The sequence below is a fragment of the Ixodes scapularis genome, unplaced genomic scaffold (genome assembly GCF_016920785.2).
Source record: "Ixodes scapularis isolate PalLabHiFi unplaced genomic scaffold, ASM1692078v2 ptg000490l_1___fragment_3__unscaffolded, whole genome shotgun sequence".
Classification (NCBI taxonomy): Eukaryota; Metazoa; Arthropoda; class Arachnida; order Ixodida; family Ixodidae; genus Ixodes; species Ixodes scapularis.
Genome location: NW_024609988.1, coordinates 51,157 through 123,245, shown reverse-complemented (window position 1 = coordinate 123,245; position 72,089 = coordinate 51,157). Strand labels below are relative to the sequence as shown.

At 46.1% G+C, this 72,089-nt stretch overlaps 1 protein-coding gene across 1 annotated transcript; it reads right to left on the bottom strand.

Moving 5' to 3' along the window:
- Positions 1-31,731: 31,731 nt before the first annotated feature.
- LOC115327814 (protein ALP1-like) lies at positions 31,732-41,806 on the bottom strand (the record flags this gene model as incomplete). The annotated part of the gene is made up of 5 exons (XM_040223309.3): positions 31,732-32,983; positions 34,432-34,603; positions 37,839-38,050; positions 40,155-40,594; positions 41,678-41,806. Coding segments are annotated over 4 exons (951 nt in total), but the record flags the coding sequence as incomplete, so codon positions are not given.
- Positions 41,807-72,089: the final 30,283 nt, after the last annotated feature.

Genomic DNA, 72,089 nt, shown 5'->3' with positions numbered 1-72,089 from the left:
CGCCATCCCACTCTGCGCTTTTGTGCGATGGCCGCTCCAAGTAATTTTTTGTTAAGACTCGTGAGGCGCTCGTTGACATATATGGGGCAGGCAGTACCCCCATAATCAAGCGACGAAGTGGTTAATTTATGCTTTTTGGCCTTTTCCAGGACCATGTTCCTCTTTGTGCGGTGGACAAAACGCACGATAATGTTTTTTGTGTCCTGCCTAAACGTTGGCACGCGATGGCAGACGTCGATGTCAGAGTCATTTACTGGTACATCAATAATACTGCAGATTCGTTTAACAACGTCAGTAGGGTCCCCCTCTAATGGTACTCCTTTGATTTCTATGTTATTAGATCTTTGATATTGCTCCAGTTCCTCGACCCTTGCGTTGAGTCTGCAGTTTTCTGCATCGAGTTCTTGGTTGCGCGCTGTTAGTTGCTGTATTTCTTTCCTCAGTTCTTTCATTTCATTTTTGATGTCCTTGACACCATCACATGTATCGTTACAGAATTTCACACTCTCCTTCAGTCCTCGCATATCTGCCCGGATTTCACGGCGGAACTCGTCTAGCGCCTTTACCAGGTCTTTTTGGTCGTCCTTTCCCATTTTAGGTTTCAGAAACCACGATCACTAAACACAAAAGGCACAAATAACAGTGGCAGCAGCTGCGGCAAAAATATCTGGCAAGGATTCACATGGAAAGATCTTGCAAACCTGTAAGATGGCGTAGCAGGGGTTAGGCACGTTGCTTCGATGCCGCGCTGCTGCCAAGTGACCGGATGGTGAAAGGTGTCGCTTCCAGCAAGGCTTGGTCCCCTGGTGTCAGACAGTGGTCCGCCAATCGCAGTTCCGTTGGCCCTTGTTGATAGCGGTGTGACACGGCACGGCTCGTTTCGCTGACTCAGTAGAGTAGGGTTTGATGATACGTATCCTGTAAGATGGCGTAGCAGGGGTTAGGCACGTTGCTTCAATGCCGCGCTGCTGCCCAAAAGCTTAATAGCTTAATATCAAACAATCAGTAGTAGAAGTTACATGCGATCGACGTGTGAGTGACGAGAGGAGAGTCAGCCACCAACGAAGCCACGACCCGCTATAGTCAGTTACAGTTTAAAGGGGTAGTGAAACGAAATTTTAGCGCCGATCTTGTTGCATAAATATGGGCTAGGGACAGGCACCACCTCGGAAATATAAATATTGCGCCGTAAAACACAGGAGAACTAATTTTAAACATAATTAAACGATTTCAAATTCTCATCTGGTGGATGGGGGGAAGTTCTCGTGACATCACTTGTGCCAAAATAGCAGCGCCGTTCTGCGGCAATACGGCGTGCCGGCAGAATTCGCCTAGGCCTGAACGCGTTTGCAAAGCCTTGGCGGAGAAAGCCAAAGCGTAGTTGGCCACAGTGAGCTCGTTCTCGTTGCGGCTCTTTGCACGACACGGCCCGAGCATGCTTCTGGCACGGCCGGTATTAGTTGCTGCGAGTCGCGAGCTGCAAGCCGACGTTAAAAAGGATATGTTTGAACTACGAGGGTGTCAGCAAGAGCCACGCAAATGCCAAATACCTGTTCACACTCGGAGCGGACACGCGGGTTTGATCGAAGTGCTGGATTCGATCTGTTAGACAGCGTTTCGGTAAGCGCTTCTTGACCGATCTTTTACGATTGCAACTCGATACTGACATGACACTCGGCAAAGAAAGGTTAGACCGACATCGCGTAGCTCCCACGAACTGCTATAGCTCGACACTGACGTAGCGTCGAGTCAGAATAAAAATGGCATACTAATAACAGAATGTACATACCGAGTTGCCAAGGTAATCCGTATGGCGTTTATTTGAGCTCTATATCACACAAAACAAGGAGATAGAATCAATGAGAGTCCCCTTTCGACGACAGCGTTCGTCACCGCTGTCTCGGAAAACAAGGAGATCGAGATGACAAGGGGAAAATATTGACCTCTGAAATTTAGTTCAGGGATCAAACTACTCATCCGGTAAGGGTCCACAAGGGTCGCGCGGGCATATTCCATTCAGCAGGCCAGCCGGTCATGGACAGACGGTCTTGGCCAAGGACCGCCGGAGCAACGGTGCGCCGAGTCGATGTTGCTGCTAGGCCTACTATATTCTGCCGAGCTCGCTCGGTCGGCAGAATCGTGGCTGTTGTAGCTCTTCTCGTGTGTTTGTGGATCCTGCGTTCTTGATCGTCGTGGTCTGTTTTAAGTACTCCTTCCTTTTTTCTTGCTGGTTGAAGTCGGGACGCACGAGAAGAGCACGAAGAAAAATAAATGTCCGTTGGTGGCCGGTACCAAGTAACTGAGCGACGCTGTCGGCCTTGTTGATTTGATCGTAAAAAGTGCGTAAGACAGCTTCGGAGCTGTCGTAGGATTCTGTCGTAACCTGCGCAAAGGTTACGACAATTTCGTTTCGAGAGCACGGGTTTTCTCTCAAATTTGTCGTACGCACTTTTTTTCGTCGTGAATTCGCTTTGAGAATCCGGCCTCAGAGCTGGTTTTGTCAGTACTGCCGTGGTTGCCGACTTGCCGTGGTCCCGTGGTGCAGCGTGCGTGCAGCCCTTGCACATCTCAAACGGCCACGTTGTCACAGGTCGTAAATCGTCGACGCGCCACCAAGTGGCAACGCTCGTAACCACAACATTCACGCCGCAGCCTTTCCCGACCGGCACAAGTGACGTCACGAATGCGCCCAATATCCCAAGACGCATCGCGCTCTCCGATAGCCGATTTTTGAGCGCGCGCCCAATCGGGCCCATCAGGGTGAAAAATATAGCCATCCGTTCAAAATACAAAGGCGCGATTATGATTTATGAATATCATTGATCATATTGAACCTATTTCTGACCATAATAGGTGTATTTCAAGTTTCGCTTCAGTATCCCTTTAAGAAGGTAGCGGCAAATGCCCCTCAAAGGGAATCCGATATCCCTCCGCCACCTTTGCATCCAATAGCGTCCCACCGTTTCCGTGACGTCGCGGACAACGCGCGAGGAGGGTCTTGCCTTTCTGTACATATTTGCTTTATCTTTCGACTTTGACGTAGCATTGTGGAAGCCACTTGAGGGAGATTAGAGTTCTCCCCCACCGACGGAAACAAATACGACTTTCGGGGATTAGCTTCCCCCCCGATGGATACAAAGGCTGCTTTCAGGGGCTCGGTTCCCTCTCCGATGAATACAAAGGTCGCTTTCTTAAACAGTGGGATCGGAGACAAGTTGGAATTCATTGAAGCGGAACAAGGAGTGTTTCCAGTGAACTCTTCTTTCGACTGCGGAGAGATTTGAAACGGGCGCATCACGCTTGTGGGAGGAGCTTCTCCTACCTTCTTGACTTGTAACCGACTATAGACCGACACGCGGAGCGGCTCTGTTTACCAACACGGCCGGAAGGCCGCGCATGCGCGGTAGCTATGTGGGCAAAAGCGACCCGGTTCTCCGTGTTTTCGCCATTGCGTTGTGTGGCGTGCGCTCGTTGTTGTCGTTGTAGGGACGCTTCTAGCTTTATTTCTGAGTCGTATTTCCCGGCAACGTATGTCGTATGCTATGCCCGACTATTTGAGCTCGCTACCCGAGCCTGAACGGCGGCGGTATCGGAACAAACTGTGCGTGGACGGCGTTGCCTACGAGGATCCGTACGCCGTAAACAAGGCCTGCTTGACTTCCGACGTGAAGTTGCTGCCACCGAAGTCGACGGCTTACGTCGGCGTTTATTTGGTTTTTTCGCCAAGCCAGTTCACGGCCGACACGAAGCAGGCGTACATGTCTCTCGAGGCCTACGATTACTTCGAATCGGCTTCCGCACTGCCGGCGGGATCAGCAGACTGTGGGTCTGCGGAAGTGTATTTATTAATTAAATGAATACACACAGCGTCTTTAAGTCAAGGTATGCTATTTTTCCTACTCACATGACCACAAGGCATGACAAGCAGTAACGCTTTGTCCGTTCTGCAGTCTTGGCGGTAACACGTTACAAGTAACGGCGTTACCAGGACCGCGTCACTTTTTCCAGTAACGTAGTAATCTACTCGTTACTTTTTCGACACAGTAACGGGTAACGTACTTACATTACTCGTTACAACAATTACACTTCAATTTTTTTCTGTGTTTTTAGGCGTCAAGCCATGTGAGTATTTAGGTGAAACCGTAAAAAGAGATAAAGTAATTATGTTCAGTTTCTGCATCAACATAATGTTTCTTGATATATGAGCTTATGCACACATGTATCGTCAAAACCGTAAAACGTGTTGAATCACGATTTAAAAAGTAACGCAGAAGTAACGTGCGTTACTTTTTATCGGTAGCGGTAACGCGCTCCTTTTATTTTTAGGCAACGTAGCTCAGTAACGCGTACCTTTGATTTGCAAGTAACGAGTAATGTATTTCGTTACTTTTTTTCGGTAACGCCTACAACACTGCCGTTCTGTCGCCGATCCCCTTCTGCTGGGTAGCACGGGCGTAGCGAGCCTCCGACGAGCGCTTGGCCGGTGCTTTGTGCGCGAACACCGTGGGAACAAATTCCGAGTGGTCTCGATCAGACGACGGTTTCCCTGCACATAAGCAAGCCTCGGGACGGAGATTGAAATGGAAGCCGCACTTGCCGCCAAGAAAGTGCTTGCCGCACAAACGGTCTCGTGTGAGGCGAGTATATTTTTCAATCCTCGGATATTATCCACCTTCTACGCCTTTCAGAGTCTGTCGAGAACTTGTAGGAGCTCACTCCGCTATTTCTCTTGTACATTTCGGTGAGATTAACGGCAACACAGCTTCGCGCAATGCTGAAATGCTATGACGCCCATGCGAAACGTGCGCCCTTTTGCCCACACCCCCCGGCTCCGGCGCGATCGCAGCGCCGCCGCAGCGCCGTGACGTCAATCTCGCGTGTCGGTCTATAGCACTGAACACATTCCCTCGCACCGCGGTCCATCCCACGGCTCACAACTTCGGAAATGATAAGAGCGAACAACGAGGGGCGGAGAACTGGCCCTTTATCCCGAAAACAAGGTCAGCTATTCATGCGGGAAGGGTCCACTTTGAAGAAAAGGTCGGGGGCATCCTGCTCTGAGTCAGCAAGGCGCGCCTATACTCCGTGTCACTAGTTCTGTGCAGTGCAGGCAAAGGCAACGCCAGGTGAAGAGAGAAAGAGCCAGCACTAGGAAGGCGGGACAGGAGAGCAGGAAAATAAAGGGCCAGGGGAGGAAGGAAGAGCACTAGGAACGTTAGAAAGGAGAGGAGGGTTCTCTCCCCCTGCGCAGCCAGCCCAGTGCTTGCCCTTTCTTCCCTCGCCTGGCGTTGCCTTTGCCTGTCCTGCACCCAACTAGTGACAGGGAGTATAGCTGGGCTTTGCTTGTGGGCTAAGTCAAGGGAATCACAGGCGAGTTTGGCAGGTCCATGCCTCTTTTTTCGCTGCCTGAACTCGTTATGCTTGCGAACATCCCGAAACAAAAAATCTTCGGAGTGCCAAAATAGCAAAATGTTGACTTTGGATCGTGGATTAAAGTGGATTTTGGATTGTAAGACAGGGTTGCCAAACGCAACTCTCAAAAGATCACGCGTGATCGCCGAGAAACCGCCAACCGCCTCTCGGTGTGTCTGAACGGGGTCGCTCGCAAACCGGATCCGCAACCGCTTTGCGAACGCGGATCCGCTTCCAGTGTAAATTGTCATTAGGCTGGAGCCGTTCAGCGTCGCTGCTAAAGAAACCATGAACCCCCAGCCGACGCCGACGCCGCACGATGAGAGTAACGCACCCCCGGCTAAACGCTTTTTTTTACGCAGAAAAATATTAAAAATATTGCTTTAAAGGGGTCATGAAACGCTTTTCCAACTTTTTCCTGTTTCGCTTTCCTCCTCAACTCATAAATCGCGCATTCCACCAAACAGTTAAAGAAGACGAAAAGGGGGTGTCCCCTCTTGCTCGCACTCTCGTTTGTGTAATCCCGGACACATCTATTCTCCCCCTAGAAGATTAGCCCGTCGCCCAAAATTCAGATAAAAGTTGCTTTCCCCACCCCGTTCATTCCGAAGCTGACAGTGCTGTTGAAGCTACGTGCTTGTTGGGCCAGCCGCACTTGCCACGTGAGCGTGGCAAATGTGGCTGCAGAGAATGAAGTCAGGTAATGAAAGGGAGGCGGCTGATTGGTCCGGCAAGCGCGTAGCTTCCACCACAACGTCCGCTTAGGGGTGAAGGGAATAAGTGAGGTCCGGTTGCGTGTGACGTCAGTTTGGACCCGATGACACGCTTTTGGGACCGCGGATGTATCACAGTGAAAAGGCAGAGAGGTTGCGAAGGGGAGGAGGTACGAAATAGTCCGCTCTGTTTTCAAATTTTCGCACTGAAAGTCAGGCTTTTGACTTTCTACCTTTTTTCTTTTGGTCCACTGAACGATGTGATATTAGTAAAATCCCAATCTAAAATGATTTATCCAAACCCAAAAATCGTTTCATGGGCCCTTTAAGTAAAAAAGAAAATTCACAAATCATATATAGTCAAAAATATTTAAAAAAAAATTCAAAAAGTTATTATTATTATTATTACTTAGAAACTTGTCTTCACTCCACCGCCGGAAAGTTGGCTTTTTTCATTTAGAACGAATAATAATAAGCAACTTTTAGAACCCATAGGAAGCTCGCGAAAGAGCGCGAGCACCACGTGACTCTAGTGGACACATTCCTGCGGGTTCCTGCGGGCACCAAATACAATACCATTTCGCGCCGTAAATGACATCCTTTTCCTTCCAGGCAGTTTAAATTATTTTTCCTTTGCATATGTCTTTTAGGAAACTGGGTCACGTTAGCTTACCAGAAGTTTATCGAAAAAAGGATTAGGCTATTGATATTGTCAAAAGCTGAGCTCAAAAGAATAATTCACTCCAGAGAGGAAGTGAAATTCAGCAATTACCGACTTCAAACAGGAGCATGTTGTGCGATATTAAAAACTCTCGTTGCTATCGATGCACCAGATTTATTAGAGTATATAATTTGATGTAGCGGGCATTACGCCTCCGGCGTGATGACGCGTGGATTTCAGATATGGTATCAGGTTCACCGGCGACGACAGTTTCAAGCCATTGATCTGGAAACCACTGCGCGGAATAGTTGAGCAGACTACTCGTACACTGCTAGGCGCTGTTAGTTAGACCCAACGTTACTGGAGCAAGCTCAGTTTCGCAGCTTTCTATCCTCGTTTGCAGAGGCGAGTGGCCCAGGTGGCGGTCACGAGAACTAGCAGCGCTGCAGTCGGATCTTGCTTCTCTCTCTCGCGCGTTGTCTGCTACCACTGTGTTCCAGAGCTTCATTTTCTTTTTCTTTTTTCTTTATTTTTTTTTTTTACTTCCATGTGTATAATAGACAAGAAAAAACGATGATGAAGATGGAGTGTAATACACCACAGAGATCAGAGTCAGCGCAATGCGAGTGTTCTTTCTTTGAGTTTTTGAAATTTATTTTTGTGTGCGTCTGTTCTTTTTTTGCGCTGTGAAGTGTTAGTATGAATCAACAACTCGCCCAAGCTCAAGTATTGCTATTCAAACTTGGCGAGCTAGACAATCCGGAAGCAAGACTCGACTGCAGCGCTGCTATTTCTCGTGACTGCCACTCAGCCCACGTCGCAGGCGGAGCTGTGAAACTGAGCTTGCTCCAGTAACGTTGGTTAGACCAAGCGGTTTTCATTCGTTGTTTTTTTCTGTTTTTTCCTTAGATTTGAAAGGCTGCCTTCAATACTACAAGCGTTGTGGGAAGCACTCGCATGAGTCATTAACCTAAATGGCCGAATATGGTTACGACCCACACGTTTTTCGACTAAAATGTGAGCATATGCCGGTGTCCTGTCCGCGCTAATAGTGTCGCTCAGTTTACTACATGCCCTTGCTGTGTATATTTTTTTTACTCATATTATCACGTGGCTAATTTATATACACTTGCAGGGGAACGGGTAGAGGTATAAACTTAGTTCTGAATACCATAGAGTATGAAATAACTTTTTCTTACGGAAAGCCCATAACTGAAAAGAGCAATTTCAAAATACACAAGCACATCCCAGGTAAAAGAAAGGATATATATATATATATATATTTTTTAAATTTACAAATAAATATATGAGAATATATAATATCACGTAAGGGCCTATGTACGCTTGATATAATGCCATATATGTTCTCACATGTTTAGTGTACAAATCCTAAATAAAATGTTCCCTTTTAATCAGCAACTTACTGCACGTTATAAGACAAAAAACCAGCCTTTAAATGCTGTATTTCCTGCCACCATCATAAAACATGTTTTCAGTTGATTTACATGACTATGTTCATGTAATTGTGGAAGGTTTTAATTGAAATTAATGTAAAGAAAAACGAAGATAGAATATCTTTTACGCTCAGGTGAAGTAATTCTCAAGCCAATGTGTGCTTTTTTTTGTTATGTCTCTGGTAGCAGTGATTCATTAAACATTGATATCAATCGTCGACTTCTGGAAACTTGGTTGGACAACCAAAAGTAGATTCTACACAAAAGTGTTCAATTGCATCTTAATGACATCACATGACTTTGCGATTTCAATGTATTATTCGGCAAATTATCGTGCACGGCTGATCTTAAGGTATTTTATTTTTCACACAGCCTTGGGTCACTTCTGCAAAAAAAGAAAAAAGTAAGCATAAAGCGAGAATATAACTTCGGTAAATTATATCCAATATAAACTAGATAAGCGCAGTGAAAGCGTAAGCAATCTGGTAACAGCTTCTCAGTGTTGTACGGAACGGTGTTCCAAGGAACGCGTTCCTTTTAGGAGGAACGAAGGAATGCCGCCGTTCCATTTTGCATCGGTGGAACTGGAACAGGATCTAGTTACATTTTTACGGGAAAGGAAGAAGGAGCAGCGTTCATTTTCCTTCGCTCATTGCGGTAATATTGATTTTATTTCTGAAAAAGGAATTCTTAATAAGTATAAAACAATATATTTACGAAGAGCACACTCTCGTTAACTTTTTTGCTTGTGGGGTCCTCACTTGGTAACAGTCGGGTGCAGGAGGGCTAGTGCATTGATTATCTTTTCAGTGCCTGAGGCTTCTGTACGAAAATCAAAACATTTAGTCGAAAGAAAATACAAAAGAAGGACGTCTCAAACTCAGCCACTTTCTTTGCTTCCACGAATCTTCATAACCTCAGAAATCTAAAGTCGACTACAGCCATAACTGAACCTCTACAAAAAGACCTACAGTTACACCAAAAGAGCAGGTTACCAGACATGGAACGCACTCTTGTATTCCGAACATTGGCCTGATGCACAACGATTAACCTTCATTTCCTCTCCTCTTCTCCCACCTTCAAACTGAACAACGAATCTAACCTTCACAAAATGGGACTGGTGGTTTTCAAGGCTGACCTTCCAAAGGCCCTACCTCCTTCTTCACTTGCTCGTATTGCGAGCAGCAAAATCGAGAAGAAACTGTTGTAAAGTTCGTACACGGGCTTTCGTTAGATTGAAACGTATGAGGTTTCGTAATACGCTCGTGGAATATGGGGTAACATTTGGCTCGTCTGCTTGACGCACCTGAAGCATGAATATGGCAAAACGCTGAGATATTATAAAGTGAGTATATTAACAAATGAAACCTTGCTTCCGCTTGTTTTTTCTCCTGGTGTCCTTCCATTAGGGCGTTCAAATTCGTGTATTGTCAGTTGATGAAAAACTAATGATAAAAAAAAATTGTTTGATTTATGAAAGAATAATAATTAGCAAAATGCAAATGTAACGATCCGTTGTATTTTTTTTTAACTATAACGGACACGAGTTCTTGTCTCAAAGATGGAGCTTGTAACAGGAACGTGTTCCAAAAATCAAAAGGAACAAGGAATGAGCTTCAGTTTATTTTTTTATTTTTATTTTTTTGAGGAACGTGTACAACACTGTAGTTACCATGATCTAAAAATTACCTTACTGGCCTAAGGAAACCGAAAACCGCAAACTTGAAAGGAACCCACAAAAGAAGATGACAACCTGTCAAATTTTAATAGCACTAAGCTTGAAACGTATTTTGTCAATCTTAGCTCTCGTTTTCACTGACAGGTTGAAAAACACGATATGGTTCTTTATTTGCTCCGCCGCCCAGCTCGAGCTTTCTGCCTTCGACGATGCTTATGCGTCTCCTGAGACACGACGGTGCTCTCGAAGCCAAAGCACGGCGGAAGGCAGCGAGGGCGCCCTATATGGCGGAAAGAGAAGCCCTGACGTTTTCTTCCTCTTAGTGACCACAGTAAAATTGCAGTTAGGAAATTTCTAACCTAATATCTTTTCCTTGTACACCCGCCGGCAACGTGCAGGTGAACACCTTACCTGGTTTCTTGGCCGGTTTACGGCTCCCTAAAGCTATATTAACTCTCAACGTCTCGTGGTACGTGGCTTGGGGTTTAAACTTTGCGTTCTAGCCCTCTTCTGCCACAGAGCTTGCTTGAAAACTTGCAGGAGCGTCAAAAACAAGAGGGCTGTTCACCTCCACATCGCTCACGGGTGACCCTATAGGCGAGGGCGTTAAGCCCATGGTACATTGCATTACCATCGTCGGTGATAGGTTAAGAAACTGGGGACGAGGCAAGTCCCAAGCAATACGATCGTGACATCAACCGTTAAGAGTGGCAAATGCTAAATTACGAAGCGAGAACCGTAAATGTAAGGGGGCATGCCCGGAGCAACTAATGCCGTCATTGTCCACGAGATGTGCGTTACCCACGGTAGGAATAGCGTGCTTTCATTCTGAAGTTTAAAATTTCCTCGCATCTTTCCATTTTCCAGTGGTTTCATTTTACGCCAGAAGGAACTAAACTGAAATCTTCCAGCTAGATTTAAAGGGATACTACAACGAAATTTCGGCGCTTATTTCTTGGTCTATTCGTGTTCAAGGGAGCAGTATCACATCGAAGACACCAATCTCTCGTTGAAAAAGACACGAAAAGGAATTTTAAAACGAATTAAACGATTAGCAAAGAGCACCTGTGAGATGTCACTAACTCTTCGTTTGTAATGCCCGTCTAGGAACCTTGACAGGTAGTGACGATAATTGTCTCGCCTCCGGCCACCTCGAGAGTAGAGGAAAGGGAGTAACTCCCCTCTCCCCGTGACCCTGTTTTGTGTGTCCCAGAAGTCACTACTGTCTATCTACAAGATTATAGAAGGTTAACCTGTCACTCAAAATTCGTGCAAAAGCAGCTTTGGGGTTAGTTGCGGTCGCTGGCGTGCTTCGGCTGGTTCGGTGGTTGGAACTAGCTGGAACGTCTAGGACATCCTCTCGACGTCATACTCGTCGCAGTTTGGCTCGTCCCGAGAAAATCTACGTCACGATTGTGCCGTGCCCTCCGCTAGCCGCTCGCCGAACGCTTGCCAGAGGGGCCGTTTATAACAAAGAATACAGCCATATGGCTTAAAGTACAAACGTGCGATTGTCATTTCCGGATATGGATCATATTCAGCCTATTTCTGAACACGACGGGAATATTTCGAATCTCGTTGAAGTGTCCCTTCAAGGTTATGGTTTATAAGAAAACCAATTTCAAAATAAGTAGCGGTTAGAAAATAATTTTTACAGATCAGGCATCCCATTCTTTAATACCTCAATGACAAACAACTTCGATGTCACATTTGTTGTTTTTCGTTATGTTCGATCTCGAAAAAATAGCAATCTCAATTCAGCTCTCAAGTGAAAACTAAATAGAGACACTATTCAGACATTATAATCATCTTCTGATCACCGTTCGAAAGTTGGGGACCCTATAGGCAGCAATACAGGGCGTGGCGATGTTCAAAGGATCTTATTATCGGTTAGGGATCCGTGACACTAACACTCCGCCCAGAAGATGCGCTCAAAATGAAGAAAATTTTAAGATGCATTTTCCTTTTTTCTTCGTAAAACCCACTTCAAACAGACGTATGTTTCATTAACATGAAAATTAACAAAAATACAGGCTATGTCATTGTGTCATTTAATTTAGACCAAAGAATAAAGCGAGAGACGAAAGGCACTCACCCACCGCTGGAAAGTACTCGTGTATATCCGGTAAGCCGCGAGTACACCACTGTGAAAATATCAAAATACACAATATTGGCAACACCTCCAACCGGTTTCAGTTTTAAAGGGACCGTGAAATTACCTTTTTACTTTTGCCAAGTAACTTTTACATTAAACCTTCAATGTTCCCTGAACGCCGAACAGGCATCCGTTTTCGTCTCGATTAGTTACCTTCAACACAAAAAAGTTATTGAAATATTGAGTTTTCTTCCTCTCCACCTCAACGCAAAACACGCCGCGGCGTAATTTTGACCGTCGTCATGTACTGTGGCACCGGACAGGAGAATGGGAGCGTTAGCGGCGAGCTGCTGGTGTGCCGGTAGGTTTTACCACAGGGTTTTACTGCGCTGATAGCGCCGATGCCACCGCCATAATTCCTGAATCGGCGCTTCTCATCACCGCGATAGATATCGACACATCGCAGCTGAGCGAAATTCAGTTAGACATGTTGCGCTACAGCGACAGCATGGGACTGGTCCCAAACGCCGGTACGAAGCGCAGCAGGTCGTCAGCGCGACAGCCGACTCTCCGCCGCCGTCAGCTGTTTTCGCGCTGTCTTTTGAAAGGATGGGACGCACTGTCACTCAATGGCGTAGCGGAAAATGCACAAAGTTTTCTATGGGCTCAATCTTTATTAACTTGTATATTGTCGGGATAGGCACGCATGGCATTTTCAACTCAAGTGTTCAAGCGTTTAGGTGTTCTCTGGCTGATATTTAACTGTTACCTATTTCCTGTTCCCCCATAATAGATATTAGCTGTTGCATGTGCTGTTGATTTCTTATGTGTGTTTCTTTTGACTCTGTGCATCATTACATAGGCTACTCGCCGTTCATGAGCACGAAAAATGAATGAATGAATGAATGAATGAATGAATGAATGGCGGAGTGGATGAGAAAAGAAAAGAAAAAGATGCAGTACGCCGCCTTGGACGAACACGGCTTTAAAACACGACTTTACTGATAGTGGAAATCTTGCCACACGGCTTTTGTACGATTGCAAGAGACAATGTAATCTTACCATAGATATAGCAGCGTAGAAAAATGACTTCGTGATCACATAGACGTTCCGATCGTTCAGGAATCAATCACTTTTCCCTGGTGATGAAAACGCGTTAAAATTCGAATGTTTGATACACGCCTTTAAATCCCGGGTCTCCCAAATAGCGTCCAGGCTCTTTAAATCGGCCGCAAAAGTCGATGTTTTAACCTGTCGCGCTAAGATTCCGTGCAGCGTTGAACACAGATTGTGCATTTCTTTCCTTTTTGTTTTGTAAAATTTGCAAAGAGCCCTATTATTTGAAGACCGGCGACTTCGCTGCGTTTTAATAGGAGTTAAACCTTTCTCTTCTTTTTACTTTTTCCCCCGGTACGTTCGCTCTAAGCAAATCTAATAGAAAAAATGCATCATCTCTGGGCAATGCTGCACAAAATCATTACGCCAAATGTAAAAAAAAACTGGCTGCTATTTGGGAAACCCGGTACAGTACGCACCTGTTACATCTTGAACTTGAGCACACGCATGGAGCACTCTAAGAAATGCCTGCGCCTCTTCTTTCCCGCAAGGCACTCGCAGAGCCAATCTCTGCGATTTACGAAATCAGCTCAGCGAATGATGCGGCGGAACATTCGTTTAGACCTCAAGATGAAGTCTGCGCTGTGTCATTACGCAATGCAAGCATGACGCTTCGCATTGCGTAATGCCACAGATCGTTTGGATCTAAACGAATCTTTCCGCCTCATCATTCACTGAGCTAATTTCGTAGATCGCAGGGATTGGCTCTTTGAGTGTTTTGAGGGTAAGTAGACGCGCAGGCATTTTTTAGAGTGAAGGCGCAAAATAAGATATCCGGCAATGTTCGAGCAAAGAGTTATTATAATGTACGCTAGAGGTTCAACTGGCGCTAATGTCTATGCGACTTCCGTGACGCAGATTGAAGCAGACAGCAACCAGTCTGCTTTTTCCGTCCTCCTGTGCATTCCTTAGGAAAACGCGCGTGCATTTTGTCTCTTCGCCGGAAAATAACACGAAACATTTTGGTCATTCGGGTCGTACCGAATAGTATGCACCTTCGTTAAAATCGTAAAAGTGTAATTATTTTAGCGCATTTTTCTTCATTAGTGAACGATGTTTAACTTCGCTCCATTTCAATCCTAAACGTGTGTTCCGCAGCAAGTATGTAAAAACAAGCGACGATTCAAAGCAAAATTTCAATAGTGAGGAATATAGAGTGTGTTCAAGGTTCTCCAGCATTCCGGTGACGCTTATATATTGCTAATGTGCCAGTCCTGTCACTATATGAAAATGACCCCGTCGTGCATAAGCAGATAAAAACATTCAAGACGTAAATAATAAAGCACGCGGGCTATGAAAGGTGTCTCTTTGCATTGTTTTCTCTGCCGGGCAGCTTTTATCGGGCACTTGTTCTCAAAGATTTCGAGCGTGCGAGTGATGTTTTGAACGTAGAATTTTGCACAGAGCAGAAAGAATAAGCCGGTACTTATTTAAAATCCGCATATATAACGTGGCCTTCAATTAATTTTGATCGTACATGCACGGGTAGTTACTGATCCAGTGTTACTGCGTAGTTTTTGCCGTCTCCCTTAATTTCCAGATTTCCTTCGTTCGTTTGGCACGTATATCTCTCATGCTGAAAAGCGCCGACGTCGTGTTCGCGCTAACAGTGTCCGATAGTGCAAATAAATACACGTACGAAGCCGTTTTAGCACCGTTTTTAATCCGACCGATTTGAAAGAAAAACGCCATAACTGACCAATTCTTTCGTCGGCCTGACTGAGTAATGTTGCAAGCTACTTAGTACGTACGAGTTATTCGGGATATTTGCTCTTATGATCAAGCGCAGGGAGAAAATGCGCTCACTTTTTCCCATACAAATGCATTACCGGAAGTCAATTCTCGACTGATTGCTGTCTGCTTCAATTTGCGTCAGCACACTGGCGCCACTTGACCTGTAGCGTACATTATAATAACTCTATGTGTTCGAGGAGACACATGCTAAGGAAGCACCGCTATGGTCGAAGTAAACAAAAACGACGGCACGAGCGTTTCTGCTGTCTTGAGGGTGCCGCCACAACATCGCCGCACGAGTAGATGGATCTTCGCTTCTAGGACGTGCTGGGTTATCACCGCGACACGCGACGAGAATTCAGTCATAGATAATGACTCTACACGGAACGATGAGCTTCCACCACACCGGCCAAGTTTCTCGGCAGAGAGCAGGAGAATTGCAAAAAAAGCGCAGGCGCAGTCTTACCTTTCTCTTGCTTCGTTTACCACACGATAGATGGCCCATACACACTAAACATTTTCACGCCCTTATTGGTGTAAATGGCATGGGTCACAACTCACCCCCTTATTGGTGTACAAAAACGCCCTAGAAAAGTGGTGTTATTTCTCACACCCTCAAAAACCGGTGTAATCCCTTACACCCTACACAGAAAGGAGTGATTCTGCTCTACACCTATTTATTAGGGTGTGATGGCAGCAGTACACCCTACCAAAAACGTGTACTGCAGCTAGAAGAGCATGGTGGGTAAACCCCGAGACTAGTGACAAAAAAATTGGGAAAACACAATACTGCCTCAAAATGTCTTGAGACGTGTTGTGTTGTCCCGATTTTTTGTCCTAGTCTTGGGTTTTTTTCACCATGATCCTTCACCAGCTCGCCTGCGCAGTAACTCTCACTTCATTCAGCTACAAGAAGTTATACTAAATGTGTAACACAGCACTTGATCAAAAAGTATTTACGGAGAAATGATTGCTAACAAATTGAAACATGTGGAACACTTTATTTTTTGAATCCAGAAAAAACGTGCATGGACCTCATCTTCTTCTTTCGCGAATTCGCGAGAAACCCATGTCAAACCTCAAATGCTGGCATTTGTGACCTAGTGTTAAGTTTTTGTGACAAAGCTACAAAATTCTTGGAGGTTTAAAATAAATTCACTCAAACTTTAAATAATGCTTTCCTTCGCCTAAACCTACTTTAAAGCTTTCTAGCTCTGCTGACGTAGGCAAAACTCGACAGGCTGGCAGAGACGGAACGACCGGGAGTTGATTGAGGCGTAAGCAGCAGTTCATGCTTGTAAACAGTAAAATGGTCTATTGAGACGGAAGCAGGACTACTACCAGAAGCATGCTTGCAGAGTAATTACAAATAAAACACCGATCTCATGTAATCCGTGATAGTTGCATAATCCGGTTCGGGCACCACAGAAAAATTCGCAAACACAACGTCCAGGATGAAGGCGGTTGCTCACATTCAACGGAACTCTCGCCGTCGCCGATGAGCAGCTCTGTCGTGATAGATGCACAATCCGACTAGGGCAGCACAAAACTGCGCAAACACAATGTCGAGGATGAAGGCGGTCGATCACAATCAGCGGAAGTCTCACGAGCGCCGACGAGCAGTTAGTTCTTTGTCGAAACGCGTCCAACAAACACAGCACAATAATTCTATGGACTCCGACGAAATTCACAAGTATTACCAAAAAATTAGTATGAACGTATTCCGGCCGTTTAAGACGAAAAACCACGGCTGCGACTGCAACGCACGAAAAACAGAAGAACACTGACGCCTGACGGAAGCTTTTTAGAAACCGGACCTACGTGGCCTCTACACTCACCGTAATTTGGAATACGGCAAAGACTTCGGCCCCAGTGAGCCCATCAGCGCGTCGGAGCGAGTCACGTGACATATTATAGTCCAAGCGTCCCTGTCCTACGGAGAACGGTCACGTGTTACACACCACCCCTCTGATTTGCTAGAAGCGGCCTTCGCACTCGCTCACAGCCACACGAAGACACAAAAGAAGGTGTGGAGGCTTATCAGAAGACGAGGTCAAAGAGGGGTGGACAAAGCAGCTAATCTCCCTCTGCGGCTTTGTATAAGCCACCTGGGCTGCCCAAGGAGGGTCGCAAAATGGGACACGTCAGGACTTGCTTCACGCAGTGGCGTGCGTGCTCTGATGCCGACCGCGAAATCACGAAATAAATAACACAAAACAAATTCGAACGCATGAAACAAGAGATGCAATTTCACCCGTACGAAAAAAGAAAAAAAAAAGGAAAAAAAGCGTCGGGAGGCTAGATATTTTGGTGTCAACTAAGGATCGCGTACTATAGCCGGGGTGTCATAAATTCGGCACTTTCGATTGTCTTGCGGAATTGACCTTTTTCAGAGTTCGTTGAAGCGACCGTGGCGCACCCTCGTGGAGATAATTCAAAATGTTTGCGGGCTCAGTCCGTCCTCCCGTCACCCCGTTCGCTTCCTAGACGCGATCGTTTTGGTGCGTTCGTTGTGGAAAGTTTTTCTCGCTGTTTTCCGGCTGTCGTTCTCTACAAATGGCTGATGACGATCCCGGAGGATCGAGTAAAGCAACCGTCTCCGACACTTCGGACTTTATCCGTCTGTACGCTTTTCAAGACGGATGGATTGCCGATGCTGCATCGGTACCGGTCGTCAACACAGCGTACGTCGATCGGTACTTGGCGAAGGACTGCAGACAACTCCGGAAAAGATGGGCATTCAAAGAAGCCTACGTCAAGAAGGTCATGGTGAACATGACCTTCTTGACGTACAACTTTAACCCCGGCCACACCGTTCACCTTGTAAGGAGCACGTGTGCACCGTCTATGAAGCCGGGACATTACAGGCAACTGATATCGCTTTCCAAGAGCGCCGATATCGATCAAGCGTCTTGCGACTGCGTTGCAGTGTGAGTTTATTTCTTAGGTAAAACCCGTGGCGATGTAATAATGTGTCTTAAGGATTACACGATGTGTCAATATTTGTAAGGCGTGAGCCCCATAGTCGCTATCCTTTCGGAAGATTTGTATCAAGATCCGTGTGTGCCAGTCCTTTGATCATATTTTATGCGTGACGCGATAAGTTATCTAAAAAAACAAAACAAAAAACAAGATTTGTCGTCTTCGTCTTTTTTGTGGTACTTCAGCATGCAACTAAAAAGTGCCAAGCTATGTCATCGATCTACTTATCGAACTAGGTGACGTGTTGATATAAAATTCTGTAGTAGGACATTTTTTTATTCAATATTTTAATGAGTTTCAAGCGTAAATATATACTTTGCAGGTTGAGCGGAACATGCCAGCACATAGCTGGCCTGCTCTTTACACTATGCGACAGTGTAAAGATCTGTTTTCCGTGACAACGGCTTGGCGACCCGCCTCTTCGCTGCCCTGCTGTACCGTGCAAGCAAACTCGGTGCGGAGGCAGGTGTCGGCTTCTATGTAAACAAGGAGGGAGCGAAGTCTGGGTGATTCTGGTCTCGTGAAGATACCCCTGCGTCGTAAAAATCAGGAACAAAAACCTTGCTATGAATGACTAGCCTGCATGGAGTATGACGGGTATATCCTGAGTTCAAACAAATATGAATGAACTAACCTCCAATGAAGTGGACGCTGCAAACACGCGAGCTCGCAGATGGCTGCCAAGGCGTCCCGTCGGAGTTTTGGCGTCGCAGCGCTTGAATTCATTTTTTTCTCTTCTTGAGGTGCGCGGTAGTTTTCTGGAATCTAAAGAAGCTCACGTTCGGCGTGCTTTTCTTGCTTTTTGTACATCCAACAGCCGAGCAGCGGTGAGGCATCGCGACAGTGCCGGACAGACGCGCCTAGCAATGCGAGCGAAGCCAGGCAGCGTACGAGGAGAGCCCGCAAAGATGGCGCCTTTCCCTTTCCTACTCTCTCCTCAAGTTCGGGCATGCGCACAAAATTCTCCGAAAAAGGTCAATTGTTTCGTTAGAACTACACACAAAAATAAAATCTCAGTGAAGGTGCTATAAGTAGTGCGAGGGCCAGTCAGGTGAGTTTGTAATACACGAAATGAGGGCGCCACGGCCCATAAATTGTTCAGTGGTTCAGCGCAGGAGGTCTTTCTCTGGTTAAAAGTAAGCAGATTCCGTTTTGCTTCATCTTGTTTTTCTTTTCTTTTTTAACGTCGGATTTTAGGCGGTTAAGAAATAGACATACCTCGCCGGCATAGGCCATTCATGCGGGAATCTTGACGCTCAACCAAAAACGGCATCGCCTACGGTATGTCAGGATGGCGTCGCCGCGACCCATCCTTTTTTTCACAGATATTGGCTGGACCAAAATGGTAACGGCGTAATTTTTCATATTTGATCCTATATCGGCGCAATGCTGTGTGCTGTTTGGGTTGTATATTGACACGTCTTCGTTCATCTTTTGCGAGTGGAGATGTTTTGTTTTTAAGTCGAAGTTGAACTGATGAAACTGACGCACACGCGACACGTAATTTTCGGCTCCTCTCGGACGAAGAGTTCGATCGGAGTTGCAAAAACTATACTCCATCACTTCCTAACCATACGCGACTTCGTGTAGCGATTTATTAAACTGGATGTTTATACCGCCGTACATCAGCAACAGTTTCAGCAAAGCAATAGGCATTAACGGATATGAAATCATGGGTGTATTAGACTGGCATCACCATAACGCCCCTTTCACACCGTGTAATACAGGGCGTATAATTCGCCCATACACCCTTTTTACACGATTTCAGACGCCATCGCAATAAGCGAGGTCGTAAAAAGGGTGTGGAAGGGATGAAAAACATCAGGACACCTTTTTTACACCCACCGATATTCAAATATCGTGTAAATGAAGTGTAAGAAGGGTGTTTTTCCTAACTTACACCCTTTTTACACGATTATGGGTGTTATAATGTTTAGTGTGTAGCTCCCAGCTTTATCCAATTCGACGATTTCGGTCACATGGCTAATTATTCAACAAAATGTGGATCAGAATATTCTTTAACAAATTTTAAGAAACATTCGCCGACTGGGGTAAAGTCTCCACCAGTTGATGCAACTTCCGGAGTACCACAGGGCTCCGCGCTTGGGCCACTCCTCTTTTTAATTTTTGTAAATGACATAACCCAGGGAATTGCCTCGCAGATAAGACTGTACGCTGACGACTGCATTTTGTACCGTGAAATTAATTCAGACTCTGATCTATCGGCTCTTCAAAGCGATTTAGACAGAATTTGTTTGTGGTGTTCAAGATGTAAAATGACTGAGCATCCTAAAGTGTTGTCATGTAAGGTTCACAAAAAACGCAACGTTCTCTCCAGTCAACGTACACTTTACACAAAAAAACTTTACTCGTTCAAATATAATCTAAATATCTGGGGGTACTTTGTTCTGGTGATTTGAGATGGCTTTCACATGTGAGCTATGTAACAGGGAAAGCTAGTAGAATGCTGGGTTTCCTAAGGAGAAACTTCTCCCGCGCTCCACCATCCTTGAAACAGACTCTTTTTCTGTTGTGTGAAGCCCATTCTCGAGTAAGCTTGCGCTGTATAGGATCCATCTGAACAGTATCTCATTGATCAAATTGAAAGAATTCAAAACCGTGCCGCTAGATTCGTGACAAACAATTACAACTTTCGTAGCAGTGTCTCCGTAATAAAAAAAAGATTTACAATCGAAATCGCTTGCTGTTAGGCGTAAGTATGTGCGCCTAAACTTTTTTCACAGTATGTTTTATGGTTTATCTAAAATTCAAAGATCCCATCACCTGCTTGAGCCATTCACGTGGAGTAGATCATAACCAAAAAGTTCGGGAGTACACGTCAAAATATGATTTATTTCGTAACTCTTTCTTCCAACGAACGATAAAAGAATGGAACAGCTTGCCAAGCGAGATGGTTGCCTTGCAAAGTCCAGATTCGCTTTTTTCGCAACACCAGCATTGTCTCTGAACAATATATTTGAGTGTAAATATATTATCGACGCATTTGTGTTTCTTTCCGTGCAGACTAAGGTTGTTTCTTTTCTATGTATGTTTTAATGCGTGTGCGATTTTGTATATTACATTGCGTACTTATGTGTCATGATGACCTATCCCAGGTAGCACACCGCGTCGGCCGGTATCGGGACTACGCTGGCCGGTCCCGGTAACAGGATGGCGGCGCCCGGCCATTGGCGCCGGTGAGCTACCGGCCACGGCCGGCGTCGGGGTTTCGTCTTGCTCACTGGCCAGTTCCGCCGAAGAAGTTACAGTGACTGGCCGGCATCGGGTTTTTGCTGTCTTTGCTGGCCAGTCTTTCTATGGAGGTTCCAGTAACTGGCCGGCATTGGTATTTTGCTGTCTTTGATGGCCAGTATTTACATGGAAGTTCAGTAACTGGCCGGCATCGGCACTATGCCGTCTTTGATGGCCAGTATTTACACGGAAGTTCAGTGACTGGCCGGCTTCGGCGCTTTGCTGTTCAGGCTGGCGAGCCCCGCCATGGAAGTTCCGTTTACTGACCGACATCGTTTTATCTTTCTTTTTTTTTTTTTTTTTGCCGTTTTTACTATGCAGTCAAGTCCTCCAGATTTTGACGAACTGTGGCAATTCATGAATAGCGAGTGGAAATATTTGCGTAGATCAATCCTTCGCAAATAACTGCCGACGCTGGTGTATTTGATCCCAGCATGGCAGGGCTGACGTGTTTTATCGCGAAAACGCGAGAAAAAATAATGCGGCGTGGAACATTTGCAGTTCAGGATTCGAGACTCTGACCACCTACGCTATGAAGAATAAAATACACAACACCGAACGACACCTTTTCAGGAAGCTAGTTTAATTTGATGCACTATACTTAAGGTCGGTGGTATACGCACGTGTTTGGCACTGATAAGAAAAATAAAATAAAAACGGTATAGCGGAGAATCCGAGTGAAGAACAACAACCACAATTAACAAACACGTGGCATGATTGAGCACGCGCTTTGAGTTACAAAAACAATAATTTGCATTACATTGCAGAATCTGGACAAGAAAGAGATGTGTGTTTTGCTTATGACGCTGCGAGATGTACACAACTTTCCTGAGATCATGTTATTGGTGATTTTAATTGAGTGTGAAAATATGCTATTTCAGGCAAGAATCGACTATTTTCTGTGGTAGCTACGACCATCTAACAGAAATATTTCAAATGTTCACATAGCCAGATGATCTGTCCCCGATAGCTTATGTTATACGACATACCGCACCAAAAAAAAAGTAAATATAAAAACATTTTTTTTTTTTTTTTTTAACACGATAAAACGGGAAACACAAAGGCGTTGTGGGTGTTTACACTGCCGGGCTTGTGAATGTGACCCCTTGGCGCTACAAAACATAAATGTTATCACACCGAACGATACCGTTTCTGAAAGCTAGTTTATTTATCCGCACTGTTCTTCGATCTCAGGAATAAAAACATTATAGGCCTAATAAAAAAGTAAGATTGCGGAGCACAACCTCAATAAGTAAAACCAGGGGGCAGGCGATGGATATCACTGATGTGCCAGAACAAAATTAAGTACTACTTTCCGGAAGTCAGAAAATTAAGAGATATGCTCAATACGTAGCGCGCTATGAGCTCAGGTAAATAACTGCCTTAAAATAGCGGTATTTTTGTTTTAATAGAGGCTAAAGGTGACCGCCTTCAGACAAACTTCGGCTGCATCACTGTGGCAGTTTGACCATTTACATACACATTTTCCCATTTTTCTCTCAATATTCCCATTATTATTAGCTTCTTTACTTCGTTGAAAGCACTTGCGCTGTTTGCGTACTACACCAACCAACCTATTAGCACGGAGGGAGCGATTTATCCCGGCAAACAGGAGGGCCACGGTTTGTGCATTGCATCAACTCAAATTTGGGCTCGCACTTTCTATTTTCACATTCTGCGTGACTTTTACCCTAAAGTAGGGGGCGGGCGACTGCAAAAAACACAGCAAATATTTAAAATAATAAAACAAAAAAAAAACGCGATAAAAAAAAAATTAGAAAACTTTCTCTCTAGTGGGATTCGAACCACCGACCACTACGTTACCAGCAGGACGCGTTAACAACCAAAGCCAAACCGACATACAAGACGTCCGATGTTTTAAAAGGTTATACGTCTGCTGAAGTCGGTTGGATACATTGTGCGTTTAGTTTCGTATTTAATTTTTTGCTACGTGTTCAGGACGCATTTATATTAATGTGGCAATGTTTACATGCTAAATAAGTTATTATTACTGTGTATACTAATGTTTTTTTTTTAATTTGCATTGCTGGTCGTTTTATTGCAAGCGTGTTGAAGATAGTTTCCGTAAAGTCGCTAGATATCCATTAGAGCCAACCAATGCAATCCAATCCAATCCACAGCCCTTTTTTGCACGTTTGGCCGGGCGTGTGGGATTTCATATCTGTCTTCCCGATTAGTCGTGATGCGTGGAGTTTATCTTAGTTTCAAATGTGTCTAAACAAGAAGGAAGCGACTGTGAGCCGTGGAACTACGTCAAATCTGCTCAACAGCCAAGATCATGGTACGGTCGTTCCAAAGTAAGTTCCTTTCTTTGTCTGTTAGGGCTAGATTATTCTTTCCTCCGTTCAAAAACCTTGTTATTGTCTAGATCGCTTGCTTTTACCAGTATTACTAATTGTGCGCGAATGGGGTAATGCGAGGCTGTTTTTCTTCGCTCACAAATAGGCTGCATACTCGCTCGAGGTCCATCAGTAGCGGCGGAACGCTTGGGGAGATGGGGGGGGGGGGGGGGGGGGGGGAACGGCGGCAGCGCTTGGGCAGCGGCGGGCGCGCGCGGGGGGGGGGGGGGGGGGGGAATTGCGGCAGCGGCGGGCGCGCGGGGGGGCCGGCCCGCCGTCGGGTGGAGGCGGAAAGGGGAAGGGGGGTTGTTTGATTGCCTCCCTCCACCGTGTTGTTCACTGGTAAACTAGAATGTCTGGAAGAGCGCGGTGCCCTCCGCCTCTATTATTTGTCGCTGGCGTTGGCCGTTGCAGTGGGACAGCATCGGTGACATGGAACTTCGTGGTGTCGTCGGACGAAAATCGGTGTTTGTCGCTCTAGTGGGACGAGGCTTTTAGAGAAAACGTGAATAATTAGCAGATACTGTGAAAACCATACAAGGGGATTATTTTAGGCCTTTATTATTCTTAGTATGGGCGACCAATGTGTCCGCACATCCGTCCGTTACCTGAGCTGCCAAGAAAATTGTGTTTACAGTCTTATGCATATGGGTGGGAGTTAGCACATTCCACTTGGACCTGTTCGAACTTTTGCTAAAGCTCCTTTCGCATTCTTTATTTTTTTTCTTCTCCAATTTGTGAGTTGGGAGTCTACACTCATATGTAGTGTATGTATTCCTCTCTTTTATTCCTTGTTTTTTGTTTGTTACTTTTCAGGATGTTCAATCAGAATGAACTCACCACCTTATTACATGGAAAGGCTGTTGTTATTTCCAAAGTGTCTGTAAAACAGTCTACCTGACATCTTTTGCTCACGCCCTGGTTTCTGAAGCTCGCATGCTCCGAACACAGCCTTTCTGATTTCTCTGATCCTTTTTCTTTTATGTTCAATAGATCAAGTTGTGAGTGTGCACCAGTCTGCGTCCTACGTGCTCCTGTCTTATTGTCCTTGTCTTTTTGTGCACTTTTTCCACGTTGGTCTATGATATTTTTTATCGTATATTCTAATCTGTGTTTTCATGTTTATACTTACTGCAGTCCTTACCGAGTAGAAGTTGGCATTCACTTTCGCCATTTTGATGCGAGTGTCCTGAGACGACACAGAATGACAGCTTCCTCTGCTGAAGGCCAGGCTTCATGGAAGACTGCCAAGGCTGTTCATGGTAAAGTTCTTTATATATTGAGCAATGTAATAGAAACTTATTGCTGATAGGATTGTTTTTAACGCAGACTGTGTTTATGGACTGGCCTTTAGCAATTCCGATGCCATTCACGTGGAATGAAATCCTGTAGGGAAATTGCGCATCCCATTCGTAAGCGGAATGCTGAGTTTACAACAGAAGTGCGTCTCGACTTGCTGCCAGTATTGCTGTGTGTGTTGTGTTTGCATTTTTATTTCTTTATTTAGTGTTCCCAATAATGGCTGAAGCCTTCCCATTGGAAGTGGCAACAGCGCCACTCACGCCGTTTGCCACCGCACCCATTGGTTTTCGATGAGGTTTGCAGTATTGGTCTTTATGGTATTTGGTCATATATCGCACATGAACACAACCAGGGCACTGTGCCTACAATTCAGCACTCGCAAGATTTGCATTAATACACCCTGCAGCTGGTCGCACTTTCAGAGTCATTTTAATGTTGCAAAAATGAATAATGACATTGGCATATTTCTCGTGCCAAATCCTTCATGCCTGTTCCGAACTCTGATCCCCACGAGATCACAGTAGAGTCGTTTCTGTTGTACAGTAAAACCTCGTTAATTCAACCCCCGCTAATTTGGAAATTTGGATAATTTGAACTGCCGATTCGGTCCCGTCAAACGTATGTATTAGTCAATGGCAGCAAACGCTCATTAATTCAGAGGGAACGCGGCGCACTATCGTAAATTTGGACGAATTCGGCAGGTGGCGCTATCTACCGTCTGTTCCAAAAGGTATAACCGATATCCATCCGAAGTGCGCACGTGATTTTTCCGGTTTTCCCATGGTTTTTCGGTTCTCCATGTTTCGCACCAGTTTTGCTCTGGATCGCCGTGCTTCAGCGCGTTACTCTCCTGGCAAGAAAGCGGCAGAAGCATTGCTGCAACGGAAAAAGGGTAGCACAAGTGACCGACGACCGGAATGGCAAAATCGCGACACGCGGGGCTATTGTTCCCGAGCGTGCCAATAGCGAGAGTGACAGTCACGTTTTATGCCTCAACGCGGGGATCCTAAAGCCCGCCATTTTAACAACTATCCTATCCCTTAATTTTTCGTCGGCCACCCCCGCATTGTAAATTGCAACGTGACTGGCACTCTCGCTATCGGCGCTCGGGAAAAATGGCGCCGGGTGTCGCGATTTCGCCGCCCCGATTACTGGTCAGTTGTGCTACTCGTTTTCCGTTGCAGCTGTACTAGGCTAAAAATTTAGCGACGAAAGTGGAAATACTGAGGGCCTTAAAGGGCTGCGTCTTTCGACAACTTATGGAAAGTTACGACGTCAAGAGAAGCACTTTGGCCACGTACGTAAAAATTTTGGCCGATATCCTACGGGCTTTTGAGAGCGATAAGTTCAACGCGAAAAGAAAGCGGCCTTGGAAGGTGGTGCACCCGAAACTAGAAGAGGCCTTGCTGTGCTACATTGTCAGCGCACGGGATGCGTAGCTCCGACAGTGCGAGTGCGGTGGAGCACTCGACCGCGCTAAGGAAAGTTGCCGTCTTCGCCCAAGTGTCGTCCAGAAAGCAGGCGGTAATAACAGATTTTTTCTCAAAATAAAGGTTTGTCACAGGGCAACGTTTTCGCGCAGCTTTCTTTGTCCTTTCAATATTTCTACTTTCGGTTAATTCTGACATTTTTGCCGGTCCCATGAGATCCGAATTAACAAGGTTTTACTGTAGTGGCACGGCAGATTCTATACTTGTTTTGCTTCAATCTTTGTAAGGGGGACGCTGTAATCCAATTCTACTCATCTCTGATGTACTAGATAGCACCATATTTGCAGACATAGTCTTCAGATTTTGTAGTTCCAGCAAAATATATTTCAGCTTATAAAATATTTGTTATTTGGCCTGTAAATTTTCAAGCAGATCTAGATTGAAGGCAGCAAATATCTTGCCTGCAGTCATGGTATGTGTCCGAAGTATATTGCATTAAAATAATTGACCCAACCTCTTATTTTTGTTTTCAGTGCCTCTAGCGAATTGTGGATGCTAGGATTGCTTTTGTTTGTTTCACATAATCTGCAACACTTTTTTCATCTTTATACTCAGTGCAGCCCTTGCCGAACGGAAGCTAGCATCGACTAGGCCAATTCGTTCCTGCATCATCAGCCAAGCCGAGGATCAGGTCCATGGCAGTCTGCGAAGGTTGTTGATGGTAAGCTGCCTTATATATACAGCTGCGTAATAGCAGCTTGTCCTGGATGACAATTTGAAATGCGTGTTTATGTTTTAGAAAGTGAAATTCGCATGGGCATACTTGCAATGTGAAACCTCACCAAGCCTGTTCTGATCTTTCATCCTTTTGAGATTTCAGTACAGCCGTTTCTGCTGCACACATACTGCCTACTTTGGCCAAGTAGAGACTTGATCCATATGAAGGTAAGCAGGTGATTATCAACTGCTCAGTGCTGTCCGTGGTGACGTTCTCTCCTTATCAGATGACTTACCATGCTTGGTTCGCAAGGCATTTTAAAAGGAGAGCAAGTCCGCTGGTGCATGATGCTCCCAGTACTGAGCAGTCGACGATCGCTTGTTCACACTCGTAGAGATCACGACTGTACTTCAAGCTCGGCAAGTGTGACACTTATGTGATTCAGCCAGTGGCTGTGCAGTATAAAACGCGCCCAATTGGCAACTTTAATGCAGTCTCGTGTAGTCCCATTGATGTTTTCTTTTGGCATGCATGATATGTGTTCACACTTTTTTTTCCCTCGCTTACCGATAGTCCTAGCATTCTGCAGAGAGTGAGTGTGAAACATGCCAACAAGCCTCTAAAGCAGTATGCAGTGCAATTTTGGTCTATTGTGCAAGCGAGGAAGAAGACTGCTCGTTTGGCTGTTGAGGCTGTGACATAGACATTAGATAGTTTTATCTGAGCATTGTTAGACCCGCTCCACTCAAAAGGAAAGCACCTGCATGCACACAACGCTCAGTCAGCAACGACCAACAGGAGCGCAGATGCCGATGGAGAAGACAATTCCTGCACCCCTATGGCCACTGCCGACTGAGCGTTACGTGCATGCCTGGTTAATTTCCCGCTCAGTGGCTGAGCTGAGCGGGCCGTAAAAAGCGCTCAGCTAAAACTTTTTCTGATAGGGGGTGGCTGACGGATAGATATTTCAGACAGAGGGATGGCCGACACTGCTCACATCAATTCTCAGTGTGAGCACCTCTCATCGCAATACGGAAATTATGATTAAAACTTCCTCTACCCGTTTCTGAAGGTTTTGGGACATGTGCTCCTGGCAGTATTGTCGGGCTAGACATCATTGCACCCAGATCCACTCTAATAAATTCTAAGAGGATGAAGTCAGTTGCCACATAACTTGTGCAAAACTAAATCTGGAACTCACTCCTCCTTCCTGTTTTCCACTGTATTGAGAACCTTCTCCCAGTATGTGATGGGTATGTGAAGAAAATTGACCAGATAAACAATATCACTTAGAAAATAGATGTCCCATACATATTAACCTGCATCTACCAGCCACTGTACACTACCTCACTACTGATTTGGTATCTTTCAATTGATATTCCTGAACTGTTCGCACCTGTAGACATCTTAATGATGATAACGAGGGAATGTTTCATCTCATGGGATGTCATATGCTTAAAGTAAGTGAGGCTTGCGGGCATTTTAAAGGGCTAGGGCATGCCGATGGAAAACACTCAATGTGAGTTTGATGGTGGACGCTGATAATATATACTAGTTTTTGTGTAAGTCGCTATTTTTTATTTCATGAAGTCTGCAGATGGCTTTTGGTCGTCAAGTTGCCATTATGTGGGAACCGGGGTGTCATACTCTGCAATGCATTACATGTTTACCTGTGTCTACCCAATCTCATTAGTATGTGTACAACGGTGAGCTGTATATGTCAAGGATATGATTTGGCATTGTCTCAGTAATGCTAATGAATCGCTATGTTTACCTAAAAATGCTGAATGTGGATATCGGGGACTGCACACCTATCGTAACAAACGTCAGTGTTAAACAACATGCCAACTACTCTGCCAAGCTCGCCCGTCTCTCGACATGCCCTTTTGAATTTAAAAAAATGATTTCCACAAGCCTTTCTCTGAAGTGGGCCTTTTTCATACAAATAGCTGACCTTGATTATGAGATAACTGGACCATTTTCGCCCCTTGGTCATCCAGTGTGTTGTTACAGGTGTGTCCCTTAGGGATTCTTGTTTTGATATAGTTTCCAGATTGAAAATAAAATAAAGACAATTAGTGCATTAGCTACAAAAAAATTTTCTTTTACATGGGCTGCTTGTCTCATGCCCCTCACCCCAGTTTGGAATTTCTGGATTGTCACGTCCAGCTGGTATTGATTTACCCTGTCATTCTACTGTGGTGTCGATTCTCTTTACAGGTGCTGTAATGAAGGACTTGCCTTCTCGGGTGCATGGTCGACTTGCATCACAAGCTGCATGAGAAGTGTGAAGAAAATTTCCTAGGCCCGTGACATGCAGCCTCTTTCATTCAGCGCACTCCTCTGGCGACAAGCGCATGATTACCAGCCGACTGTAGCTTCACTGCAACTGACAATAAACAATGACGGTAACAATTTTGTATGTTTCATTTATTGTTTACACACATTACGTGTTAAAATAACCCTTGTTATGAACTACATCATTTCTATCCAGGTGTGAATCGCACACAAAACCACATGTTAGCATGGAAAACAAGACCGTGAACTGTATGGTTTTAGCCCGCTAGCCTGGGGTCTTGCTGGTATCTTGCGGTACTGCTGGTACTATGCCGGGGATTTGTGCTGGCAGCAGCCCGGGAACTCGCTGGGAAAAAAGACCGGGAACTGTATGGCTTGAGGCCGCTAGCCTGGGGTCTTGCCGGTATCTTACCGTATTACTGGTACTACGCTGGGGGTTTGTGCTGGCAGCATCCCGGGAACTCACTGGGACGCCCAGTGCCGGGCGTCCCAGTCAGTCCCAGTCGCTGGCCAGTGACTGGCAATCTCACTGGCCCGTTGTCGCCCCACGGGGCGTTTCCAGCGTCGGGCCAGTAGGATCTTGCCGGCAGACCGGTACCGCCCCATTCCCAAACCAGCGAGTTGTGCTACTTGGGATGGTGTGTTAAAAATCTTTTTTTTTTTTATTTTAGTATTGATTCCCCCTGGCTGTAATGCCCTTCGGGGCGCTGCAGGAAATAAATAAATAAAAAATAAATACTTATTGTTCATGGTCGTGGTGCTGGTGAGGTAGTCTCTTTACCAATAGGCGATGTGGATTTTGATGACGTGCTGTGGCACCGCGGATGCATTTCAGTGGAAAGGCAGAGAGCTTTTGAAGGAAAGAAGCCATAGAAGAGTCTGCTTTTTTTTTTTTTAAAGTTATTTTACGAAAACGACTTTTTTTTCTAGCTGTCTATTTTTGTGTATTGGTTTTCTTTTCAGACCTTTTACGACGTGCGGTGGATGAAATTCGATTTTAAAATCGTTTCATGTTTCATTTAATCACTATCCCTCAACTGTATGCTCGGAACCATATACTTGAAAACAACTCAGTGCCAACTGTCGAGAAAAAGAAAACGCACAAACACACAACGTTGCACTTGTCGAGGTAGCTGTGTAATGGCTGCGTCCCACTAGAACGACAGACAACGACAAACGACAGCGACACACGACACCGAGCGACAAAAGACATCGACAGACAGCCTGTTTGTCGTAGTCCGCCGGAGTCCGCCGTCCCACCTGGCGGACACGACGAAGAACACGGGGACAAGGAAATTTGTTTCCTAGTGGGACTGGAGTTGTCAACAAAACACTTCAAAATACACAGACAAACGGAGTCGGACGACACGGTTTTCGTGTTTCGCTCTTTGGGCGAAAACGCTTCGACAAACATGGTTGAAGTGGAGACGGCTATTTTTCTCTTCGAATAATTTATTAAATAATCGATCACGGGCGCGACGGAATGACCATCGACACTGATACCACTGATCAGTGGGATTTCAAGTTTTCAACGGCCAGAATCGTTTTTTGTGCGAAAAGCCTACTCGCACACCGCACGAACGATGGCCGCGAATGGTGTAGAATTCGACTCTGAATTAGAAGGTATCTTAATACAAATGATCGAGGATCGCCGGTTCCTGTGGGATATCCGACATCCAGACTACCATAAAAAAAACTTAAAGGAGCGGGCCTTCGCCGACATCACGGGCGCCTTGGGGTTCGGCGACAGGAGTGAGTACTCGTTTATCGTTTTGCTCCCGATGTCAGAAATCATCAAAAAGATCCAGAGCCGCAATAGACCTATTGCTAAATTACCCAAGCATCGAGCAGAACGCAGGGATTGGTGTTCCACGCGCCGCATGTGCTGGACTCGGCGGTAGTAACTTTTCTAATGCAAATGCCTAAAACAAATTGCATCTTGCACGCGCGTTCGTCAACTCTTTATTTTGGTTATTACTTCAAATGCTTTATACGGGGAAGGCGTGCGCGTGGAACACTAATTTCTGTATTCTCCTTGATGCTTGAGTAATTTAGCAATAGATCTATCCTTACCGCAAGACGGCCGCATTTTTGGTGCTCGCGGAAGCAGTGGCGAAGGCAGGGAGATGGTTTAGGGAATCCCCCCCCCCCCCCCCCTTCTTTTTCTGAAAATATTTCTTTAAAATCTTGTTTAGTAAAGGAACACAAATATTGGATGACTACCGAATTGCTCTACCTAGCCGGGGGGTTGGGGACGGCCGTGTTCGTACCGGTGAATTGTACAGTACATCGACTACTACAAGCACAGATGAGACAAAGCCCCCCCCCCCCACCTCCCTCCCTCCCTTCCCTTCCCCCCCCCCCAGCTCCCTCCCTCCCTTCCCTTCCCCCCCCCCCCCCCCCGCCCCCTTAGTCATAACAATCCCAACCCGTCCCCGAAAATAATTCTCGACTACGCCACTGCACAGAAGTAAACATCTCTTTAGATCAGCAGACACACCAGTTTTATTCAATGACTGAGTAAACACATTAGCATAAATTTCGGAGATTTGACATCAACACACTTTGGAGCATTCAACACCTCAAAATTGTGCTGCTGTTTGTGAAGGTGTCATAATTTTGTTTCAATACATTGCAGTTGACAAAGTAAAGAACAAGTGGACGAACCTCCGGTCCCAGTACCAGAGAGAGAACCGGAAGGTAAAAGACACGCAACGCTCTGGTGCTGGGGCCGACGATGTCCATGTCCCAAAATGGGTTCACTTCAAGAAAATGAAGTTTTTGTCCGGTGGTGCACCGGAAGCTCCAAGCGAGTCGACTGCCGAGGCGCCTGAAGCAGTCCATGTTTCCCAAGAGGATATGGTGAGTGCCTTAACCGAGGGGACTTTTCCCCCTTGACCGAGAAAAGTTGGTGCTTGCAGCATATATTTCGGGGGCCCAGGATCGCTAAAAAATCGAGTTCATGACCAAACTGTATGACGCCTACGGTGCCCAAATATTTAGCTCCACGACGGAGAGGAGTACTCATTACATATGGCCATATATTTGCCAAAAGGTGCTGCAGATCTGCATGCTATAGCCCTCACACAAAAATTGAGAAAATTATATTTAAAAAAGCACTTAAAAGATTATAATACCCATCACTGTTGATGTCAGCACCTCCAAATATGGGAGGATTGCAGCAGTGTTCCATAACAACTGCAGAGATATCTTGTCTCACTGAGTGTATGAGCCCCTCCCTATGCCTTAGGTTTTACTTCGGCAATTAGTACCTTGTGGAATCATGATGGCCTTGTTAACTACACATGTTAAACTGTTTTTGTGAAAAACTGCATGTTACATACACTAAAAGTCCAATATTTTGTTTAACACTTGTGTGAAAATCTGCACATAACATCCACTGAAAGTTCTCTTTAGTTCAACACTTGCAAATGAAAGAAAAGGATAAGATGCAACACAAATTGTCTGCAGGATTCCTGCCACGTGCCCGATGACTACAGGTCCGAAGACGAAAGTCCACCACCTGAGGCACCGGCCAAAAGGAGCCGCCGTCACAGCACGGAAGAACTGGCGACAAACAAGGCGGCACTGCTGCAGGCAGCTGTAAACAGCCTCAAGTCTGCCAGGGAGGTGGAGCCTGATGAGTGTCGGGGCTTCGGCCTGATGATGGAGGGGCTTGCTCGGACGATACCAAGGGGTACCAGCAGGCAGCTGGGCATGCTTGCCGCGCATAAGGCCCTCGTGGAAGCAGCCATATCTTCACAGGTCGTTGTGGTGGCTGCGCCAGAATAAAGGAAGTCTCCATATGAGCTCTCTTCATGTTTACTTGTTGAGTAGTACAAGACACCCGTGATTTCCCTACCGACCCCCTAGGGGGGTGGGGGGGGGGGGGGTGGGTGTACACCCCCCCTTATGGCCAATTCGTCTGGACCCGTATCGCGCGATGCAGTGCGGTTCGTCGTACACGGAGGGCTATAGGCGAGAGGGAAGCGTCCTTCTCTCCCCGCCAGCCTTTCGTGTATAAAGTGGAAAGAGTTTAGTGCACTGGACGGGTGCGGTGCGGAATCCCGGACAGAAGCTCACCCATTTTTTAAAAGACCCGGACAAAAGCTCACCAGGAAAAAATTTTGTGTTGGTTTTATAGAGAAACCAAGTTTAGAGAAAAAGGCGATAAACCTCCTTTTAGCGAATTCGGCCACCGCGAAGCCGCGTGTATGGATAAGTCAGGTGATTTAACATTTTTGTAATGAGCCGCCGCAGACTGCCGCCGGCGAAGCGGCAGAAGCACAGCAGGAGGTTTGGATTAATACACCAGTAATACACGCGCGAAGTAGAAAAGCCTTTTTTAAGTAGTGTCCCCATTTCGATAAACGGCATATCTCTAAACTGAGGCTCTGCTTTCTTTAAACCGTGCTTCAATAAAACGTGCCCGTTCTCTAAAACATGTTTCGACGGAATGGCATTCGATCAACCGTAGTAAACCCTTGCGTGGGATGGGGCACAAGTTCACCTAAATATGGTGCAATGTCCATTGCGTCCACATTTTATTTCAGTCCGTGTTTTGCCCGGGTAGCGAAAAAAAAAGAGGTGAGCTTTTGTCCGGGTCTGTGAAAAAAACGGGTGAGCTTTTGTCCGGTGAGCTTCTGTCCGGTGAGCTTTTGTCAGGTGAGCTTTTGTCCGGTTACCACGGTGCGGGCCCAGACGAATTGGATATTAGTTTGTCTGATGGCACCCATGAAAACAGAAAAATAATTGCCTCCGTGTGCTGAACTCCCTCCTCCCCCCCTTTCCCTCCCTCTCTCTCCCCCCAGACACACACCCTAATTTTAATTCCTGGGGAAACCACTGCCAGACACTTTCTCGTAAGTTACATTCAGTGCAGGGAAAAGGTACAGATCAGTGGATGTAGATTTCCAGCAGAACATCACCTATTTATTAATCTACACCACAACATACTTATCCAAAATTTGTTTGGATAAGTATGGATAAAAACAAAGAACAGATCTCAGCTCAGAATCCATAACCACCCAAGCTCTGTTAATTTACTGTTACTGTATTCCATTAGCTATCAAAAAAATGCTCGGTATTACTTGTAATATGTGTCATATTCCTATACATTGGAAAATAAGGAAATCTTATGGCATTAGAGAAATGTGGGGGCCATCCTTTTCGTGGATTGTGAAGTAGCAAAGCTTGGAAGAGACTGTCTTAACAAATGACACATACCATTACTTCAGTAACTTCCACTGCCAAGAGACTTGGCCTTCATCCCAGAAGTACTCCTTGAAGACCGTCCGAACGGCTTTGGCGTCGGTTGATGGCTTGCCACCAATGCGTTGCACAGGGAAGACTACCTTGTCGTTCACGTCTTTCCTCCATGTGCCACCGCGTACTGTTCCTGAAGTAGAGCAAGAATAAAAAGCATTTTGTAAAATGGAATAGGCATATGCTAACAGTATATGAAATTAAATCCTCATTGGGCGCGCTAAGTTTGCACTCGTTTACTCCTACTCCGACACTCCAATTTTCAAACTCCAAACGCAGCAGCTAAATGGAGCATAGATACGGGAGTGCAACACACCGAAACTATAGACGAGCCGCATGAGCCACTTCCAAAAGCACGGTTCTGATGAACCCATCATCTCATGGATACGAGTGGCAGAAGCCAAAATTATTTTGAACATAAATTAATGAAGGCCTCTGTAACGCAGAAGTTAAAAAAAAAAAAAGGACTGACGTTAGGAAGTTTATATATGATTGTTTTAATATTTGTGAAAAGTCTGAAGACTTCTTTCGAGCATGTATGCGGAAAGTTCCTCGACTGAGCTATTCATTGACCATGCATATTGTTCAGATTTAAATTAAAGAACATTCCTGAACCCGCTTGTCGACGCAAAAACTGTCAAACTTGTCAGATGTCCCGTGGTTCCATCTTGCTACACAAGACTGAATCCATCGATCTACTATGTCGATACCGGCACACAGCCGTTCAATAGATGTCATGCCAATTCGTTTTCAGGCGAGATGTATGAACAAACCTTTTCCGCAACGTTAACTGGTTCCGGCTCTTTAATTGAAGTATCTTTATTCGCTGGGCTAAGCATTCTAAAAAGGGCCACGGTTCGAATGTATTTTTCTCTCCACAACTTTTCTGTCGTTGTTCTATTGGCAAGCTACCGTTTGATAGATATATTCGTTTTCAGGCGAGATGCACAAACAAACCTTTTCTGGAACGCTAGTTGCTGTCTTGGCTTTCAAATCAAATTGTTTTTACCTACTGGATTAAGCGCTATTCAAATAAAAAGGGCCAGCAGTTCGGGGGGCACCCTACGTCTCGGCGTTTCGGTCAGTGCAGCCATTTTATTTGTGGATGTGACATCATGGAGCGTGAAGAAGTCACTCACACTTTGAGAAATGCTCGGTGCATAAAGAGTGCACTCGAGTGTCAGTCTCCGACGGCGCTCCTTTCCGTTTACTGAACGGAGTGCCAAACTCTTAAGCTCCAGAGCACGGACCTCACATGTCCATTATCAACTGCAAAAAGAACTATCAAACTCTAAAGGGGCTATGTTATTTGAGGTGTGTCCCCTTTTTCTGTCTTTTTCGCTCCATTTCTTTTCCCACCTCAATGTCATGTTAGCCATCATATTAAACTTACACCAGGTTGCCTGTACTCTGATTATTTTCTCATTTATCTTATGCTACATTTCTACAAGCTAGAACTGCTGCTAGGGAAAGGGGCACAAAATATAGGAAGGCGAGACGTAAGTGGCACAAGGGTGACATAGCATTGAATGGGACGACTCAAGCGGACAACTATTGCAGGGCAACAGGAGGATCACAATAGCAGGAATGGCTTGCTTTCGTTGCGGTAGCTCCAGAAGGGGTGTTTGGCTATGTAGTATTGTGATCAATGTGAAAGGTAATACGACCAAGCTTCTTGCAAGGACTACAGCTGCCGATTATGTACCAGTGGCGAGATGTGCGTCCCAGTAGCGTTACATATGTGTACTTGGGTCGCTCTTCTGTTAGTTTTCTTGTGCACAGTCTGTAAAAATCAAACCCAAAACCGTTTAAGCGAACCTTTAAAGGGAAACTGCACTAAATTCTTTTGATTTCCGTGTTACGACTATTTTTTACTAAGTCAGCAACCCCGAGTTACGAAATATAATTTGCTTTCGGTAGTGTTTATAGTTTTGCATATATCTAGTTTCAAATTTTTGTTTTTGCGCTTGTGGCGAAACAAATATCGGCTCCTCCACTGCAGCAACATCAGTGGCAGAAACTTCCGTACCCCTGTAGCAACTGGGCTCTGTACGAGTGCCGGCACTCTCTGCGTCTGCCTAGGAAACTGCCGCACTGCTGAGCTACTGTTCGAATTGGTGATATCCTGCGGATTCCTTTGCAATTAGGGTAAACATTTAAAGGGATACTTCAACGAAATTTGAAATATTCCCGTCGTGTTCAAAAATAGGTTGAATATGATCCACAATATCCGTAAATGACAATCGCACGTTTGTATTTTGAGCCTGGTGGCTGTATTTTTCGTTATAAACGGCCCCCTCTGGCAAGCGCTCGGAGAAGGCCCAGCGGAGACCACGTGAGATCCAACGCAATCGTGACGTAGGTCGTCTCAAGACGAGCAAAGCTACGGCGAGGCTGACGTCGAGAGGATGGCCTAGTCGTTCCAGCCACCGAAGCGGCTGCTTTTGTACAAATTTTGAGTGACGGGTTAATCTTCTATAATCTTGTAGGGGGACAATAGCGACTTCTGCGACACACAAAAGGCATTCTCCTGAAGAGGGGAGTTCCTCCTGCCCCTCTTCTCTCGTCGTGGCCGGAGACGAGACAACCTCCGTCACTAGCTGCCAAGGTTGCTAGACGGGCATTACAAGCGAGGCGTTAGCGACATCCACCAGGTGCTCTTTGCTAATCGTTTAATTCGTTTTAAAATTCCTTTTCGTGACTTTTAACAAGATATTGGTACGTTCGATTTGATGGTGCTTTTTTGAACACATATAGACCAAAAAATGAGCGCCGAAATTTCGCTGTACTATCCCTTTAAAGGATAATCAAATAAAATGTAAAGCCTACGGACAGTTACCCGAGAAACTGAACTGAAAGGTGAATGATGCAAATTGTGGTTCACAGTTGGTTATTTATGTTTTAAGAAAAGGCCTATAAAAGAGGATTGTGATCGTCGACCCAGAAACAAGCTCTACAATGCTGTGTAAGGACAGGAGGCAACAGTTTGGTGAAACCTGTATATGCTGCGACAGCCAGCAAAGGACGAAACTGAAGTGCTTGTCACTGTTGCCTGACAAAGGCTGACCTGCTTATGTCGGGCAAGACTGGAAGGCACATGCTTAAATGTGCCTTCTAGTCTTTAGCAGTTCCACTTGGTGTTGCCTGGTTTAGTTTCGTTTTCAAAAATATGTGCCCACCCATGCCCACCCACCTCAGAAAACACAGTAATTGCTGTTATAACAAATCAAATACATCAATTACCTGAAAAACCAATGGTGGGCGCAGGAGTTCATTTGAATTGCACATCACCATTCTTATGCCCAACGTTAGCACTAGGACAGAGTGTCTGGATAGCACCAACGTCAAATAGCCCATTTTGCATTTACCTGTGAGGACGTCCTCAACGTCGAGACTTTCTGGAGGCGTGTACCTCCCCCTTGAACTGTTCTTCGTCCGGAGGAAGTTGTGCAATGCAATTGTTGCCTTCACAACTTTGACAGCCCTGTGAGGCTTTTGCCGAAGAGGGTGCCCGTAGACTTGGAACCGGTTGCGGAGGATTCCGAAGCTGTTTTCCACAATGCGACGTCCCCGGGAGAGTCTGGAAAAAGAAACAATAATCTTGCATCACTAATGACCCTTCATACTGTACTTTTAAAAGTGCAGGCATGCTCTTTTAAAAACCTTCAATAAGTACTGATTTCCTATTGCCATGGCAGAACTGCTAGCTGTCTTCAACTTGATTCCCAGTGTAGCATATAGACCGACACGTGGGCTTGACATTATAGAGCTGCGGTGCGGCTGCGATCGCGCCGGAGCCGGTGGCGTGGGTAGAAGGGCGCACATTTTCCATGGGCGTCATAGCATTTCAGCATGCCGCAAAGCTGTGCAGCCGTTAATTTCACCGAAAGGTACAGCAAAAGTAGTGAACTGAGTTGCCACAAGTTCCAGGCAGGCTTTAAAAAGCGCAAAATTTGAAGAATATCCGTTGATCGAAAAGAATGGTCGCCTCATGAGGACGACCGTTTGTGCGGCAAGCACTTTCTTGAAGGCAAGCGTGGCTTCCATTTTAATCTCTGTCCCGAGGTTCTTATAGGCATGGAAGCCATCGTCTGATCGAGGCCACCCAGATTTTGCTCCCACGGTTTTCACGCACAAAGCACCGGCCAAGTGCTCGTTAAGTCGCTCTGTTGCCGTACAAACGCTGAAATTTACCAGTGTGTTAGAACCTCTCAGAACAAACGTATCAGTGGCCCCCGAGATGTTTATCACCTTCCGTGTGGGGGTGAAAAATTTAACATTTGTCGACAAAACTCCCCCAGCAGAAACCTCTGACTGCTCAATAAGCATCAGAGAATGCTAAACACAGTGACTTTACCCGAGACTTGGGCAGCATCATCATGTTTAACATTTACCTATGTCAGCTAACTTGCCCTGTCGTATTTTGTTCGAGAAAGCTCTCGTTCTCGACGCCCTCACCAGGGCTAATTAATATCTGATTCACCTGTAATGACCATCGAAATCGAAGGTCCCACGAAAAGTTTTGCTGGATAATCCAACGGACTAGTTTTAAGCCTTACCCTTTCAGTGGCTCACGCATAATATCATGGTCAAACAAATCAAGCTTCTTCTTGGACAGCATCATCAGTTTTCTTCAGTGTAAACGGTTATAAGAATTGAAAGATTGCAACCAGCTGCTTTGTAAACAGCTGGTTGCAGAAATTTACGACGCCTGTAACTATCTCTACAACAGCCGAGTTGCTTGAACTCATTGCAACTATAAACTACAGGTTGCAGCGACCAACGTTTGTAGATAAACGTTGGTAGCGACTGCACTCTCTCATTCCCACCCATCACTCCGAACAAAAAGGCGCTAGTTTCGGTTTGAGGTCGGTACCCTTTCTACAACATAGATGGCGGCAGCCTCAGTCTTCTGCACTCGGTGCATTTGGCAGGATCGATTGAGTTCAGTTCTCCGTGCAACACTCTGCGAGTGCGATGCATTTTGGGGGAGAACTCGAACGGTGCCAGTGCGTGTCAAACGAACTCGCTAGTGCTTTCCCTTTCTCCCCTCGTCTGGTGTTGCCTTCGCCTGTCTTGCACGCAACTAGTGACACGGAGTACAGGTTCAAAAGCTCATGTCAACATCTGAACTTCAGACAAGTGGATGACAAAGCAGGCATCTCTAGATCTGGATCCCCGGCAAGTCCAATCTCCAAGGGACAAGAATATGTAGGGCAGGACAAGAATATGTAGGGCATTGTATTATTCCCAGGCATTGCCTATGACAGCTATGTGAGACAACGGTGGTGGACACCACCATAGGCAGTCATAATATGTGCAATGCCAAAACCTCTTGGTTGGTAGATAGTTGTGCTATAGGTAGCTTTATAGGGGGATGTGCGATTCAATTTGATTGAGAAATCAATATTCGCACGTCAGTTTTCATGATGGAGCACGGTACCCAGAAATGGGGCCTTTGCACATGCGGCGAATCTTCAAGAGCATTAGTAGCACGAGGTGAAATGCTCGGGGATGCGCGTGACAACATACCTTCCACTGTATTAATGGCACATCTAGTACCTGGGCATAGCAACCAATGTGATGCGACATGAAAGCTATGTATTGTCATTCTCACTACAGGGCAAATGCAAGGCAAGGCTTACTGATAGTGGCACAGCGACGGTAGAACAGTCTGTACTCACCGATAGTTGAACATCGTCTCTGGATCCTTTAGCTCAGCTGCTGGAAAGGGCCTCAGCAGGTACGGCTTGAGTCCAAACCCTTCGTCACCAATAATAACGAACGGTGCCACCTTCGATGAGTTTGGCAGCTGTGCTGGCTCCGGGAAACCAGCAGAGCCACGGTCGATATGTGCCCGTAAGCTTGTGGCAGCCCAGACACCGCTATCGTTCATCCGTCCATTCCTGCCCACATCTGCGTACAGGAACTTGAGGTCGGCATCTACAAGAGCCATCAGCACAATGCTGAATGTGCCCTTGTAGTTCCGGTACATGGCTCCTGTACCCAGAGGTGGGCAGATGGTCACATGTTTGCCATCTAAGGCGCCCAGGCAATGCGGGAACTGCCACAGCTCTTCAAACCCCCGGGCAACTTGTCTCCACTCGCCCGGCGTTGATGGTAGCTTGGAAGAAAGAGGAAGACATGTCAGCCAACTGTGAAACCCTCATAGAAAGGAAACACCTTATCTACTAAACGGAACTTTGTCTACTTACTGAATTGAACACTAAAAAGTCATGTGCGCCCAGTAAGTGGACTCGCCAAATTTACAGGCAGTGCACTGTGCAGCCTGGGTAGACATTCTGGTGACCCTTACACATTAATGGGATGCACAAAATTGCAAGTACAACATAACAGAAAAATCAATGCTGCAGCGTCACTCCCGTGATGGTGCTAGTATCAGTGATAGTGATAGCAATCTTTATTTGACCAGGAGATCCACGGTTTCGCAAAAAAAAGCAACAGCCCATACCATACAGGCCCAAAGTGCCGCATCTAATGACAGTCATTATGTCATGAATACTATATACAAGAGCCATGACATGGTCTATGGGTTATTATAGAATGGTCGTTCAAGCCCCGGAGGTGGCACTTGAGGCAAGTCAACAGTAAACCGAGGTCACCAACAACTCGAGAGGCAATGAAATGCTGTGCGAGGTGCGAATTGGAGTGTTCAGGGCATGCAAAACACGAGTGTAGACACGGTTTCTTCAGGACACTTGGCCTGCAGGACGAGACAGCAGAACATGTCGTTATGGAGTGACTGAGAGCTTAGGCCGCCAATGCCACTAGATGTGGAGGGCTATGGTGTTGCACTGGGGCTGAGCGGGTTGAGACCAACACCACTGACCAGATAGGAGCAGATGACGTGCATTAGTCAAGATGTAGGTCGAGACCATGGTGGCCAGCAGGACGATGCCTGCGCCCTTGAATGGTTGAGATTACAAAGTGAAGATGGTAAGACGGGTGGGGGAAAACTGTGAGGAGGGGGGCCCAGGGCAGTCAAACTTAGGTTTTTGACACTTCTCTTTCCTTTTTTGATACTTCTCTTTCCTTTTGGCTAGATCACAGTTTTGTTAAAACTGTGATTGCTCGACACAAGGGGTTAGGTCACCATATCTGTGTGTCAAAAGCTTGTCCCTCTGCTTCTGTTCTGACACCACTGTGTGGCTTTAATTGTGATGGTATGTTTACGAGATAAACCTACCTTGATGAAGTCAGGTGCCAAAACTTCATATATAGCTATGCACACTTCGTGCACTATCTTGGAGACCGTGTTGTGGGCCCTCCTGAACTGGAAACCAGTAGAGGCGAAGGTCTCCCCTGGAATGAAGGTTCATTGCATTGAAATTAGTGAAAGCACTCTATATGCATTCTAAACAATCAAGTATGCCACCATGGTATACAAAATGCAGGGTTTTCAGGGAGCAATTTCAAAGGTGACTTTCACTTGATCATATTTACGCACCGATAATGGTGATTATTGATGCGACTCCTGTCAAAACTGGGAAACTGACCGAAACTCGGGTGGGTAGACCGCTGAAATTTTAGGAATACAGCGAACGATAGCCAGCAACATCAGTATGATAAGGATTGTTATATCAATATACTGAACCCAGCCAGTGGTGTCAGGTTGCAGGGCTATTCTTTATTTACAATTTATGACAACTTCCAGATTTACCATAATTGATGGTCTACCGGCGGTCCAGATGGCAGCAACCTACTCTAAAATAATTGCAAACATCAGTTTCGCAAGCTATTGTGGAGGAGGACAGACCGTGACGCCCCAAGCGGTTAACTGAACAACTACACGGATGGGGACAACAAATACAATGACGCAGCGCTCGGCCGACATAACCGAACGCGGCGTCAGCGTTCGGCTGGAGTTCGTGTTCTCCGGCGAGGGGGAGGAGGGCTCTTTTCTTTTCGCTACGGCCTGCATGAACAATGCAGCATGCACGATCCCAGCTCAGCACAAAAACCGAAGTGGGTCAAGCTCGCATTCTCTGAAAATAGAACCGGCACTTAACGTCGCTTCGTCGATTGTTAGTATTTTTTTACATTAGACTGTGCCCCGCGCTCTATTGTAGAAGATGTCATGGCCATGCCCATAAGGCCTGTCGGCATGTGCACAGGCCTTGTGTTGAGTAAACACCGAGCGTGGGGAAAACAAACGGGTCAGAGCGCCCTCTATAGTTCGATCTCCTGCCCAATAGCGCTATAATTTACACATATGAGTGGGTAGGCTGTGTATTTAATATAAGAAATTATCAAAGAAGGTGAAAAGTTACAAAAACTAACATTGCATTGGAGAGACGCCTATTAAATATATAAAAAAAAAAGACAACCCCGTCGTAAAGCGCTAAAATGTATGATTAAAAAAAAAATAGGCAAGGAAAAGCATTTTGCCACTTTTCTCAGGGTCAGTTTTGTTGCTTAATCGAACTTCCCAATGGGTCACTCATACAACTTTTCTTGACTGTATTTGTTTGACTAGGGCAAACCTTTTCTTTGATAGTTTGAGAAATAAAATGCGCTACTTAGACGTACTTTAGAGATAAATCACACTGTTATAGCCTGCGAAAGCGAAACTGAATTTTGCAAGTTATGTAATACCCCTGTCAGACTGGCAATTAAATGTCAGTTCTATCGAATGACAATTGAGCGATCGGCCAATCAGTGCGCGCGACGCTCCGGCGTGTGTAGGCGTTGTATGAGACAGGGGGGAAAGTGAAAGTCAACTGTGTTCGTGCACAGGACGCATTTGTCACATTGCACGCGCACAGCTGATTCGCCCATCACACAAATGCCATTCAATGGAACTGACCTTTAATTGCCAGTCTGGCAGGGGTATGAAGTTGGTTGCTGCCACCTGGACCGGGGATGTGCGAGTGCGAGCAAACATACCGTTTCCGAGATAAGCTGTCTAGTATGTTAGTACACCGATTTCTGCGACTTTTCACAGCGACATAACTCACCTGTAGCGAGGTAGCGGAGCGTGATGGCGAGTCTTTCGCCTGCCGGAATGGCTTGTCGAAACGGGGTGTCTCGCTTTACTATTAGTGGCCTCACTTTCCCCAGCAGCTCCTCAAAAGTGGCCGTATCCATTCTTATCCAGGAGCGGTACGACTCTGCGTCTTCTAGTGCCAGCTCGCGCATCAAATTCTCGTAGCACCCCTGCTCCCTGTGCTTCCTCAGGTGGGGTCGCATCCACATCCTCCGCTTTTTTGGAGGCTGGATGAGGTCGTCGTCTTCACTCGAGCTTAGGGCTTCTAGCAGAACTAGCCCAGCGAGAGCGAGCTGCCTCTCGCGACACGCCATGACAAAATCAACCCGCGACTTCGCGAACCAAAACCGCCAAAGCAGCGAGCGCGCGATCGTCCAAACGAGGCAAGACCGGAAGGATGCGCGTCGACGCGCGAGGAGAACGCTTGTCGTCGAGTGTTGTCTTTTAGTGGGACTGCCACACGGCGTCCGCGGCGCTACAAGTCAGACGACAAACAAGGTCTTGTCCGTCGTCGGACATTTGTCGATGGTGTCCGTCGCCACAGTGGGACGGGATGAGCGACAAGACACTTTGCCGTGTCGTCGTACAAAAGTTTGTCTTTGTCGCTCTAGTGGGACGCCGCTATGAAAGAAACAGAATATTCTATTCACGGACGGATTCAGACTGGTTCGCCCCTCTTAAATTAATACCCGCTAATAGGACTTTTCTCTCCGTTGGTGAATTTGATGCTGGGGTGACATGCACGAACTGCGCTACAAGATTGAGGTGCGGAAATTCGTGCTGGCACTACTTCCACCACTTCAGAGGATCGAATTCAATCTCCCCGATCCACTTGTAGGCGAAGAAGCCACTTGCAGGCTTCCACCTTCTTGTGGCTTGTATTTTTCAGGGTTTTCTCGCCCAAAGAACGTTTTCCGCTCTTTCTCTGCCAAACAAGAACACGCTCTCCCGAGACGACTTATGCTCCTGCATTCTATACTTTTTCTAGAGACAGCATTTCTGGGGTCATAAGATGCCCTAAAGCGGACTTCGAAGAAAATCAACTCTTCGCGCAAAGAACCATTTTCTCCCCGATTGACATCTTTTATATAAAAGAGTATTCTATTCGATGATGCACTTCGTAGCATCAGTGACTTATTCGCTCTACACTGAGCAGTCGCACACGTTTATGGGCCGCCTCAGCAACAATATAGATCCGGACCCGCGGATTTCCGCATTCGATCCGCAATCCGCCAAATCTAATTTATTATTATCCTCCTCCGCCAGTTTACAGCGGATATCCGTAGGTAATCCGGAGATAGGCAGGGCTCTACACATTCGCTTTTGAGCGCGGTGCGTTCCGTAGCGGCATGCGGACGTGTGCATTGCGAAGAACGCTTTCGCCAAACTTGTATTCCGCACTGGTGCGTTGGAACGCCGTTAACCGCTGGCAAATAACCAATAAGAACGCGCCATCGTCGCTAGCGGCTCACCAATAAATAGTAAGCGAAATTCGCGGCAACATGGCGGCGCCCAGTGAAAGCGTCGAAGTGGTCGATCTTGCGACAATCCCGCTGGCTTCCCAAACCTCCTTTCCGACTTGAACCATCGCAGCTCTTGAAAAGCTTGCTCGCGCATTTTCCACCGCTCCCCACCACGATAAAGCAAGTTCCGCGAACGGAGAGCCTCGTGTCGGGAAGTACTTTAAGTACATTGTACTTAAAGTACTACTTCCTATTAGGTTTAGGAAACTTGTGCTTTACTTGAAGTACATTCTCTGAGTATGTACTTGTACTTTACTTAAAGTATTTTTTTTTCTGGTAGTTTCCGAGGAAAGTACAATTCCCGATTTCAAAGTACATTTCCCAAATTTGGTTTTGTTAAATTTGTATCACGAAATGATTCTTTGTCCACTGAAAAGAAATACTGGGAGGGATATTCCACTTTCGCCAAAAACGTGAGCATACGACGCGTCGCTCCGTTTGTTCTATGCGCGGCTTTCCCGTAGCTTTTTTGAACTCTCGTTACTTCTCGGTCGGTCGGAGCAAGCGAGTAGGTTCAAACTATAAGGAGAGCAAAATTAATTATAATGTAGCACCCGAGACTGTGGTTCGGAAAAATTTAATTTTCAAGCCGAAGTAAAAGACAACAGAGGAGAACGCCACAATGTTTTGAAACATTCTCTTTTGTCTTTTCCTTCCATTTGAAAGTTCCTGAATTTTTTCGCACTCCAATCTCAGGTGTCACATTATGATTAATTATCACCAGCTCGCTTGCGCGCTCACTGTTTTTTTTTATTAAATAGAGGACACTTTTCTATGAGAGGATTGCTTGCGGAAGCAACGGGGCTGAAGTCATGCGCTCTCCTAGTACACTTTCAGTGTTGGAGGTAACGCGTTACAAGAAACGACGTTACTGGTAACGCGTTACATTTTTTGCTAACGCAGTAACGTACTCGTTAGTATTCTGAATGAATAACGAGTAAAGTATTTTTTTACTTTTTTACGGTATCGGCTATCAAATTACGTTACTCGTTACTCGTTACTTTTGACCAAAACTGGTGAAATACATTAGGTATTTGGGAAAAGGTAACAACACCTGATCTAACGTTTAGAATAGCAATCTTGTGCATAAAACTGGAGACGTTAGGGGTACTAAATTTAGGTCACTAAGCTGAATGGAGATGATCTAGCTTCTCTGCTCAAGGGGCAACTACTTCCGCTCGAGCACGCAATGCCCAGGCAATGCCGTATCCTGCTGCTAAGACTTCTGAACCTTCGATTTCCTAAAACGGTGGGTTTTCCACTTATCAGTCTATCTATTCACCCATCCATCTCAAAATTCTGCACAAGCTTATTGCTGCACGGAACCAGCATCCGTCCCAGTAAACATAAAAAAAAAACTTTTTGACCAAAAGAGATATCCGTTAAAAGGCGACATTATCTCGCTCCTCGAAGGCGATACAAACCTTCGGCCACAAGCTAATTCCGTTCGTCCTCCTTTTTTTCTTCTTCTTTTTTGCATGGAGTCACCACCCAAAGAGGCTTGAACGAACGACTGCGTTACAGCCCCCTCCCCTCCCCTCCCTCCTCTTCCTCCTCTGCTTTGTGCAGCAGAGGTGGACAGCGGGGGGGGGGGGGGGGGGAGGGAGAGAGAGACATCCGCTTAAAATATTGGACAACTATTGGGCAGGAGATCGAACTATAGGGGGCGCTCTGACCCGTTTGTTTTCCCCACGCTCGGTGTTTACTCAACACAAGGCCTGTGCACATGCCGACAGGCCTTATGGGCATGGCCATGTCATCTTCTACAATAGAGCGCGGGGCACAGTTTAATGCAAAAAATACTAACAATCGACGAAGCGACGTTAAGTGCCGGATCTATCCGCAGAGAATGCGAGCTTGACCCACTTCGGCTTTTGTGCTGAGCTGGGATCGTGCATGCTGCATTGATCATGCAGGCCCTAGTGGAAACAAAAGAGCCCCCCCTCCCCCTCGCCGGAGAACACGAACTCCAGCCGAACGCTGACGCCGCGTTCGGTTATGTCGGCCGAGCGCTGCGTCATTGTATTTGTTGTCCCCATCCGTGTAGTTGTTAAGTTAACCGCTTGGGGCGTCACGGTCTGTCCTCCTCCCCAATAGTAAGTTACAGGTCAAAAAGGTCGCGGCAAATGCCCCTCGAAGGGATTCATACAACAGCGTCCCATCGTTTCCGTGACGTCGTGACCAACGCGGGAGAGTGTTTTGCCTTCCTTTACATATTTGCTTTATCTTTCGACTTCGACTGAGTGTTGTGGGAGCCACGAGAGGGAGATTAGAGTTTTCCCCCTCTGATGGAAACAAAAACGACTTTGGGGGGTTAGGTTCCCCCTCCGATGGATACAAAAGCCACTTTCAGGGGCTCGGTTCCCTCCCCGATGAATACCGCTTTCTTAAAAAGTGGGGATCGGAGACAAGTTGGCCTCACTCTGTAGCCGATATCTATTCATTGAAGCGGAAGAAGAGGCGTTTCCAGTGAACTCTTCTTTCGACTGCGGAGGGATTTGAAACCGGCGCTTCACGCTTGTGGGAGGAGCTTCTCCTACCTTCTTGACTTCTAAGCGATTTGCTCGTTTCTCTAGTTACAAAAAAAACAAAACCTTTTGCGGTATTTTTTACCCTCGATGTCCCCCTCGCTGCCGGCAAGTTCCTGACCCACTTTTGTACACAGAAGAATATTTCGCTTGGTTAGTCTTTACTTCACTAAGGTCATAATAAAAAAAAATAAAAAAGAAGATTTAAGACTGGAAAGACAACTTACAAACACGAATCTTTTTTTTTTCTTTTTTTTCTCAGAAAAACTAAGAGCTACTGCTGGTAAGACGCAGCAAGTGATTATAACCAGTGTGGTGGTAACCGGTGTCCTGTTCCACATAGCAAAGTAAATCAGTCTCTGGTAATAATATGAACCGGACTGTTACTAAAACCGGCGTAAAGATAAGGGGTGTTGGTTGGCTGGTTGTGTTCCAGCCGTCCCCGTCCGCATGCGGTCGCTATGGCCAGGATTGAAGGAAATGTATCCGTCGATATGGCCAGGATTGAAGGAAATGTGTCAATTAATGGAGACGGAATCAGATAATTTACAGTTTTAATGCCTACACTGCATGCCAAAAATTAAGCTGCTTCGCGCATCAAAGACATCCAGTTCTAATTTAAAAAAAAAAGCCCCATCAAGGTGAGTACGTTTCTCGATTATAATTAGCTTTTTCTTCAGCCCGCTTTTCACAATGTTCACAGATCGTGAGTATTTTTTAGAACTTTTTTCTTTATTCTTTATTCAGAGCAGTGCCCGAGGGCGTTATAGCAGGGGGGTTACAATGCTGAAAAAACACATCTTCACCTTCACTGCAGACTTGCAGCTCCGACAGCCCATTCCACTCTCGAAAGATAGAGTGAAATCGGATGAGCACAGCGCTTAAGCACCCGAGGAGATATGCCATCTGGGCCATTAGCCTTAGTTTCGTCGATACTCTTTAGTAGCACTTCGATACCACTCACGCTTAGTTCCACTGGCTGCATTATTGGGACAGTGCTCACGGGCGAAAAACAATTACAGTCGTATATGTATCGTATACTTGTTGATGTTTCACTGCCCTTTATCCCAGTGCCAGCGCTCCCAGCACACGAGGAGATATGCCATCTGGGCCATTAGCCTTAGTTTCGTCGATACTCTTTAGTAGCACTTCGATACCACTCACGCTTAGTTCCACTGGCTGCATTATTGGGACAGTGCTCACGGGTGAAATACAATTACAGTCGTATATGTATCGTATACTTGTTGATGTTTCACTGCCCTTTATGCCAGTGCCAGCGCTCCCAGAACTTCTTAATAAGTTTATTAACGCATTTCGCAAACATGTCGACTATGGTCATAATCTAATATATAAATTGCAGGTGGGCTAATATTTAATAGTTTTGCCTTTCACGAGACCGGAGGCATGTTTGTAAGCGAACACATCTTTGCCAAACATATATGTACTCGGACACAAAAGTAACATAAAACTAACGTAAAAGTAACGTTCGTTATTTTTGAAAAGTAACGGTAACGGTATATCGTTACTTTTGTAAATGAGTAACGTAGCTCAATAAGGCGTTAATGTTCACCAAACTAACGAGTAACGCTATTTCGTTACTTTTTTTCGGTACCGTGCACAACACTGAATTTGACCCTCTTGGGTGCAACAAACCGGTGCAAGCGGCGCCAAAGTCAGAAGCGGGATTTCGCTCCTTAACTACTCTGTGGCCACTTGACTTTATCAAATATTCGCCGCTGTTTTTGCAAATAGATCATGCACCCCTGATTATCCCTGGGCAATACATACCAGTTAAAAAATCACTGTATAGGGGAATGAAAGGGCATCATAAAAGATTGTATTAAAATACTTGTACTTCACTTGGAAGTACACTCTGTTTATATTGCTTTACTTGTAGTATATTGCACCCGGTGTGCTTATTACTTTACTTGAAGTACATCACGTCTCGTTTACTTTGTACCTTACTTGAAGTACCTTTTAGATGTACTTTACCCAACACTGTGAGAGCCAATAGTGTACCCGCACAGGGTGCATTTGTCACTGGCTCCGAATGGCGCGAGCGAGCACGTGATCCTCCTTTTCTTTCTCGGCTTCTGATTGGTCCACCGAAACGCGCTCCCGCTACTGCCGCTTCTAAAGTTGAGCCCGTAGACTCCCTTGCGGCGCGCACTGTGCCGTAGTCAACCGCTCCTGGCCGCAAGGACGTCGCTCCGCACTCAAACGCGAAAGTGCGTATGGGCTTTTATAGTTGGCTTGGAGGGGAAGGGGGGGGGGGGGGTGCGAAATAGTTAGGCACCTTCACAGATGTATCGCCATGTGAGTGAGTATACTGCATAAAACGTACGCGACTTACTATTAGTGGTTAATGCGGTACAGGACGTTTCTAACGGTGGATAGTCAGCTTATGTACTACGGGCACATAATTATTTCCTCGTTCATTTATATCCACTTTACGCCTGGTGCAATGCTGTCGCCTGTTAAAAGAGTGGATGAATTTAGAAGGAAAAAAACCTTTAACGATTTACAATGAAGCCGATACGTATATCAGTAAGGAAAGGATTTTACAATTACTAACTGAATATGAAAATATTTCTCTACAAAAGTACCTATGAATGTAAGTAATTACAACTGATTTAGGTACTTGTAACTAATTGCATACAAGTCTGTCGAAGGCAACCACGGGCCACGGGGGATCTGCCCCCGGTGACCATGACTGATACGACGGGGACGAAAAACCGTCGTTCCTTCGTTCCTGTTTTTTCTTTTTTTTTCTTCTTTTTTTTCTTGCGGGGGGGGGGGGGGGCTATAATTGTTTTCCATTGTAAATAGGGGAAACCCGGACCTGGACAATAAATACATACGAACGAAAACGCATTTCAAGGTTTACTCACTTACTTCGCTGTCTTCGGTTGGTACTTTTCACAACGGCAAATATTGTGCGAAACACGCACTCCGAATGTAGGACACGGGCGGCGGCACTCTTGCTGGCTGCTTGTCGCCTCACTATCATCTTCTTATCTCATCGAGCATCAGATGCCAACTTTATTGCAGTCGCAAGTTCTCCGAATCTGCGTGAGCTCACACGGAGCTTCAAGGTCGACAGCGACAAATTTCTCGTTCCGTTATCGATGACGCGATGATTGGATGCACCCGTATCGTCAAGTGAGCAAGTCCAACGTCAAGCTCGTTTTAAACATGCCTTTCAATCATCGGGATTCTTTCAAAGCCCAAATAACAGCCTAATAAAAAAAAAAAAAAAACTACCCGTGAATTTCTTATCTCCACTCGAGAAAGGTGATGCTCTTCATTTCTGCGGAGCAGGATACTTTGTGTATTTTGTATTTGTATTTAATTAGAAATCGGGTAATGCATTTGACGTGTGTATTTAAATAATAAAATGTTAGTATTTTAAATACAATTGTAATTAAATACAATTTTGTGAGTGAAAATATATCCCTCAATTTATTGTAACTGTCCGGAGCAGAAAGAAAAGTACGTTCTGCACCGAATGCAGTGCCTCTCAATCAAGTGCAAGCGTTTAGTGACTTTGTGATTACGGTGCTAGTCCAGGGCAAGAATAGTGACGAAATCGTCGTTCACAGACAGACTGGCTAAATAAGTGCCTGTGACAACTTGTGATGCTTCCCAGACTGATTTCCATCCACATTTTTGCCTGGAACATACTAAAAGCGCGGTTCGTCTAGATTTTCGTACCTGGTGTGAGTTGCAACAGTAAAAAATTATCTCGCTAGTGCTGCGCGTCTTGGTCTTCTCGGTTCTTTGTTGGTCTATACCAGAAGTAGCCAAACCGCGGCTCGCGAGCCGGATGCGGCTCTTTGCTGGTCCAAGTGCGGCTCGCGGATCCCTGTAAGGAGACCCCCCCCCCTCCCCTCCTTCGCCCCTTTCCGCTTTTCCCCAGGAAAAAAAAAAAGATATGATTTCAGAATAAAGCACACTGCAGCTTGCAGTTTGGCAGCCTTATACTCCCATACGTACAGTCGCACAGCCTTGTGCCCCCATACGTACAGTCAGACTCTAAACAAAAGTTACGTTTGCCCCCCCCCCCCCCCCCCCCCCCCCCCCCGCGGCTCTTAGAAGTTCCGTGGTTTTGTTTGCGGCTCTTAGGCCAGGCCAGCCTGGCCACCCCTGGTCTATACCAAAATGTAATCGATAAAAAAAGCTGCTTGGAACTATGTGCTTTGTTCACCTATTATGTCGAAGCTGATTACATTTTTTTTTTATTACATTTCTATTACGTTACTATCGCACACTAACTCCCGAGTGTGCGATGAAAAATTAAAATGTGATACCCAGAAACCCGTTGCAGGTGCCTTGAAGTCTCTGACGCAAATTTTGAGGAATGTATTTGGAAAAGTATTTGGAGGAGATCAAATACATTTTGTTGTCTTTGTATCTTGTTCTTAAATGCTTTTTTAGAAATGTAATTAGATTTGTAATTAAATACATTTTTGACGAAGTATTTTGTATTTGTATTTCGATACATATTTGCATGTATTTTGCTCATCCCTGGTGCGGAGAGTAGCTTAGAAGCCCGCTCCTTTAGACTATGGCTAGGCGGCGCAACCTACCGCCCGCTACAAAGGGTACGACCATTAGTACCCATCCATCCATTCAGAGATAAACAGCGAAAGAGAGAGAGCGAAAGAGAAAGAGAGAGTGTTAAGCGTAATGATGAGAAGGAAAGTGAGAAAAGGTTTTGTCTGGCACACAAGGACGTTTAAAAAATCCAGGACACGGCATGACGTCATGCCCAATGACAAGGAAAAAATAACTCACTCCCAGACTGCCACGGGCACCGACACCAAGGAGAATAGGAGGGTAGGAGAGGGCATGAAGTCGGCCGTGTATCCTCCACAAGCCGTGATCCCTTGACGCCTCGCCTCGGTCTTATTTTCCGCCTTACTCCCCTCACTTATCAGCCCAACATGACCACATCACGTGGGACGCCTTTTTCGGAGGTCGATACGGGGCAGTGACGTCTGTGACGTTACTGCCGGAAACGCAAAAAACAAACAAAAACATATACACAGTCTAGTCCACTTATAACAATATCGAAGTGCCAAGACAGGTATATGTATATGCCAGGGATGGGCAAAATACATCGAAATATGTATCGAAATACAAATACAAAATACTTCGTCAAAAATGTATTTAATTACAAATCTAATTACATTTTCAAAAAAGCATTTAAGTACAAGATGCAAATACAACCAAATGTATTTGGTCTCCTCTAAATACTTTTCCAAATACATTCCTCAAAATTACCGTCAGCGACTTCAGGGCACCTGCAACCGGTTTCTGGGTATCTCATTTTAATTTTGCATCGCACACTCGGGAGTTAGTGTGCGAGGCTCTAGTAACGTAATAGAAATATAATCAGAGAAAAAATTGTCATCAGGTTGGACGTAATAAGTGAAAAAAGTACAGAGCTTCAAGCAGCTTTTTTTGTCGATTACATTGATTTTGGTATAGACAACAAGGAACCGAGACGACCAAGACGCGCAGCACTAGCTAGAGAAATTTTTAGTGTTTCAACCCGCACCAGTTACGAAAATCTGGACGACCCGCGCATTTAGAATGTTCCAGGCAAAAATATGGATGGAAATCAGGCTAGAAAGCATCACAGGTTGTCACAGACACTTATTTAGCCAGTCTGCCTTCGAACGTCAATTTCGTCACTATTCTTGCCCTGGACTAGCACCGTAATCACAAAGTCACTAACCGCTTGTGCTTGATTAAGAGACACTGCATTCGGTGCAGAACGTAGTTTTCTTCCTACTATGGACAGTGCCTTTAAAATAAAGCCGGAGGAGAAAAAGAAAAAAGCCCCATGGCGGAATAAAAGATGGAGACTCTATCTTACATTTACATGCATAAAAACAAGAACTGTAACTTTGGCAATAACATTTATTTAATGTAATAGAGGCAGGTGAAACATTAAAGAGGATACCTTCTCAGTACAGTGTAATTTTCTTGGTTTGTTGTTGCCGTTGGCGTTGAGATGAAGAAAGAGCAGCTTTGGACACGTCTTAGGATGAGCAAAATGAGTCGTCACAATAAATTTGAGGGATGTATTTTCGCCCACAAAATTGTATTTAATTACAATTGTATTTGAAATACCCACATTTTAGTATTTAAATACACACGTCAAATACATTACCCAATTTGTAATTAAATACAGATTCAAAATACACAAAGTATTTGAAATACGTATTTCAAATACTTGTATTTGAAATAGTGCCCATTCCTGGTATATGTATATGTATATCTATATGTATATGTATATGTATATATATACTTTTTTTTTGCGTTTGCGTTTGCGGGTTGTTTGTGTTCAGTGTTGGGGCGGCAGGAGGCGGCGGCTGCGGTGTGTTATTCTTGCAGTGCCATACGCTAAAGAACAGAGGCCAGATTCATGAAACGATCATACGCTAAAGATGTACGTATAACAGCTTCGGAGCCGTCTTTCTACCATCAAATCAACATGACCGACAACGTCGCTCAATTACTTGGTCGCTACGGCCAACGGACATTTATTTTTCTACGTGCTCTTCTCGAGGGTCCCGATTTCAGGCAGCAAGAAAAAAAAAATTAAGTACTTGAAACCGGCCACGACGAACACGGACACTGGATCCACAAACAACTGGGAAAAGCTACAACGGCAACGATAACACCGACTGACCGAGCAGCCTTCAGGCCTAGTCGGCACTCCGACTCGGCGCAGCGTTGCTCCCACGGTCCTTGGCCAAGATCGTCTGCCCACGACCGGCTGGCTTGCTGAATGGAATATGCGCCCGCGCGACCCTTGTGGACCCTTCCAGTATTATACGCAGTTTGATCGCTGACCTCAGTTTTGGGTTAAGAGGCCAATGTCTTCCCCTTGTCATCTCCTTGTTTTCCGAGGTAGCGGCCACGAACGCTGTCGTCAAAAAGAGACTCTCATCGATTCTATCTCCTTGTTTTGTGTGATATGGATTACCTTCGCAACACGGTATGTACATACACTTTGTTATTAGTATGCCTCTTTTTTTTCTGACACGACTGTACGTCACTGTCGAGCACTAGCAGTTCGTGGGAGCTGCGCAATGCCGGTCCCACCGTTCTTTGCCGAGTGTCACGTCAGTATCGAGTGGTAATCGTAAAAGATCGGTCTCGAAGCACTTCGATCAAACGCACATGTCCGCTCCGAGGGCGCACAAGTATTTACGTGGCTCTTGTTGACACTCTCGTAGTTGAAACTTTTAACGTCGGCTCGCTCCAGCATCTCCGACACCGAGAAAAACACCGCGGTGATATGTTTCCATCTACGTCGCTTTGCAAACGACTGGCACGGGCCGTTTTTACTAACTATGACAGTTGTGTTGACTTCGGAGGAACAAGCTGGGAGCACACTCCGGAGGATTGCGCGAATTGAAGGGGTGAAGATGTCAAGGTAACAAAATAGGTACAAATACACTCTCAACAAAAGGGTAGTCGTAGGGTACTACATTTGGGGTAGTCAGAAGCCGTCACAGATATCGCTACCCCCCCCCCCCCTTAGTAATACTAACGACCCCATATGTAGTCACGCGGCATGAAATCAACAGGTAGTCACAGTGAGCACCCCCAAAAGCAACATGGCGGCTGGCAAGCGACAGTGGAGCAATACGAGTAAGGCCTAGCGAGCTGGACTGCTTTTTGCTAAAATACGATTCTCAAGTGCGCATGCCCGTTCGCTGCCTTCCGTGCGCACTAAAACACTCCAAAACGCGCCTCGAAGCACCGGCACCGCACCTATTACGAGTAGGGGCGGCGATGTGAGGGGGGGCATTCGAGGGGGTTTGTCCGCGACTGCTTTCGCGCGGCCGGCTGCATTTACTTCGCGGTCAGAAAACATTAAAAGAAGTAATCGAATAGCGACAAATGAAATGAAGTCTTTATTGAACAGAGAATCTGGTTGCTGTGCTTGCCGCAAGTGATCCGGCGTTTTCGGTTGACAGCGGCGCGGCGTGGCATCACCGATTCAAACGGCGTCGGTTTTGATCGTTCAACACTCCTGCTCACCTGTTAGCATTCGTTATCCACTTTCAAGTCCCTGGTAATCCCCACCGCGTCTGTGCACGCACTATTCACCGCACAGAACACCCATTCAACTGGCTATGGGACTGATCTACTGATCCTACACTCTAAGAAAAAAGTTGGCCTCAAGGGACTAACGGCAGCATTTGGTCCTCTGAACTCCCAGTTGCTCCCCGAAAGGACCATCTGGCTCAAGCTAGGTACCGCGCGCAAAAGCTGGGGACTAAATGCGCTTGAGTGGGACCAACCGATAGGCGTGCGCGAGCAAAAGCATCCATTAGTCCCCCTCAGACAGGGTGCATCTGTATGATTTAGTCCCCGAAGGCAAACGGAATTTTCGCCACGAGGACGGATACTATTTCGCTTGTCTTCGGGATCGGCGAGACTCAACCCAGCACGGCTGAAAGTGTTGACAAAACTCGGACGAAACTGGCGAATTTGTTTAATGTGCCACGAACATTAAGACATTACATGGCAGAGCTCCACGCGTTGTGTGAATGCGAATGAACGAATGTGTTGACTCAACTTCACCCAACTATCTCGTCAAAAATGATCTGTTGACATTCGACAAGTCCCATTTACGTAATTTGCCTTCGCGCAAAAAATGTGCATTTATCCAAACGCAACACCTCCAAATACCAACACTTTTTTTCTTTTTAAAATTAAACTTAACAGTTTGTAGAAGCCACGCTTTTAACACCGGAGTCTCGCAGTCAGAATAAATGGTCACTTCAATCGCTAAAACTGAGCATTCCCACCAGCGATATAAGCAGTCGCGCGATGCGACTAGATCGCATCGCAAAAAAAATTAGATGGTAACACCGGCGTGTGCGATAAGCGAGTCCAACGCCTTCGTTGGCGAGTCGTTTCTCGAAAACTCTCGCTCCGAACGCCGTTGATTGGCTCAGCCGCTCCGCGACTAGATCGCATCGCAAAAAAGTCGGGTCGAGAAGCGACTGCTCAAATCGCGTCGCTTTTTGCCCCCGATGGTCGCTTTTGCGATGAAAGTTATGGCGCGACTAGATTGCATCGCCGGTGGGAACACGCCTCCGTCTTTGCGTGACAAACCTTTCTGGGTAGTCCAATGTCGAACTCAAAATCCGCAACGACACACTTGATGCACTGCACGTTCCACTTAAAGAGCACATTCAGGGGAAGTATCCAGACGCCTTCATGCCATCGTCGTCGCTGTTTCCAAAACAATCCAGATGAACAACGAAGAACGAACCACGCCCGGAACGTCACACCTGGCAGCACCCTACTAATACAAAACAAATGCAAACTAAAAAAAAAGCCACTCGAGAAAGCTGAAAATGCTTAAAGGCCGCCGTACAGTTCGCGCTTTCCACTTTTTCTGCGTTTCCTCCTCTCCTGCCCTCCTTTCCTTCCTTCACCGCCCTCCCCCCCCCCCCCTGTTTACCGCCCTCCCCCCCGGGGGGACAACACGGAGAATGGATTAGGAGACGCCTCCGTTAATCCGGCCTAACCCGCCGAAGAGGGGGCCTGCTGCTTGACCAAAAATTATTTCGCTGCCCGCAAAAAAAAAAAAAAAAAAAAGAAAACGCCGCGGGCAGCGACCGGTTGCGCTAAGCTGGTATGCATTGGACCAGCATTGGACTAACATTTTTCGAAGCGCGGCAGGTTTAGTGTAGGTCCTATCATATGGTCCTGCAAGACTTCCCTGTCCGCCACAAGCTAGCCAATAATTCAAGAACATAACGACGGCAGCGTATTCAAACAGTGTAAAATAAAATGTAGATAATATTTATAAGAACACCGTTGTCTTCACTGCTTGGCTTTCAAATTTTTAGCGTTGCGAATAATCATAATCAAACTATTTTTATGATTGAAGACCCCTCGTCGTGCATCGACCCCAAGATTACGCTGACGTGAAACATGATTCTGCGTGGGAGCAACTCGAGTCACCGTAAACTTTTTTTTTTTTCAACGTGGATTTTGCTTTTTAATTTAGCTGAGGTACCACTGGCAGAACACGAATCGCATACTTGGAAGGTATATACCGTCTGAAAACTCATATAGCTGGTTGAGTGAATGCAATACTATCGCATTCGTTGAAGCTTGATTTGTTGATTTGAACTTCAACAAATCACACGCACCCATTCTCCCTATTCCTGTTTACCCAGTCATAGTCGTTCTCTCACGATGCAATACGAGTACAAGTAACGGCAGTTTATGCATTGTTGACGTTGTACAGCCGTGATCGCACGGTTTTTAGAAGCGCTATAGACCAACTCAACTCTCTGACGTCACGCCGCTGCGGTGGCGCTGCAGTCAGCACTGGGCATGCGCAGGTTATTCAGCTAGGCCGAATCTGGTTTCTGCGCGCGCGCAGTGCCCTCGCCTGGTGGGCAAATACGAGCTTGTTTGTAAACAATGTGTTGGTCGATAGAACGAGCACAAGCGTCGAATTCCGGTACACTGATTGATTTCTGTCTCACTGCCGTGACGCCACACGAGAAAAGCGATTTCGTTCTGTCTGAGAAATTAGGAACACAGAAATCAAGATATAATCCCGGTGATAAAACAAAGCGAAATGGATCTCTGCAGCCAATACCCAACCGTTTGCGAGGTGACTAGGCGAAAGCGTATATTACCTCCGTGCCTTTGCCCTCTGCACACCGCCAAAGAGAGTCATACAAACTCCTTGTAGCTATTGTCAACACGATTGCGTTTGCAAGCCGGTAGTTTGACTCGGCTGGGATTCGTCCTTTTCGTAGGTCTCTATGAAACCAGAAAGGTAGATATTTTTCTACATTGGGTTTGTTTGCCCGGGGCCTCCAGTTATTTACGGCCAAAATCACACTGGAGGCGCTTCAGCAATGTTCACTCTGGTCGACACACGTGCACTCTAAAAATGCCAGTCGTCTGCCTTCCCAAAAGATACTTGAAGATCCAATCATAGAAACCGACGGATAACGAGGCCGAAATTATGCTTGTACCTCAAAACAATTATAACACAAATTCGGCCTCGTCATTCCCAAACTGGTTGCCGGACAAAATTCTCTATGCGTATTGCAAGCCAGGATTGGTAATAGTAACATAGGATACGTACGGCAGAATTCCCTGCCGTAAATAATATTATTTGGCTGACGGCAAAGTAACGCGAAATAGGTGCAAAGAGTTTTGCAAAAGGGAGCGTAAACTGAAAAAAGGGGAAAAAAAAACAGACGAAAAGGAGAAATAAGAAAAAACAAATCTCTGGTGACGTGACCAAAAAAAATTCTGTTCATGTGCTTTTTATTGTCACGTGACCGAACAAAAAAAATAAACGAAATAAAAAAAGAACACGAGAAAAAACCATTCCTGCCCGGTTTCGAAGCTAGGCCCTCTTGATCGTGAAACTAGCGCGCTATTCGTTGCGCCTAGTTGCGCCAACATAACTTTTTTTTTCTTTCTTTATTGCAAGTTGCGCCAACATAACTCTGCCTGTAATGCTCACGCATTCTCACATCATAGGAGAAAGCTTAGGTGCCTTCGTAGTCTTTCATGTATTTGTTATTTTATTTGTGGCAAGAGTTCACGTTTCAGAATGCTTTCAGAGTTTTGGAGCAAAACGAGTTTTCTTCATCCGAGTCACCTTCTAGAGCCAGTAGACCGCACTGGGTCCTCCGGCTAATCAAGCAGCTATTTTCAAATTCTCTGACGTGCCCATCCTCGCAACCGAGGTCGCCGGTTGACAAGCTCATCTTCCACCTGGTAGCCGGAACCCCCAGCAAAGCGCACATGAAGGCTCCCTACCCACGGCAGCTTTGTTCCGTCCCCACTCCCTCTCGAGAGGATGGCCTCGCCCCGAGGCTAATCCCATTCCACCCAACGCTGGCCCTTTCCCTCTCCGTCTCCAGCTTCGGGAGAGAAGGTTCTTCCCTGCAGAACGTCCCGTTTGTACAGCGGCCTTTAAGAGAGAGAGAGAGAAAGAAAAGAAAGAAAAGAAGTGTTTGCTTGTACGTCAGTCAACACGCGTGTTTAAAGTGGCGACCTTCTCCAGTCCTTGGAGCTCTTCGGTGTCCTTGTGTGGTGTGTAGTGGGAGCGGGAAAAGAGATTATCTTCTGCGCGCACTGCCCCCTCCCCCCAATCCCCTACCCCGCATTCTTTGCTCCTTGCGCGGGGGTTGGGCAGATGGGGTCCGTCGGGAAAATGGGAAGTGTCTTTGTTTGAAAAGAACCTGTTTTTAGTAAGTTGAAAGTCGAAATACAGCCTTCGTCGGAGGCTGGTCGCCTTGTGTCGTCTCCGATCATGGCGGGATCCGGTTTGGATTCGCGGTGCTGAAGCACTGAACTTGATCTGTTCTGATGTCACAAGTCAAGGGAACTCGATTAAGGTATGTCGAAATGCTTCTGTTTATGGTGTATTTATTAGCAGCGGCTTCAGAAAGTGTTTTATTTTGAGCGCGGTCTCTATCTTGCAAAGCGCGCGCCATGCTCTATTCTTTTTGGCACCACGGTTGCTGATTTTGTTATGCAGCACAGAGACCTCATATTGAATCGTATCGTGCGAAACGCCAGTTCTACATATGGCTTATTCTTTTGTGTGTGTGTTTCGCAGACCCTTGCAGGATCGCTTGACCATAAACGCCTGTCCACACATGCAGCGGAGCGCTACAGGCACAGCGCTGACCTTGCGCTAAGCGCGTGCTGTCGGGATCGGTCACCAGCTTTGTATCGCACCGACAAAACTCTTGCTCATGGCAGACAAAAAGTAGCTCATGACACGTGAGCAGCGCTACATCAGCGCTTCGCTGCGTGGGAGAACCGGAATTAATGGAGACATTTATTTGATTGTACAATAGACTTTCGCGTTGATGGCGGGAGATCGTGCCGTCACTTTGAAGCATAGTTTGAGCACGCAGGCGCTGGGTCTGTAATTCGCAGCGAACGGTCTACTAAAATCTAATATTGCGCTGGTCTGTTGTCGACAAATCGCATGTTGGATGTGAACCATTGTATCACTTAGGCAGCCTATTTGTTAATTTATTATGCCTGTGTTATAACTTATATCTCATATATTTGTCAAGCGACTGGGTATTTACGCTGCCCTATTACTAATAATCGCAATTCCTCGCAAACAGGCAAGAAGCTGCCGGTGCCCCAATAAACGGTGCTGGGACCACGACCGGCTTGGACAGACGTCCCAGTGTCCAAGCCATCGTCGACGCAAGTGCACTCTTCGGAATTCGGCCTTATCGTGGATGTAGAATCCACGATAAGGCCGAACTTCGACTTCAGTCATCCTTGAATGCGAAGGGACTTCGACTTCAGTCATCCTTGAATGCGATGTGTATCTACGAGGCAATAAAGCTATGTTTAACCTGAACTCCGCAATTTCGTTTCTGAGATTTGTGGCTCGGGACCAGCCCAGGCAGCACAAAATTTTGGCCCGACACTGGCCAATGCCTGATTTTTGCTCGGCCCCTGCCTGGCCAGCCCGGCCACTGGAAAGCAGCTGGCCAAAGGTCCCCAAAAGATCACTATTAAAGGGGCCATGAAACGAATTTTGGGTTGGGATGAATGATTTTAAATTGGGACTTTACTAATCGCATATCGTTTAGTTGGCCAAAAGAAAGAGGCTAGAAAGTCAAAAGCCAGCTTTTCGGTACGAACATTTGAAAATATAGCGGACTATTTTGTACCTTCTTGCCTTCGAAAGCTCTCCGCCTTTTTACTATGATACATCCGCGGTTCCAAAAGCGCGTCACCGGCGCCAAGCTGACGTCAGCAGAGCCCAGCTCACGCATTGGACACGAGAACTGCGTCACTCGGACGTATGCGCTCGTCAACAATCAATCCGTCGACGATTATTTGGATTCGCGTTCGTGGCCAATGAGTGCCCTGACGGAACTTATTGTCACTGGGGAATGACAAGTTCTATGCCCTACTGAAAAAACCCGTATAAATCTATACCGGTCTATACTGGAGACCGGTGCACATGTACGGGGGGCCGGTATCGTTGTACCGGCAACCAGTAACTCTGTACCGGCGGGCAGTAACCCGTACTGGCGATGCCGGTAGGGCGATCTGGCGACCGGTAGCAACGTACTGGCGAGGCCGGTACACTTTAACGGCGACCAGTACGACACACCGGCAAAGCCGGTTCGCCGCGCCGGTGACCAATACTCGAACCGGCGACCCATAACAATAATCCGGTCACGTACAGGCGCGACCGTTAACTTCTTACTGGTGCCTGGATACGATACCGGCACGACCACAATCCTCTGACCGGCTGCGGCGTCCGAACCGGCGACCGGTAAGCCTCTACCGGTGCCGGCATCCGATACCGGCGCTATCGATATCCCTTTACCGGCGGACCGTATATACATTTCCCCGAATTAAACAGCATACAAAAATGTGCGCTAAGCTGCAGCAAAACATTAAAAAAAACGAAATGAATTGGTTTTGCCGCGAGTTCATCCGTCTATTTTAGCCATTTATATTCCGAGCATGCGGCTTATGTATGTAACTTACAGTGAACATATTCCTCGAACTTTTTTTATCCTTATGTCTACACTAAATGACCTGGACAGATGTTGTTTTGGTCTGAAGCAGTGAGTAAAATTTAACCAATACACTATTTTTTTTTAATTCCGTTTTTTTTTATTATTTACAATTGGGGTTTTTGCAGTTCATTTGATTGAGCAAATGTGAGATCGCAGACACTTTGGAATAATCACTACACTTACATCTCTTTTTCCAGAATCCTATATATATCCCACTTTGGCGGTCGCCAAAAGAAGGCGTATACATGACACATGACATACATGACACAAAAGGATGCTTTATTGATTCATTTATTCTTTATTTTCTGAATTTATTAACAGCTTACAGCAGACTTAACATTTGGTCTCAATTGTCTGAAAAAGTTGAAGGTCGCACGGAAAACATAAACAATATATATGTAATGCACACTGGTTACATGACAATTGTTTGCATAAAAAAAAGACACGGGTTCCTTAAACATGCCCAAAAGGATCTCAGTCTCGTTCCACTGCATTAGGGATATCACAAACATAAGCTGTCTCCTCGGAAACAAAGTCCATAAAAAGGCAGACCGAGGCAATATTTGCAATGTCCAGAGCAATCAAAGTTGGTTGCCGTGAAATGAAGCACTCTTTTATGTGGCTAGGCAGCCTTGCATCGGCATCTATCTCCACAATTCTCTTGCACAGCAACACACAATTTGTTGCCTTGCCAGTGTGCACTTGCAGAATGCGCATAATCTTAAAGTACTCTTTTGTCCTTGTCAAAATGACACTCGAGTCAGTCTTTCTGGCTCGTAAGTACCGACTGCTGTTGTACACCCTCTTGTCTAGAATGAACCGCCTGTACTCAAGTGCTGTATCAGGTAAAGGGATGCCAGCCTCTTCGAGTGCAGCTTCCTCGTCGGATGTTAAGGTTCCCACAGCTGTCGGGGACCCCAGCATGCAGGCACCATCGGTGTACCAGCATCTTGCCACCTTTTTGTACCCCAGCATCTCTTGGCAAAGGTTTTTCGTGGCTTCGTGCAGCGGAACACAGGTGAGAAGCTGCTGTAGTTCCTGAGCAGCCACAACTCTTTCAACAATCTGCTGGGGCACCCCCTTGGCGGCTGTCACCGATTTCACTAGCTTCCCGTTACCACTTTCAAATACGAAAGCTGAATGGGCCCACAGGGGCCCCATCTGTTCGACTACCTTCTGAACGTGCAGCAGTTGATGCAAGTTGTAAGTCATGCATGACTCTTTGTTGTACAGCTGCTCCGCCCGTGCCACAAATCTTTGCAGAAGAGTACCTGGATATAGAAAAAAATATAATCGTCAGGTCATGATTGCAGGCAGTCATATGCAGATTTCAGGCTACCTAATACTATGCCTGACATCTCACTGTGTAATATCTACCTGTAGAGCAGGTCTAAAAAATAAATGAGTTCTCGTTACCCTTTCGCCGTTTTTGATGATGGAGAATTTCAAACCGTAAACTGCTTGTTTCTTTTTTAAACCATCATTGATGCCTAAAAAAGTTACAAACTACAAAGAAAATAAACAAAAGCAAAACGCGTGCTGTCATCTGTTGGCAGAGACGCAAACTAAGCCACATGTGAGCCTAAGACGTCCAAAACGACAGAATGATGAACTGGAGAAAGCGAATGAGCTGCAGTCACCCTAAACAATTTGGGGACGGCTGAAAGTGGATGAGGTAAGCTCATTGACTGCTGATAAAAATCTGGCTGGTTCAAAAGCGTCAAACTGCTCACCAGCATGTTCCAGTTGTCTTGTTGAAAGCTCCTGCGACAGAAGGATGTGAATCGCCTCAACCAGGCAGCCAAGATGATTCCAGAAGCGCTGAGGCAAGATGCCAAGTGTACATGGCAAGCAGTAAAACAGCAACCACTGTCTCCACTCATTGGCCTTCCAGAAGTTCCTATCGCCAACAGGTCGAGGAAGGCGAGTCACGCAGTGCGGTGGACGAATGCTCAAAAGTCGCTTGTTGACTTCTGCCACCACGGATGGGCTGCCTGCAAAATAAATGTGATATTTTGTTCATGCTGGGAACATCAGAACAACAAATTTTAGTGAATAACCCGGCCATATATGTAAACTGATCCCTGACTATTTATTGAATAGTGCTTGCCTGCTGTGCAGATGCAACCACCGGTCAGCCATGTTTTTGGTAGAGCAACATGGCCCACTAGAGTTTCAAGGCTGCTATAACCCATGGCTATTTGCGACTCCAGCGACCCATAAGGGGCGCCACCTCTGAACAAACATGGCGGCTGGGAACAGGTCAGGTCGGGTCGGCCGGGCCGGCTGAACGGAAGGTGCATTCAATTTATCAGATTTTCTTGGTTTACTGCCTTATTTTCTAGATGTTTAAACTGCGATGGCTAAGTGCAGCCGGTAAACCTGAACTGCAGAGCATAGTTTTATTTTTCCGGTGCGGTCTATTCTTTTCATATCAAACTTCTGTTTTGGAGATTTCAGTCGAAATTGAAACTATCGGCTCCGGACTGACGGTATTTAGCTCTAATCAGTTTTGAACAAATAACAACGGCGGCGATGGCCACTGAATTGTGTGACCGAGCGAAATTTTCAGCTAGCTAGCTTGCCTCGACCATGCGATTTATCTATCCGCAAAATCGAGCATTCGTGCGTATCCGCATTTAAGAAACAGTTTCAGTCGTCAGCTCGGACAAAAACACAGGCTGCATGAAAATTAAGCGAGTGATTCTTGAGCCAGGTTTTAGTCTAATTCACGGACTCACTTTGACAAATATGCTGGTTATGTATGATCCTACGTATGTATGATCCTACGTATTCTCCCAAGAACGATGCACGTGCCCCGCAACATTTCTAAAGTTGGCTGATCTAGTAGTTCCCGATGATGACCAGCAAGTTTCTAATGGAAACTGTGTGGCTCCGTATAATAATTAAAATTCAGAGATCTCTGCTAATTAGCCGCCTTAGCAACATTGTTCATAGTGTCTGCCATGTTAGGTAAAGTAACTAATGATACTTCTCTTTTCTTGAAAATTTGGTGCAACTAAAAACCAGCACCCAGTATACTCATACATGGAAGTCTTATATTATACACAATAAATGTCAATCTACAACTGGGAATTGTGTCAAACACCAATGCTAGGAATGAAAAACTCAAGCTATAATATTCATGGCAGGATTGAGTGGAGCTTACCAATGTAGAAGTTCTCGTGGCAGTTAGTTGAGTTGAACAGGTAGTCCGTGAACTGACGAGCAACGCCCAGCAAAACGCCGTGCATATAGTCTACGGAAAATCCCCACACCAGGTTGAAGTGGGGAAGGTTGGCAAGAGGGGAAGGTCCCTTGACTCCATTGACCGACACGCCGCCTTGCAGGGCCAGTTCCATGTCTCGTCGCACTCCTTCTGGTGTCCTCTCTTCGTCTGCCACTGTGCCCCGATAACGCAGGCTTCCTGGTAATGCAAAGCAACAGCGGCAGGATTTCACTTTATTGCAATGCAAAAGCAATCAGTTCAACCTAAGAAAATGAAGAAACGCAGCATATCTAGTGAATAAAATGGACTTAATAGCGCATACATGTCACAAGATATATTCTTCACGAAAGAAGAATTCAATTAGAGTGATATTTATGGCATGATATTCATTTTAGGGTGCAGCGGTTTTGTCTTCTGATGTGCATGGTAAAAATGTGGCTGTTATTTCCAAGAGATAAAAGCCACTTTTGGTAGCTTCCCATTGATTGGAAGGTGATGCGAGATGCGTACGTCCCCAAGAATCTCTCCTTTGCTCTCTTCAGCTTGCCGCAACCCGGCATGAGAGAGAAAATTGGAAAGGATGACTGCCTGTCTCAATTGCATCTTGCCGTCTAAATATTGACCTAGTTAAATTCCCTTTTCATGAAAAGTGCATCATGTGACAAGCTATGCATTTACTCACAGGGCATGGATCGACCAAAATTCATTGATACACCCCAATTAACACAGGCTGATTGCTATACGCCACTTTCAAAAATCCTTTCATGCAACTCTGCTAGCGTTGCACACTGGGAACCAGCTGGCCATGGAGTGGAGTGGCATGGTCTCGGTTTCGATCAGACAGCCGCTGTCTGTACCGTGCGGCCAAGCACGTGAACTTCCAAGCCTGCATAACTTTTCTTCACGTGCATGCGAACGTGCTTGCATGACAAGCACTAGCAGGGACATTGCAGTACATTGTTCTATATTTGCCTACCTTTGCCCGAATTCCGGCACATCGGGAACCACAAAAACAGTGCCAAGTGTTTTTCTTCTGTATCTCTCGGCAACACCTACAGTATTTACACTTGTAGGAAGTTGCAGCAATAAAAACGCAAGCGGCATGTTTTGTAACAACACGATGATCATGACAAAATCTGAAACTGAAACCAAAATTAAGTGGCCAAATGGTACCCAGAATTCATTTCGGGTAACCATGCCACCAGGGGTGCTCCGACTCAGGAAACGATATATTCAGGTGTTCTATCCAAAGTGTTTAAAGAATATTCTTTGCATTGGGTGACCCTTTTGTTAGAACAGCTAAGTTGCATTCATAACTTTTATTTGAACAGTTGTCAGCTCCACATATTTCAACAACTTGCCTGCACCTAGTGCCAGGGATAGCATTCTTCATGCAAGTTGGGTCTTGATAAGCGTTTCCAAATGAGCAATTAGATTACTGTATAATGTTGCTTAAGTGAGCTCCCATACGACCCTACAAGAAAGCACTGGTTTCATAGAATACCTCTATTTGTCAACTGATTGCTTCACAGGGGGCAGATCCAAGGAGGGGGCAACGGGGGTGGCCACCCCCCCCCTCCCTCCCCCCTTCTCGGAGGGCAATTTGACATAGGTGGACCCCCAGTGCACAAGAATGAGAAAATAGTATTCTTAGAAACCCCCCCCCCCCCCCTTCCCAAAAAAAAAAGCAGAGTTCTCGATCCGCCCCTGTTGCTTCATAACCACTTCCGTCAGAACTAAGCATATTTAGGTATCCGAGGTTGCCCGAGGTGTGGGGCATTTTTAACGTGACACACCATGAAGTCTCGAAAGTGTCTGCTTGTATTGTTTGTTTTCCTGAAATTGTTTTCTCAGCGGTGAAAAAAGATACACTAACCCTCATTGTCATAGACCCAGCTGACCTGACTCGAACTTTACTTACTGCCCTTTCTGACTTGATGCCAATGTGCTTCCGAAATCATTCTTGATGAGAAGAGCTGCCTTTGACGATCTTGGTCGAACTAAATTTGCTGCAAGGCAGCTCTTTGGGTCAAGAAGAATTACATAAATGAATTAAGTAGCATCAAGTCAAAAGGGTAGTAAGTGAAGTTTCAGTCAGGTCACATCAATGAATACAGAGTACATAAGCAACAAATGGCCATGAGGACATAAATCTTCTTACCCCCCACATGCTCTCCACTTGCCAAGCACCAGGGGCACCCAAAGTATCCGTTGAAGTGGATATGGTTGCGCACTTCAGCCCGCGCTGGCGCATCCACGCAGCAGCACAGGGCGTGAACGTTGGAAGATATGGTCGACGAGTCATACTCCCAGGTTACTGCGTTGAGAGATGTCACCTCCTCAACGAACCTGGTCATGAAGAGGTTCATGTCGGGGTGGCTTGAGCCGAACCACAATCCTGCCAAACTACAGTGGTCAAATCGCACGCTGGGAGGCAGCTCATTCACAATGAATTGGATGGGCCAGACAGATGCTCTCGAGGACTTGTACAGTGGACTGCCATCTGTATTGAATGTGATGGTCAGGTCATTCCCCTTGAGAACACCTGTCTGCTGAAGGTGCTTGTACGCTGCTCCGCTTGTTATGTCTTGGATGACACCTGAAGGCACCTGAGCAGCCTCTCTAAGTTTAACCAAATTTTCATGCAGCACCTCCTTCGTTTGACTTATTATGTGACGAATTTGATGCTGCAAGCTCATGGTGACAAAAAAACAGCCATCACTTTTTGCCTTCGTAAGGTCGGACGTCATCGCACACTTGGTACACACTTGGCTGGTTTCATGCTTGCTCGGATCAAGTGACGATCCACATCCTTTACAGTAGTAATGGTACTTGACCAGATGTTCGGTTCTGGGAGCCCAAAGTTTCCTAAACAGATACTTGCTGCGCGGGAGGACGTCACTTCCAACACCGAACATCGTGTTTACCATGTGAAGCACTTTGTCCAGCGCTGTCCAAGGCAAGTTTTCTGATGTTAAGAAGGACATGATGAGAGCAACAGCCTCTGCTTTTGTCGTTGTTGAGTGAGGTAGTGTGGCACGCCCATACTCTGCAAAGCTCTCAGAAAGACATAGTGCTTCATCGTACGCAGGAGACGACACATTGTCGGGATCGGGACTGTCGTGTCCCACATCGATAGTGTCGCTCTGCTGGAAGGGATCGCTGTGATCACGATGTGCATCCACGCTGTTCTCTCCATCCATGGATTCATTGAAGCAACCGTCAATTTCTTCGGCGGGGTCGTCGGAATTGGGAACTGTGGGCTGGCAGTCTCCAGACGTAGGTGAAGGTTCGTCACCGACCGGCACAGTGCTTCCGTCCACGCAACGAATGCGCTCTGCGAGGTTACGACTGCTTGTTTGACGCGGCACTACGAACGGTTCATCCCTCTCCAAATATTTCTTCCTGCGCTTCCTCTCGGATATTGATGCCATCGCTCTGGTGGCAACCCTAACCGAGCGCACCAAGCACGGTGTGGTACTGGTGGTACTCACAGGTGGTACCGAGTAAAAGCGCTCTGAACGACACGACCAACTCCACCAACACGCTACTGACGCCCGAACAATTCGTAGCTTTGTGGCTTTATGGCTTGGCTATCGGCAATCCAAAACTGTCCGGACGATAAGATAGCCGCATAGCCACAGCTAACTTGGCTGAATAAACACCACTTTATTTGCAACAACTTGAAACGCATCAAGTGTAATATGAAAATCGGTCCTCTTCATCAGACACGGGGCCAGCTTTTGATTTGATTTGATTTCGCTTGCACACAAGGTAGAACCAAGTAGAAGCCTATTGGCAGCAAACACTCACACTCAAAACACCTGAAAAGAACGGCTGGGGGTCATTCTTTTCACGGATGTACTTGGAAACAAGGAAAAGGGGAGAACCAAGAGCATCCAGACAGCATGTCCGCCTCCCATTTCTGTGCTACCTCTTTGAACTTAAATCTTTGGTCTTGCCGAAGCCCATGCCGTGGCTCACGCCAGTCGCAAAGATGACTGCCGCCATTCATTACTTCCGTGACCGGCGGTACCACTGCAAGGATGCCCCGGCGTCTGGGCACTTGATACATTTTCTTGATATTTTTAACTTCGCTCAAAGCAGCTCGAATCAGGGGGACGGGCATTTTATCTGTCTTGCTTACTTTTGGATTATTTGGGGAGGTGGGGTGGGCACTTACTGTGATGTGGGAGCACGCTTGGTATTTTATGGTATATGGGAGTCCTTACCACTAATCACAATTTCACGGTGACTGTTCATTTAACTAGGCACTAAAGTCTGTTTCTTGGCCCCCTCGAAAGACTGCTTGCAATTGGCTGATGAGCTCCTTTATAGTCTGTTGCTGGCCAAGGTAAGCAGGAGAAGTCTCCCTTTTCCTCCACGTTAACAGAGCGAACATGGACGGGAGAGTAGCGAAGAGCAAACCTCCATTCATGGCCAGATGTGATTTTCTCCTCTGCCCTACTGCTGTTATTGACCTACAACAGACTATAGTCAACCTAGGGTGCCTTCATGTGCGCTTCGCCTAGAGCAGTGGTCGGCAACCTTTTGGCACAGCGGGCCAAGCCACCGCGAAGCCAAGGCGGAACGGGCCGGACGGCAAGCAGCGGGGGGGGGGGGGGGGGAGGGGGGAGGGAGGGGAGGGGAGGGGGAGGGGGGAGGGGGAAGGGGGGGGAGGGGGAGTGGGGGGAGGGAGGGAGGGAGGGGGGTAGAGGGAGGGGAGGGGGGAGGGGGGTTTTAAATGAAGAAGTAAAAAAACGCACTTGCACGAACTCATATTGACGTATATAAACCGAAAATGAACTTTCTTTATTGCACGACACACGTCATGATATACAACATTTCTACGAATTCCTAGAGACTCCTCTCAGTGAGACTTTGGTGTTGAACTGAGCTCGCCAAACTGCGGACATTTACATTCAAGCTACTAACTGCGAGTCGCAAGCAATTGTGGAGGTTATGGGGCAATGGCAGGCAATCGGCATCGAATTAGTCAACTTTTTCTTTTTTAGATGACCGCGTTTGGGGGGAGGGGGGGGGGGGGGCGCTGGGGCGCTGGGGCGCTGGGGGCCGCATGATACTGGCTCGCGGGCCGCTGGTTGCCGACCACTGGCCTAGAGTGATGCCAACTGCCGGTTTCCCTTTCCCCCGCCGCCATTTTGTTCCTCATTGTTTCCCCGTGCGTTTCCCGTGCGCCGGAAAGTGGCCTTTGTGTCCATCGGTCCCCCCATCCGAGGGGGGAAATGCTAATCCTCCCTCCGTGGGTTCCACAACGCTGCTCCGAACTTGAGAGATAAGGTGCTTGTTTCCGGGAGGGTTATAAATCCCAAGGATCATCGCCGAGACCAAGATGGCTGCTGGTTTGTCGGCGAGTGGTATTACAAAGGGTGGCACCACCCTAGCAAAGCGCACATGAAGGCTCCCTAAGTCAACCCACACCCGCTGGCTGGATAATGCGCTGCCCTTCTTCGGCTAATATTTCCGCTCAAAAAGGAGTTTGTCGTGACCTTAGATCACATTTTTAATAGGAAAATAATTTTTACATTAGCATAATTTTTGGAATCTGAGGATGCTGAGAGCTTGTAAAATGAGTTATTACCAAGAACAAACAATCTCGGCAACCTCTAGTCAGTGCATGCACATCACGCGTGAGGCAAGAGTATATTCTCATTGCAGGTATCACATCATTGGCACGCCAGCGCGGTAAACTTTAAAATGAGAGCTCCAGTGGTGTGTGCTTCTGGTGCTCTGGTTGTGTTTATTTATTTATTTATTTCTATATTAGTTAAAGGAATTGAGCATTTTGACTCGTTTTCAGGTGTCAGATAGCGCCAGCTTCGCCGAGCCTGCCTCCCGCAAAATATAGAGCCAGCTAGGGCACCTTGATCACAAGATTCCCAGTCGGCTGCCGCGTTCCACAATTACCCTGACCCTTACTTTGCTAAATGCATCTATCATTCGTGGCTGTTTTCTTCCTCATAATTATTGCATTTTTGCCGATAAAACCTGGTTGTGCGTTGCTGGCTGCAGGGAGCGGACGTTGAGAGTGTCACTCACAATGCTCATAACGTCCAGTGCCAGTGGATGCAGAGCCTGGCACAATATACTCTTGTGTTGAGTGCCAGTGAATGCAGAGCCTGGCACAATATACTCTTGTGTCGAACACCCTGACCATCCTGCTTTTCTTCTTTCTTAGGTTGAAGACTTGTCATCTGTACCCCAGGCTAGTGACAAGAAGCGCAAGGCAAGTGCAGAGAGGGTTACAATTGAGGAGCACGCCCGCATAATTCAGAAGTTGAATACGGCAAAGCAGAGGGTGTTCAACCTGGAGCAAGAACTTCAGGTTGAAAGGAGCCTCTCGCGGAGACTGCAGGAGCAGGTGCTGGCTTTGCTAGGTGGGTTTGTTTGCCTGCTTTTTTTTACTTAGATTTTATGCTGCTGTGCTTTGTCAGCACGTCTGCTCATTCTGCATTCCCAGTTTTGCAATTATCTGTTTAGGTGCACTTATTTTAAAAAAAAATGTAGGCTGCCTTGATCATGCTGTCCAAGACCGGGAAAGCACAGAATTTGCTGAGCTCATTCAAATGCATGCCGTGTGTGGTCACTGACAGTACATAATAGTCATTTGACCCCACATATCATTGTCACATTAACATCTGACTACAATTGGTTTGTTATTTCAAGGGTGGTCACGTGGTAAACGGGACACCACTGACATGGTCACATGACCGCCCATGG